This window comes from Terrapene carolina, unplaced genomic scaffold (assembly GCF_002925995.2).
Source record: "Terrapene carolina triunguis isolate 2854851 unplaced genomic scaffold, T_m_triunguis-2.0 Scaffold212, whole genome shotgun sequence".
In the NCBI taxonomy this organism is placed as follows: Eukaryota; Metazoa; Chordata; order Testudines; family Emydidae; genus Terrapene; species Terrapene triunguis.
The window spans coordinates 10761705-10829982 of record NW_020664563.1 but is presented as its reverse complement, the minus strand read 5'-3'; the positions used below and the strand labels follow the sequence as shown (position 1 = coordinate 10829982).

General features: G+C 49.9%; 1 protein-coding gene across 1 annotated transcript; it reads left to right on the top strand.

Annotated features, from left to right (window-relative positions):
• Window positions 1–8013: 8013 nt before the first annotated feature.
• LOC112121699 (protein transport protein Sec16B-like) lies at window positions 8014–46490 on the top strand. Its single transcript, XM_026656098.1, has 25 exons — window positions 8014–8287; window positions 9557–9663; window positions 10405–10532; window positions 11797–11911; window positions 13154–13301; window positions 13823–13980; window positions 15460–15521; window positions 16610–16745; window positions 17507–17737; window positions 20384–20481; window positions 20971–21052; window positions 22105–22222; window positions 24415–24526; window positions 26979–27084; window positions 30915–31055; window positions 35132–35245; window positions 36446–36515; window positions 37411–37704; window positions 39840–39907; window positions 40898–41044; window positions 41611–41721; window positions 43917–44037; window positions 44166–44239; window positions 44516–44608; window positions 45734–46490. The coding sequence occupies exons 1-25, from the start codon at window positions 8113–8115 to the stop codon at window positions 45806–45808; spliced, it is 3084 nt and encodes a 1027-aa protein (XP_026511883.1). The 5' UTR covers window positions 8014–8112; the 3' UTR covers window positions 45809–46490.
• The last annotated feature ends 21788 nt before the right edge of the window (window positions 46491–68278 follow it).

The window sequence follows — 68278 nt, the reverse complement described above, 5'->3', positions numbered from 1 at the left end:
GTGTGTATATATATCTCCTCAATATATGTTTCACTCTATATGCATCCAAAGAAGTGGGCTGTAGCCCACAAAAGCTTATGCTCTAATAAATTTGTTAGTCTCTAAGGTGCCACAAGTACTCCTGTTCTTTTTGCGGATACAGACTAACACGGCTGCTACTCTGAAACCTGTCATTGTTACCTAGTCACGTAAAAGAAGTCTTTTTGTTCGTTTTTGAAATGCAAATATATTCCCCTCAAAGAAAATGAAAGCTGCAACAAAAGTAGACGCCAATGCCAGAGAGTTGTTGGCTCTGATTCATCTTTTCTAAAGGAAAACACATCTCTGCAACAGGGTGGACTGAGTAGAATCCACGGAATTCTACAGTGTGACCCATGGCTGCCTTCTTCTGCAGGTTGGATGGGAGGCCCCAGCTCCATTTTGATCTGCCTATTTGAATCAAGATGGTGCACTGCATGCTGGGACCTACCATCTGCAGCCCAGTCCTCTGTGCAAGCAGTTTTCTGCTCCCCTGCTTATAAGGTACTCCCAAGCAAGGGAGAAGCTCACAGAGGAGTGGGCTCCAGCATGCAGTGCTGCATCTTGATTCAAAGGCTACTCACCCTCTGCTATCTTCCCTGCTCTATATGGCTGTATTTTGCTCAAATTAGGTCCAGCTCATATGGGAGCAATGCATTTTTCATATTTATTTCTTAATATTAGAAATCTATGGGATACAGCTGAGATCTGAACCAGGTCTAGGCAGTGTTGACCACTCTCACGGTTTTATTGTGAGTTCTGTGATATTTGGTGTTTTCCTTAAATCCTCAGCTCCTGGAGTCGCAATTACATGAGAATTTCAGCTTTCAGTTAAATAAAAGTAAGATTGTAGGCCTCATGATTGTAAAGAAAAGCTTTAAGACATGACCTGAGTGTACCTTAAAGGTTCAGAAATAGAAGGAAAATAAAAAGAACCCAGAATTTATTATATTTTAAAATCTCACGATTTTTAAGCCAACCTCCTGATTTTCAGACCTCTGAGGTTAGCAGTAATGCACATATATAGTATGTATAATTTTCAAAGTACGGGCCTGACCCTGCAGACTTTCAGTGGATCACTCACATGGCTGAGATTTAGCAGTGTTAGTGGTGCCAGAGGCCCTGATCAGGATTACAGCCTGCTGGGCTGAGCCCTGTATTACCATATAGTAAGAGGCAGCTCCTGCCCTAAAGAGTTGATGATCTAACTTGCAAGTATTAATGATATCTAAACCTAATGTGACAACTATGGCATTTCTGTTGTAATGTTGTCAGTATATGAAGATATCTGTATAACCAAATATATAACTAAACTATGTTAATAACACGTGTATATGAATCATATACCTTTGCCATGGATTTTCAATATTATACATAGGAGCCAGTTTTATAGCATTGAAAATATATATCATTTTTATTTTTAGTGCATTTAAACATGTACTAAATTATGTTTTTCCGGTCTGGGCAGCAAGTGGCCAATGCTGTCATTGCAGGTATTCCCCTGGATGGGGCCAGTTTGCCCCTGGAATATTTCTGCAGTTGGCATGTGTTACTTTACATTATTAATTGTGCAACATTGTACGGCCCAGGTGGCAACAGAAGCCCAGGTATACAACAGAGTCCAGTCATTGGGATTAACCCTTCAGCCTGTCCCCATTTTATCTGCCACTGAGTAAATCTGCAACACTAATAATCTCTCTGTACAGTTCAGAGATAACATCAGTTTTATGTCTGGAGAGACAAAGGAGGAACATTATAGGTGTTACACACAAACTCCAGTGGAGTGTGGGACATGAGCACTGAACGACCTTCTTCCCCCACAATGACCTTCTCAATATGGCAGAATTCAGCGGCTGGAGAGGCCCTTGAGGCTTCTCTCTTTGCTTTGGTGCGCAGAGCTAACCGTTCCGACCACCAGCAATGGCTTCAGTACGAAGATTCCGGCCAGCTGACGTGGCAGAGCTTGTGTGTGGGGGAGCATCCAGAGTCTTTCAGGATGGGATGCAGCAGCCCAGCCTTTGCTTTAGGGGTAGGTAACTACTTTTCAGTATTCACGGTAGAGAATAACGGGATTTATTGAAGGGGGAATAAAGCGGCCGGCGGGCGGGGGGGACACTTCCCGGGGTGTAAGGCTTGATTTGTAATAGGAGCCAATAGAGATTAATTGCCTTTCTGCTACAGCCAAACTGAGAACTTTATAATTTGAATAAAAACATGATTTGATTTTAACAAATGCCAGCTCTTTGCAAACCTGCTTCTTTATTTGGAGGAGCATGGGCTGGATGTAGAATGCCTTTTGCCTAATTTGCTGTAGGCTAAGAGTGACCCTTTCTTGCAGTTTATTGAACTTTCCTTAAAATCACCAGAGATCCATTCCAGACAACCTTGTTAATTATATTATTAAATGTCACTGTGCATAATTCAGGGGCGAGGGTGGCAAAGTCAAGTGGTTTGGGGGATTGAAAACAGTGAATGTGGGGCAGGGAGACTTGAAAATTTAGACACACAAACTATCTGATTAGTAATGGGAAAATGCCTGCCAAGAAATGATAAATCAACACCTGGAGCAGCTCCACAGAGAGGTGCTATGCTACTGCTGGAGATTGCACTGGAAGAGTTTCCAGCTGTTTTCAGGGGCAGTACTGGAGTATTGTTTGTTTTATATTTCATCCTGTATAAAATCCACACTAATAAATAGGAATTGATATAGAGGCTGCCTCCTCTCTTTGGGCTTAAACCTGTGAAGATCTGAGCCCTCACAACATTGACATCAACTGGAGTTAAGGGCTTTCGGCATCAATGAGGAGGCACTGGATTCTAATACAGTCCTGTTTTGCCTAGGTCAGCCTGAGTCTTGCAAGATGTTAAAAGGACACAATGCAGGAATTACTGGGTGAGGTTCTACAGCCTATGCTATGCAAGAGATCAGACCAGATAATCAGAATGATCCCTTCTGGCCTTAAAATCTATGCATCTAATATTATTACAACCAAAAGTTTTAAAAACCAATTTTCATATGTTGTGCTGTTTACTTTTTGTATTTCTCAGTTCAGATGATGAGGGTAGATCATGGGTTCTCAAACTTCATTGTACCGTGACCCCCTTCTGACAAAAAAAATTACTACATGATCCCAGAAGTGGGGACCAAGCCTGAGCTTGCCTGAGCCCTACTGCCCTGGGTGTGTGTGTGGGGGGGCAAAACCTGAGCCTCGCTGCCCTGGGTTGGGGGCCAAAACCCGCTGTCCCAGATGGGCGGGAGGGGCAAAGCCAAAGCCCCGTCACGCTGGGAAGGGGTGGGGGGGATGCCAAAGTCCAGGCCCCGCCACACCAGGTCGGGGGAGCCGAAGCCCAAGGCCTTCAGCCCCAGGCAGGGGGCCTGTAACTGGGGCCCCACTGTCCAGGGATTAAGCCCTCAGGCTGCGGCTTTGGCCTGGGTGGTGGGGCTCAGGCTTTGGCTTTAGCAAGTCTAACGCCAGCCCTGGCAACCCCATTAAAATGGGGTTGCGACCCACTTTGGGATCTCAACCCACAGTTTGAGAACCGCTGCACTGGATTATTTGGGTTGACTGCACTGAAAGGCAATGTATGTGATACATTTTTAAGGGTCTAGAACTGAGAAGTCTTTTCACCTCTCACTACTCTGATTCTATTTTTTTATTCTATTTTCCTGTCATTTAAAGGGATACTATGAAAATTAAAGTAAGTTTTAACAAAAATGAGCTAAAAGTGGTTGCAGGCAGTACATCTACCTCCAATTTCCCCTGTCAGTTTATGGGGTGTTACAATCACAAAGTCCCAATTTTTTTCAAATTTTTCTGTGAAGGACTCACACAAACAAGGGAAACTGGCTGACTACCTGGGGTGCAGTAACGCTGACTATAAGCCAAGTGCTGTGAAATGCACAAAGCAAACAAACTGAAGAAACAGGGGAAAATATTTCCCATCTAATCTTATTAAAACAACCGTAGGTAAAATTTGTCAGAGAAATGTGATTTCTAAGATCTTGTTCCTTTAGCTTTGTTTAGAAAGTATTAAGTTATTCAGTATATAATGTGTTAACCGACAGAAATGTAGTTAAAAGGTCTCCTACAGATACTTAATATTTTTTTCTTTTTTTGAGCATCCTTTATTATCTTTCTACTGTCCTTTTGTTTCTTCCATCTCTGTCTCTTCTTCCCTCATTCTTCTGTTCCCAGCCTCCAGCTCTTCTGTTGTGCTTCCTGGCTTTCCGAACTGATGTTTTTTTGTAGCTTTCCAGTTTAGGCTGCTCTTGCTTGAAACTTTATGTTGCTGGCCTGGTAGTGTTTTCCCCACATATTCTTTCCTTGCACAGCCTGAGTAGTATAGCATCTCTGGTCATCTCAGATATAAATAGCATTCATAACTGCTGCTTTATGTAGTTTAAACTGTGGCTTTTTCCTCACAGCACACCCTGGCTTAGCTATTTCAGTGGATGACTGCAGTCTTGGAAATTATGCCCCTTTACAAAGATTCTGCTCATCCGGAAGTGGCTGAGAATTTTAAGATCCCTAATATAAATGATGCCCTGGTGGGAGGCAGGCTTTAAAAAAAATGTACCAGTTGCCTACTAGAGAGAGGCCTAAACTTACCAGCCAGAAACCAATAGAAAAAACAGGGTGATAGTAAACAGAAAAGTTATCTACAGGAGTAACTGCATCAGTGCCTCTGCTATTGCTTACAACTTTCTGATGGGCAAGAGAAATGTGAAACTGATACGATTGTCTGTTTCAGGACTGCACAAAGTTTTGAACAGTAGCGGTAAAACCGGCAAGGGACATGTTAATTTTGCTCTGGCAGAGCAGCAACAGAAGTAGTGGAACAGTCTGTCTGCCTACTAGTTCTAGCAGCTGATGGCAGGTCAGAATTTACTGGCTCTGGAGAGCCCTGTGGACTGGGGTTTGAGACCCCGTGGTCCCTGACAGTTGTACACTACAGGGAAGGAAGCTTTCCTGAGATTTTCAGTAAAAAAATCTGCTCTGACCTTTGACCTCCAGATCATTCAGTAGTTAGAGATGGAACAATCAAACATGATTGGGGTGGGGGTTACATTTGCTAGAACTATATTCATCCACAGTTAGTAGTAAATTAAGAAGCTTAATTAGCAAGTTTCATTTATTTCTCGGGTGGCCTGTTGGCTGCATGATGAAATCAAATACTATGGTGATGAGTATGGTATAAGACCATAAATAGAATAGAGTAGATCCACTATTTATTATTAATAATAAAAGGAAAAATATATGTGGGGTTTTTTGACTCAGTTGCATGGTGGACCCCTGAGCAATGAGAAGAGAGGAACAAATGAAAAGAAAAAAAAAGGAAAGTTGTTCCACTTGTATTATAAGGGAGGGAGGTAACTGGTTAACAAGTTACCATGGGAAGTTTGTCTCCATCTTTCTTTTGGCTGTTATGGTTTTAAATTCCACTTGCCCCAGGCTGCCTAAATCTCAGCGTCTCCGAAAGCCTGAATAAACGCAAGAGCAAATCCCTGACAAGCGCAGAGAAAACAGTCACAGAAGGGTTTGTCCCGAGGCAGGTGAGCAGCCTGCACTTTGCTCTGCTTCGTCAGCTATGGGGGACGTCTCTGTAGCAGCAAAGAGCTGGGAGTGCTGATCCAGGTTGAGGGTCAGGCAGGCATCAGCCGATGTGGCAGGTGGACTTTGACAGCCGCCTTTGGGGACGGAGAGAGCTCAGGCCAGGTCTGCAAAGCTGTCGGTGGTGGGCACATTCGAACAGGTGTGTGTGTGCAGATGGGCATTTTGCTGCTCGCTGGGCTTTCTCCAGGTGCTTGTCATCCTGTGGCATCTGGGAAATCAATCGCCATTTCAACCCCTTGCTCCTAGTTCTGGGCTATGGGATGACATGAACTCAGAATAGACTGACACACACACAAGTGTGTGCTCTAGAAAGCTGCTCAGTCCAGCATTTTATACTTCGTGTGGTGTGGAGGGTGTGTGTGTGTGTGTGTGTGTCGCAAGTCAAGATCACAGTGGTGCGAATTGTGAGTGTTGACCCTTAGAATAGCACAGAACAGTTTTGGCAAAGGTGTGGGGGAGGGGAAGAGATTGTAGCTTTTTGTGTGGGAAGGGGGAGAGGGTTTATTAGAATGAATTGGTGTCAGCCCCTGGTACCACATGCCCCTGAGTGGCTGCACAAAGGAATAAAGAGCTGAGCATGTCTTAGCCTTTACAATGGGTTAGATAAAAACCCCTCATCTGAGCACCCCTGAAATCCAGATTTGGATCCAGGTTTTGTGGCTAGGGACCATTTCTTTGGCATTAGCTATAATAGAGCTGTGGGTGTCTCCAAGTGCTCCATTCTCTAGGAATGTTCTTACTATTACCTGACTCTCTGGATGTGGGGACTGATAACATTGCAAAGCGAGTGCTGTTGGTGAGTTCATTGCCCACTCTATGGCATCCGTGCAGTTTGCTTGATCAGGACTTTTGCTGTTCCACCAGGCATTAAAGGGGGCAAGTGGCCAAGGGCAGACTAAAATGGTGGTGCCTGCAAATTGCTCCCAGGACAAGTGGTGCTGCTGGCAAACAAACTGCTGCAGTGGGATCCTATTTTAGGCCAAGCTGTGGGTCCTGGATCATGCCTTAGAATCATAGAATATCAGGGTTGGACGGGTCCTCCGGAGGTCAACTAGTCCAACCCCCTGCTCAAAGCAGGCCCAATCCCCAGACAGATTTTTGCCCCAGATCCCTAAATGGCCCCCTCAAGGATTGAGCTCACACCCCTGGGTTTAGTAGGCCAATGCTCAAACCACTGAGCTATCCCTCCCTTCATCTTCCCTGAGGTCAGGTAGCTAGTCAGGACTATACAGTGTCTGAGGGGAAGGCTCTCTGAAGACCCCTCTGCAATATCCTCCCATCCCTGAAACGTACTTGCTATTTTGGGGTTGTGGGAAACATATTGCCCAAGTTACTTGCACTTGCAAGGCTGGTTTGTCTCCCTCTCCTCCCAGCACAAGTTTCACCCATCAAGACTTGAAAAATGTGTCAGACACCTACTAGCAATAGGACTAATTCTACTAGCAAAAAGTGTTCCCATCAGCAAGAGGGATGGGGTTCTACCAGCCAGGCTGAGGGACAGTGCCCTGGTGAGAAGCCCAGCCTTCCTGCCAGCTGCTGAGGATGCTGGGGTTTCTCCCAGATCCTGTCACCAGATCCTTCCTTGAGCTCCCTCTTTTGTATCATCTATGGCTAATAGATGTCTAATACATTTGAAACCACACTCCTCCAGCTGCTGAAAGGCAGAGGGAGCTTCCTGTCTCTTTACCCTGAAAAGTTTTGGCTGCTATGAGGCAGGGGTTCAGCTACTCTACATTTTCCACTTGTATTTATTTTTTTCTCATTCTACGAGACTAATTGCAGTGCCTGCTTTTGCTGCTCTTCATAGTTTTCTGAGCCATCTTCAGCAGCAGCACTGTGTTTTGACAGTTTCACTGCAGCCCACTGGGTTGTGAGTGACTGATCAATCTTGTTAATTTCTGCTTAGGGAAAGCTATGAGCAGCAAGAGAGTCCCTGTGGCTGGCTGGCTGCAGACTCAGGAAGACAGCTCTACATTAGCTCATATTTGGAAGGTTCTCTTTGCAACTGGAAAGGCGAGAAACATTGGGTTTTTTTTAAATGGAAAATTAAATTCTGCAAAAATTGTTGTTTTAGGCCACCTCACTTGCCAGGAAAAGCTTTTAACTTGTCACTGGTGAGTGGACAAGTAGATTTTCCATGCCCCTGGACATTGGCATCTTGAAGGGAGTCAAAGGGACATGAACTAACAACAAAACTGATCGGTATTATGGCATTGGAAACATGGCAATGCACTTTGCGGGCTGACTTTGAGGTAGTTTAGATTTCATGCCCTGGGATTTATCCCTTTGTTTACAGGAAGCTACAAAACTACGAAAAACTAAACCAAGGAGGAGGAGCTTCACAGCCAGACCCAGATGGACCCTTGGGTGCCCCCGGGGCAGCCCCAACCAAGAGGGAGGCATGTAGCCCGGATGGAGGGCCAGGACAGGGGGCCATGGGGAGAAGGCTACCACAGACCTCGTCCCCAGTCCAGGCATAATGGCGAGAGGTATTACCACCACCAACAGGACCTCAGAACAGGGCCTCAACTGTGGCCAGACCCATGGATGGAGTACCACCACCCCAGCTATCCTGGCAGGCCAGAGGAACAGATCAGACCAGACTCCAGAGCAGAGTATTATGAAAGCAGTTATCTCACTAGACCATATTCAAGGTAAAGGTTTGAATAAAATTAAGTAACCATATGGATCAAACTGTCCTTTGTGGGTGCTTATCCCTTCACATTCTTCTAAATAGCCAGTTATTAAAACAGGAGCTGCAGTGGCTGCTTTATTTAGGGCTGTGTAACAGTTCCCATTCTAATCCCCTCTTTATGGTCATGCATAACTTTCTAAAACTTTCACTTTTGGGGCTGAAATTTTCGAGGCTTGACCTCTATCCATCAGTGAATTTTGTTTGAAAATTAGAACAAATATAATGCAGCTCTTTTGAGTGCTAGGAAAGTGATAAAAATATAAAGAACAATGTAACACAAGTTATTGCAGCTATGTTAACTCTGCTGCAGAAACAGTCAGGGGAGGAAGGATAAAATGTGGGATGGACACATCCTTTATTGAGGAGAAGTGGCTTTGAGTGTCCTGGCAGATACAGATTTTGATTTGACCGAGGTATGGACCTTTGAAAATTGCATGTTGTACCTGCGAAGTCCACTTTGCAGTGGGTTTTTCATGAAGCTTGTGAAATGCTCTGCTAAGGGGTGTGAGTGAACTGTAAGGGGTTGAGGGAGAGCTCTGGGCACTTTTGGGATTCAGCAGAGAAGGGGGCCCTACTGGGAAGCCCCTTAGGAGCATGGCAGCTTCAAATTTTTGCAGGAAAGAGGTTCTTTTCTCCAAATCTCCTAAACTGCTCATGAGGGTGGGTCCCTCCAGCAGAGCTCCTAGGGATATTCCAGAGGTGTCCAGCCAAACGATTCCAGAATTCCACCAAAGCTGGCAGGGCTCCAGTGGCCTGGAGGGCGACACTCCTCTGTTAAGAACAGGAGGCGAAGGGAATCTGACCCCCAAACCTCCTGCTCTTGCTCCGTGCTTCAGAACGCTCACTCTAACCTCTGACCTTGACAATAGCCCTGACTGTGACCCTGCAGCTGATTATAGGGCTGATGAGACCCTGGCATTTATTTCATTGACCTCGTTTCACAACCGAGTCCCAAAGATCTCAGACTGGGATGGAATCCTAACCCGGCATTTCATTCCACACCTGATTCCTTGGCCTTTCACCTTGGAACTGAACCTGGATGGAATCTGGTGTCCTGACCCTAGATCTAGTTCCGATGCAGGACTTGTCTCCTGATCCTCTGTTTGGATCTGGATCTGAGGGCATGGGAGCTGCCCAGTGCCAATATAGTTCTGATGGGGATTCCTTTCTTTTGCTCTCCTTTTGGTTCTCTGCCCTCTCTGTTCTGTATATTTGGGATTCATTTCAGGCAAGGCTATGAGGTCCCCTACTGGAGCTATCCATCGCCAAGCTCTGGGGAAGACTACGCTTACAGAGGTTATCACAGACCCTCCCAAGTACTGCAGGATGAGAGAGGTACTGTATGTTCCTCTAGGAAATGAAAACTACTTTGCTTGCTGTTTCTTGCTGGCCTGGCCAGTCTATTGGTCTGTTGTGTTGGCAATTCCTGACCATTCTTTTAGCATTAGCCCTGTATGATGCGTCCCTTCTCTGACATACATATGTCTCTATGTCATGGTGACCAACCCTCTTAGAGGAGGAGAGCTGGTTGTTGCCTCCTCCAGAACCAGCTTCTCACCTTTTCTTGATTAGATGGGCTTTCCAAAGAGCATCCCAAGGTGTTCTCCTCCTCCTGAGGAGCTGAATTCATTGCCTCCATTCTCAGCCCTTGAATCCTGGTCTCATGATGTGAGCACTGACTTGGGTTTGCATCTCTGAGAGACAGCTACAGCAGTGACATACAGGAGCATTTGAGTGCCATGTAGCCGGTGAAGCACCAAGTCGTTACTGGTCCCAGACAGTGTAGGATAATGCTGATTTCACTGCATGATCAGAGCTAGCAGCCTGATGACATTTCTGGGCTAAAGGAAATGTGAAGGAAGGGATGTCTGTTACTGTGCATGTAATTTATAGGTGTGTATTGTACGTACACACACACACACAAATATATATATCATTGTACTAACTAGGCAGAATAATTTGGAAGCAATGGAGTGCAAATGACAAATCCTGAATCAGTGTTGTCCCTTTTAAAACGTCATTAATACTAATTGCACTGAAGAAAAATACTAGATCTTTATGGTGGTTTTCTCTGAGTGTGCAGATCCAAGGCACGAAGATCTTTATGGCAGGCACGTGAATTACTGGGTTCAGAATTACTACAGAGACTCCCATCATGACCAGGATACCAGCCCATTTGGGCAGAACGATGTGGCACAATACCGGTAAGGGTGATTAGAATGGGAAGGGAAGAACCTAATGTCTGTGCATGAGCTTTGCAGGCAGGTTTCCAACTTCCCCCTTCAAAACCTAAGCAATAACATGTGATAGATGGGGGTGCGTGGTTATGCTGTTATCCCAGATGCACTGGGATGGAATGTCTCTAGTAGCTAGGTGCCAGTGGGACCCCATGCTGCACACCCTGTTGTGGTTTGCCTAGTGAGTTGTGACCCAAGCAAGTACAGTCTCAGTTATGCAGCCGGCGGCTCCGTTGGCCCAAGCTGTTTTGTGTTACTGTGCATACACAGTGCCTCGCTGGCTCTCCTGCAGCTTCCCATGGTGTCACCATTGGATCACTCTTGAAATAGCCTCTTGGGTCAGTTTCAGGGACGTCCTCTACTGTATTTCAAACCTGGTGCAGCCGTGGTTCCCACAGCATCGCTCTGTCAGTGTGCATGGCCTGGCCCTGCTCAGTCACGTGCCCTGCGGAGCTGATTAGAGCTTTGGGCAGTACTAGCCATATCCCCACTCTGAGCTTCCTAAGACACAGGCAGTGGGATTATGATGTGTGCATGTGGCAGGGGAGAAAGGGTTCCCTGTGCCTTATCTATGCTTAGCGTCGGGCTAGCCATCCTAGCGCTTCTAGGGCCTGATCCGGTCCCTACTGAAAGACTCCCATTGACTTTAAAGGGCTTTGGATCAGGCCTCTAGATTAAAAATTGTACTGGGCAGAGACTGTGTCTGTCCAGCACCGGATACACTGACCCCACGCACGAAACAATGATGACAGTGAATTGCGTTTCAGTGGCTTGGCCTGTGTGATTGCAGCCAGAAGAGGGCTGATGCTGAGGGCCAGATTTTAAAAAGCTCTTAAGGCACCTAATGGTGCAGACAATCCCACTAGGTGCCGATCTGGCTCTTTAGGGGCCTAAATACCTTTAAAATCTGGCCCTTAGTACTCAATACACAGCTCTTCATCTTGGCAGGATGCAGCCAGAATCCGTGCCATTGGACTGCAAAATTACAGCTCTGTCCCTTTCTGCAGGAGACTGAGTCTGTTCTAGCAAGCCGGTTCTGTGTAGTCTCATTTCCCTTGAGTAAAGAGAGGGAGTCTTCACCCCCATCTGGCAGCAACACACGTGCCACTGGCTTTTCACCTAGGAAAGTCATCAGTACTGGAACTTGATGAGCACATCTGCAGTGGGTTCTGTGGATGGCTCATGGCACATCTGCCCTCATGTTGGGTTGGCATTCTGTTCCTTCCCACAGCTCAAAGAGCTACAGCTCCTATGAGGAGAGGTACATCTCTACTCCCAGGCAGGAACAGATTGGGGAGGAATCCCGGGGGAACAGCGTGGAGGATGCCAGCTTCCAGCCATATGAGGTAACCACAGAGAGACAGATGAGTCGGAGATCTGAGGTTCTTCTGGAGATTTTGGAGAGTGTCTGTCAGCCCATCTGTTTGGGAGTGTTGCGTAGTTGTTAGAACAGGGACCAGGCAGTCAGGAGGTCTGAGTTCTATCCCTGGATCTACCACCAACTCTCTGTGTGACCTTGAGCAAATGTCTTCACCTCCCATTGCCTCAATTTCCCAGTTTGCAAAATGTGGGTAGTGTTACTTCCCCACCTTCCAGCGTTGATACATTACTGTTTGCAGAGTGCTTTGAGAGCCTCACCTGGAAACAAGATGGAAGGGCAATTAGTATCATTATCACAAAATCTCCTTCTGTAGGGCTGTCAGTTGCACTCCCCATGGCATCTGGAGGCAGGGCCCACCCTTGCTGCACCTAGAACTGGCCCAAAGGCTGGTCTTGGTGGGTTTCTCCACCCTCTGTTATTCTAGGACCTCTATTTTCGTCCATTCCCTCCCCACACCAGGGGACTGTCCAGCAGCGTGGTTACTTGTTCCCAGAAGAGGTGGTGACAGCTGCCTATGACAGACACTGCTTATTTCCACTAGTGACAGGAGACTCTGTCTGAGTGACTGCATTTTGCAAATGATCAAATGACAAAACATATCTAGAAAATGCTCATTTGCTTCCTGAGGAGCAGGTGACAGCCATATGGGGTGTCTGCGTCAGATTGGTGAGAGGTACTAGGCTAGTGGGCGAGCTGATGTCAACTGGTATAGCTCCACAGAAGTCAATGGAGCTATGCGGATTTACACCAACGGAGGATCTGAATCATATTGATCAAAACCACCGGGAACAAGCAAAGCGCGACTAAAAGAGTTTTAGACCTTAAAGTGCTTGAGATCATCTGAGGGGAGGCGCTGCTGTACCACGCTCATCAGTGGGGGCGATGTCTGTCCCCCTGTGCCAGATCCGCAGAGGACACAAGCCGGTTACAGCTCTTAGCTTGAGACTAGGCAGTTTAGCTCAAGCTGGAGAGACCCCTGTTGTTCGTTCTGCAGGCGCTGGTCCAGTGCCAGCGCTGGCCAACCTGGGCACCGTCACACTGTATAAGTGCAACATGTGTTTGTTGTGTTATGGCTCCATTTCCACACAAAGCAACTCTCACCCCTCTTGCCAGTCTCTCCTCCCACCTTCCCCGTCTGGCTCCCTCAGGCCGCTATTTTCTCTGCTTCCTTTTCCCCATGGCTCCTGTGGCTTCTCTTTTCCCTCAGCTCCCCGCCCCACGTGAGCTCAGCCGGCTCGTGCAGTACAAGGAATCTGGCCTCAGTTCCAGCAGCCATGAACTCAGTCAGTACATGTGCGACTCTCCCAGTCAGTACGACCCAGATCCTTCGGAGACCTGGAGTCCAGTTCAAACAGGTGGGTGTGAGGTGAGGGCACCAGGCGTCCGAGCGGGGGGCAGGCACATGTAGACGCTCTCATGGCGGGGACAGTGGGCTGTATGAGAATATGGCTGTTGCCCTCACATATGAGCCTGTAAAGCATCATGGGAAGTTCCGAATGGCCATTACTGATGCTTAGGGCCAGATTTTAAAAAGCTTTTAAGGCACCTAATGGTGCAGAAAACCACACTTGGAAAGCAGCATGTGGAAAGTACAGGGGGATGCTGGGCATCACCCAGCAGTACTGTAGGGTATGTCCATATAACCCAGTGTTAGATTTGGTAGGGACTTCAGTCAGCTCAGAGAAGGGCTGTTTCCCTGAATTCTGCCTGGCACAGTTTGTGGGGCCTTGGCCCCCGTACCAGCTGGCAGAGAAAGCTTGGTGCTGCCTGGAAGCGTGTCAGGTGCTGTCCCTAGGGCTTTCCCCCAATAACAAAGCTTTCTGAGTGGCTGTGAAAGGGCTGGCTCTGACCTCTGTGTGCATTTGTTGCTGTTTAGAGGAAGGCTTGCTGTCCACTCCGCACCACGTGGCACCCCAGAAGTATTCCCTCCCTCACGTGCCAGTGTGCTTTGGAGCAGGAGGCCAGCTGGTCCGAGTGTGCCCTAACTCCCCGGCTGATGGGCAGCCCGCCCTCATCGAAATGCACAGCCTGGAGGTAACCAACCACCCAGCCACCTGCAACTGAGAGCTGCCATCCCATCACCCACCTGCACTGCCCCATAACCCCTTTGGACCCTCCCATCTCCCGCCTCCACTGCCCCATTATCTCATTTACCCTCCCATAACCCTTTGTACCCTCCCATCCCCCGCCTGTATTGCCCCCTAACCCCTTGTGCCCTCCCATCCCCCGCCCTCACTGCCCCTGTCTCCATTGCCCCTGTAACCCTCATACTTTTCCATCCCCTGCCCGCACGGCCCCGTAACCCTTTGTACCCTCCCATCCCCTGTCCGTACTGCCCCATAACCCCTTGTTCCCTCCCATCCCCTGCCCGCACTGCCCCTTTAATCCTGAGGGCCCCAGATTGAGGCATCTGAGTTTTGTGCCATCTCTCCATTTCCCTGAGCAGTGCCAGCTCCCTTCCTGCCCACGTCTCACTGTTGCAAATAGTGCTATGGTAAAGTGCAGCAGGATCTACACAAACCAGTTAAGGAACAACATGTTAGTGCGCTTTAGAAATCAACCCACCACCCCCACCCCCACCCCATGGAGACATGCCCTTAGGAACTAGCCACACCTTAAGGTGACTAAGTCTTTAGGGTTGAGCAGTGTCCTTAACCTGGGCTCAAGAGGACATTGTGTGCACCTTCACAGTGGGCTGCATGTTTTGCCGGCATGCTCTGCCATCGTTAAATGGAATAACCCAAAGCTGTGGTTGAACTCTGCTCTGGAGCCCTTGGCCATAGCACAGATGGAGGGATCTCACACAGGAGTAGGGCCATTCTGGTTCTTACAGTTCCTTGAATGAGACACTGAGGCCCAGTTCCAGGTTCTGCACAGATTGCTTTTATTGGCAGATTCCCTATGTGAGTGACCTGGGTTGGCTCTTGTACCCTGTAGCCATCCAAATGACTGGTCCCATTGGGCCAGAAGCCTTGGAGTCACAACTCTCTTCTTAGGAGACAATTTGAGGAAGCATGGTCTGGTGGCTAGGGCACTAGCATGGGACTTGTGAGACCTGGGCTCAAGTCCCTGCTCTGCCACAGACTTCCTGTGTGACCTTGGGCAAGTCCCCTGTGCCTCAGTTCCTCATCTGTGCTGGGGGGTAATAGCCCTGCCCTGCCTCCCAGGAGTGGTGGGTGGATAAATACATTAAAGATAGCAGCGATGGGAGCCATATAAGCACCTTAGATAGATTGTGTTCCACAGCATCTGCCCCTCTTTTCTCCTCTGAGCTGGGGCCTTCTCCCTCTCAAAGGACTGCAATTATAAGAGACAGATCCCATCGTAAAAGGCAATTGCTTCTTATAGTTGTGTGGATCAAGGTGGTAAACACGTCAGTGCATATGCTCCGAGATAACACATATGCTCAAAGATGGCTTTGAGAAAAGCATCCCCAGTACTAGTAAAGCCTATGCCAAAGTACTTTAACTTTCAGACAGGGCCTCGGTCACAGTCTCTGCTCTTGCCTCCTAGGTAATCCTTCATGACACCAAAGAGCAGGAGGAGATGCGAGCCTTCCCAGGGCCTCTGGTCAGGTACAATGCCATTGGAGGTGTACAGTAAACCATGTCCCCTATCAGCATTCCTTTCTGTCCCAGCATTCAGCTTCTCTTCAGGCTGCTACACACACAGCTTGACCATTAAAGGAGGATATGGTCACCTGGAATTAGAGATGAGCCCAAGCCATGTAATTTGGATTCATATTTCATACTCCCCAAAGCCTCAGGGTGTTCAGGCCCAGGGTTTTGGCTAGGCCCTTTGTAAAGATAAGGACCATCGGCAAAGTCCAGGTCCAGATCCAGAAATGTGCATGTGGTTGGTTGGATCTGTGGGTTTGCTCTATTGGGAATGCTCAGAGAACATTGTTTGACTGTTATTTCGTAACCAAGTCCAGGGAAACCCGGGTTGTAAGAAGGGCTTGTGGGACATCCACAATCTTTGTACAACCAGTGGTTTGGATGAGCAGGCGTTTCAGTTCTCTCACGCTCTGCAGAACTGAAGCCTGATGTTGTGCTCCTTGGGAGCTGAGCTTCAGTAAGTGTAGACCTGGGGAACATCTTCCCTCAACCCATCATTGTTCAATCAGGTTTGCTCTGCATCACATTGCTTATACTGAGATGCCGTTCAGTCACTCATTAGAAAAGCTGAGAGATAAAACAGAAGAAGAGCAATGAAATTACAAAAAGCATTGAGCAAGCACAGAGGCTGGATGGAAGTCTGAGGACCAGAGGTTAATAGCACAGTAGAAGGAGACAATATTAGTGGAGGGGCATTGTAGGTGCTAGAGCCCAATCGGCTGTGATGTTCTCTGCAGATAGATTGATCTGGATCAGGTTAAAAATGTCACAGGTGCACAAAGAAGGGATTTCGGATACATTCTAAATCTTTGTGGCTTGGCCATCTGCAAAATGGGAATCGTAATAACCAGCCTTATTACATGTTTTGTCTGACGGATGCATAGTGGTGTTATTGATATGCATGTGAGCATCTCTGATTTTCTACCTCTCCTTGAATAATTTTCTGGAGTCCTCCACATAACTCACAGAGTCCTGGGAATCCTCCCTTATGCTGTTAAGGATGTCCTGCTTTGCACTTGCCAACACCCTCTTTCTTGTTCCTGCAGGGAGGATTTGCACAAGGTGGATATGATGACATTTTGTCAGCGCAAAGCAGCCATGAGCTGTGATTTGGAGACTGAGAGAGGCAGAGACTCAGCCCTGCTCTGGAAACTCTTGGTCCTCCTTTGCCGGCAGAATGGGGTGTGTGTTCTTTATGCATTGTGATGAGTGCCAGTCCTTATGAGTCTTTTTGGTTCAGTTAAGGATGGCTCGTTGTGAGAATCCCTTTTGTGTGTCTGAAGCAGCCAGATGCTGCTGTGGGGGATCTTAAATGCATCTCACTCCCCCATTAATGCTGACCACTTCAGTGTGGCCCAAAGCACCAGGTACATGGAAGACACACCTCTCCAGGGCTGCTCCCCAAATCAGGTGCAGCACCTTTGAAATACCAATGTTCCAATGGAACAGCAGCAACTAAAGGGACACTGTCAACTTAATTTAGGAGCCAACATTTCTGTCCAGAAGGAGATTAGTGTATTGAACCCAATCTGTGGGAAGTCTGCCACTGAATGTTAGAAGGAATCAGGACCAGACCACTGAGATATCTAAAGTTTGATTTTTGCTATTATGTCTCTGGTTGATGACTCGTTGCCTTGACTTTCTCTCCACTAACATTGTGTATATGTGATTAAGAATAGACTCTTTAATGACACTCACTAGGATAAAAATCATATGGGCCACCGATCCTCATGCTTCAGGGAATAGACTGACCAGGAGTGGTGGGTCAGGAAGGAATTACTCCCCATTGTATGGTAATATTTGGTGTGGTGCATTTGGGCGGATTTATACCTACCTCCATATTATGCAGTGTTGTTCACTGGCCAAGGCTGGATACCAGACTAAATGGTCCACTGGTCTGTTCTAAGATGGCAGTTCTCATGTTCCTCTATTTCCCTGTGCAGTCCATGGTGGGCTCAGACACAGCTGAGCTGCTGATGCAAGACTGCAAGCGCCTGGAGAAGTATAAAAGGCAAGACCCAGTGGCCAATCTGATCAACCTGACCAATGAAGAGTGGCCAGTGCAGGGCTCCGGGACACCAGACCTCCTCACTGGGGAGATCCCACCCAGCATGGAGACACCAGAGCAGAGAGTGGAGAAATTCACCAAGCTCCTCTTCTATGGCAGAAAGAAAGTAAGTAGGGTACATGCACACTTGTGTCCAGAGACTCCCCACTGCTCCCTTTCTAACGTTTTCACTGCTTGCAGAGGAAAAGATGGGTTTTCCAGGTCCATGAACCCCTCTCTGTAATTGATTGGGCGGGGGTCTGAGCAACACAGGTCTCATTTTCCCACGGGTGCTGGCAGTGATACCTCCACAGTGCTCCTGTAACTCTGACTGGCTCAGAGAGTCAGAGGATTGGGCCCAGGTCTTTCTCTGACTGCAGTGCGGTGTCTATTGCTAATCCTCCCTTGGCCCAGTCTAACACTGGCTTGTCTTTTAAAGAGGGCTCTAATGGGTGGTAGTGGCTAAGGAAGGTCCCTGTGTCACCATGCCTTAGGGGATCACAACTGAGAATACCAAATTCAGGACAAGCTGCTGAGAAAAAGGGCAGACATACCCCAAAACTGGTGTCAAGTATCAGAGGGGTAGCCGTGTTAGTCTGGATCTGTAAAAAGCGACAGAGTCCTGTGGCACCTTATAGACTAACAGACGTATTGGAGCATAAGCTTTCGTGGGTAAATACCCACTTCGTCAGACGCATGTAGTGGAAATTTCCAGAGGCAGGTATAAATATGCAGGCAAGAATCAATCTAGATTCTTGCGTGCATATTTATACCTGCCTCTGGAAATTTCCACTACATGCATCTGACGAAGTGGGTATTCACCCACGAAAGCTTATGCTCCAATACGTCTGTTAGTCTATAAAGTGCCACAGGATTCTTTGTTGCTTTTCCCAAAACTGGTGGTTATTCTTCCATGAGATATACCAATCCAGCAACAAAAGTAAACTTCTGTCTCATCACACTGGCTAACAAGAAGTGAGAAATGCAGCCTCCTTAGGTATTCCAGTCCTGGATTCAACACCCAGACGCTAGACTTAATGATGAGTGGTTATTTAAAACCAGTTTCATCAAACAAAAGATTCTTCTGATCCCAAAGGACCAGCCACATACCCAGATCAATATATAACTCAGATCTTACCCAATAATCACGCCGTTCCAATCTGTTAGTATCCCGAAATCTAAAGGTTAATTTATAAAAAAGAAAAGTGAGAGTTAAAATTGGTTAAAGGAATCAAATACATACGACAATTGCAAAGTTCTTGGATCAGGCTTGTAGCAGTGATGGAATTAAACTGCTGGCTTGTTAAGTCTATGATTGCTTCCAAATCATTGGAAGGTCCTCAGTCCCTTGGTTAGAATGCTTCCATTATTATAAGTCCATAGTCCAGAGGTTTGAGCAGGAAAGAAGCAAAATGGAGATGTTTCAAGGGCCTTTTATAGCTTCTGCCAAGTGAAGGGAAACCCATTGTTCTAGTTTGTGGAAAATGGCAGGTAACAAGATGGAGTTTGGAGTCACATGGGCAAGTCACAATACTGCATGCTTTGCTTAGTCACACCAGAGGCACTTACCCATACTCTAGTTAGAATGTCCCCAGAAAAGTTCATTAAGTGTAGATAGGCATCTTCCATGGTCCATTGTAAGTTAAGTGTTCTTTGATGGGCCATTCAACTTGAATAGTTCCTTCTCAGTGTGCTGGCTAAATACCTTGTGGGTGTTACCACAGGAGCAAACATTTGAAATACAAGTACATAGCTAATAATCATAACGTCAGATACAAAAATGATACATGCATACAAATAGCATAATCACATTCAGCAAATCATAACCTTTCCATAGACACCTTACTTGACATACTTTGTACAAGATTTGTTGCAATTATAGAATAACACTAGCAACAATGATCTATATGGTCATATTTTAATCAGATAACGTCACACCCTGTTTGTGGAATTAACCCCTGAATTGGCATTAGGGCAGAAATGTCCCACTGTTGCTAACACCAGGGCAGCACCGCTGATGATAGCAATTGCAGGAGCTCTGCTGTCGATAACCAGCATGACAGCTAAGCCTGATTGGGGTGGGGTCTAATAGACACAGCAGGGGTGCTGGAACAATTTGTATAGTGGGGGTGCTGAGAGCCATTGAACCAAACTGTAAAACCCGTGTGTGAAGGAAACCACTTCAAGCCAGGGGGTGCAGCAACCCCTCCAGCACCCCTAGTTCCAGCTCTTTTGGGGCACAGTATTCCAAACCATAATGGCCAAGGGCGTCTCATCTAAGAGCTCCTGCGTTTGCTATCACAGTTGGAGCTGAACCGGTGGTAGCAATGGTGGGAGGGAAAACCTCTAGTTCAGAGAAGGATTTAGTGCCCAGTCTAGAATTCTGACTTTGTGGCATTAAGTACTAATAGGCAGCCTGAAGCTTGCAGTCAATGGGACAGCACTAATACTTTTGTACTGGTAGGAATAAACATAAGGAGGCCTGGGTGATGGAGAATAATTTCTCTAAGTTGGCTCCAGATGTGTAAACCCAACAGTCACATCATCCATTGCAGGCTTGAGCTGGCCCCACGTTTGGGGGGACATATTACACCCATGGAAAAAATCAATTCATTTCTCACAAGCCCGGCTCCCTGCAGATGGGTGGAAGCCCTAGGCCAGGGGAATCAGGCTGTAGGTCCCATGCTAGGCCTTGGAAACTCAGGACCTTCCTTGCACAGCAGTGGGAGAGAGAGAAATGGTAACAGGACATTTTTTTTTCTCTTGGCTGCAGGAAGCCCTGGACTGGGCCATGAGAAGCCAGCTGTGGGGTCATGCCCTATTCCTGTCAAGCAAGATGGACCTGAGGACCTACAGCTGGGTTCTGTCTGGGTGGGTAGGAGCTGCCAGAGCATGGTGCTCAAGAACCCTTCACGTGATTGGCCCCCTCCCCTGCTGTTCACAGCTGCATAACATCCCTGTTGAGTCTCCCGCTTTGTCCGTGCCTCACACAACCTGAGCCCTTGGATGGAGGATTTCTGCTGTTTGTCTCTCCCTGCCTTGGAGAGACAGGGGTTTGGGCTCACCCGTCAATCTCTCTTAGGTACTTACGTGGCCCCCTCGCTGCCGTATCTGAAGGCTGCACACTCTTTAATGTATTTATCCTCACATGCCCTGTAAGGTAGGGAAGTGTTATCTACATGTTACAGAGGGGGAACTAAGGCACAGAGAGGCTAAGTGAGTTTCCCAAGGTCATAGAGGAAGTTTAGCAGAGCAGGAATTGAACCCAGACCATCCATGTACTAGCTAGTGCTCTAATCACTGGACGGCCCTTCCTTCCTGTCAGCATAATGGCCCCGTCTCTCTGCTCTCGGTTTGCAGGTTCACCAGCACGCTGGCCCTCAACGACCCCCTGCAGACTCTCTTCCAGCTCATGTCCGGAAGGATACCTCAGGCAGCTCTGGTACTGAATGGAAAAGCATCTAGCTCCCTCCCCTCCCTCAACGCCTTGTGTTGGTGTGGGGTAGGAGAGCGGGCCTCAGTGGCACTCTGCAGTGCTTCATAGGATGACGTCTCAGTATCATCAATTTGTCCTCTAGGATATTCACTGCAGTGAACAGCAAAGTAGTTGGTCATTTTTCACTGTGCTGCTAATCTGGCCACCTGCTGGTGGGATCAGGGTCCCTGCCTATTTCTGTTTGCCCCATGAGATTGGGGTAACCATATCCTGGTGCGGTGATGCGTTTGCATGTGCATGTCCGGACGCTGCCTCGATGCATGGTGACCCAATATCATCACGTGCCAATGCAACATCGTGAGGCAGCACAGTGAACAGTCGGACTCTTTTAACTGTCTGGCTTACAGGGACAGGACAGATTTGTGCAAAAGGGGCTGTCCTGTGAATATGGGATTGGTGACAACCCCAGTATGACCTAGTGTCCCCTGCTAGCACCAGCACAGTGCCATTCCTCTATAGGAATCTGATACAGCGGGGATGTAGCGTAAGAACCTAGCGCACTACGTAGGCGGCACAGGGTGGGGGAGGCATGGAGCTGACTTGCAGAAGGTTTCTGTGGAGGCGTGAAAGAGCACAGGGGCCTGGAATTTGGGGGGACATGGAAAGCTCAGGCTGACAGAGGGAATGCAGGGAGGCTGAGGTGGCCCGGCTCAGCTGATTGGAGTGGAGGTTGACAGAGAGGCATGACGCTAGGTGAACGTTTTTGGTTACTCGGCATAAACTAATTGCCATTACGTTGGCTTCTTGCAGAAGGCACAAACTGCCAGGCACCATTAGTGAAGCCATAGCCAGAAGCAGGCGAAGAGAAATGCACTGTAGCTTTTCTGCCTCCTCCGCCTTAAGGTCTTACTTGAACAGACATAGTCACTTCATTTCTTTATTCACAGACAGCGTTCCTTCCCTTGTGATGCTCTAATAGCTCTGTACCTAGTAAAGGCCAGATCAAGGAGCTAAAGCAGCCAAACTATCTATTCATCTTTCTTTGTTTCTGCTCCCAGTGCTGTGGGGATGGCAGGTGGGGAGACTGGAGACCACACCTGGCAGTGATGCTGTCCAACCAGGTTGGGGACATTGAGCTGAACCACCGGGCCATCGTCGCCATGGGAGACACCTTGGGTGAGGAGAGGTGATGACTGGGCCCAGCTGAGCGGCTCACACTTAGTGTCAGATAGGACGCCCCATTGTGCTCACACGTTTAGTATACTCTATTACAGGAGGTGGGAGGATGGTGACTTAATGGCTAACGCTGCCCCCGGGTTCAAAACCACCCTGATGGAAATAAGCTCGGTTCTGTCCCCACTGTAGAGCCATCCATATCACCTTCACCACCTCGCACAGTTTGGCCTCGCTGGGAGTGTGCGCTGAGCATCCACTTGGAGTGCCATCTGGCTCATTTCAGACCAGCAGTTGGGATCATTGGTGGTGCAGAGCTGGAAAGTTCCTACTACTGCTACCTGGAAAAGAGGAGCTCAGATATTTAATTTCCAGTTGCAATAAGATTTGCTGACACTCAGAAATGTACAGGTCAACTTTTTCTGATGTGGATGACTAAAGTTAGACACCTAAATTAGAAAAGGGCCTTTCCAAGATGCCAGGGCCGGCTCCAGGGTGTTTGCTGCCCCAAGCGGCAAGAGAAGGAAAAAAAAAAAAAAAAGCCGCGATCGCGATCAGCGGCAGCTCCACCGCACCACTTTCTTCTTCGGCGGCACTTCGGTGGCAGGTCCTTCCCTCCAAGAGGGACCAAGGGACCCGCTGCCGAATTGCCGTCGAACAGCCCGACGTGCCGCCCTTTCCCCTTGGCCACCCCAAGCACCTGATTGCTGAGCTGGAGCCTGGAGCCGGCCCTGCGAGACGCTGAGCACACAGAGCTCCCGCCGGCCCAGGCTTCCCTCCTGCAGAAGCCAAGTTCAGTTCTTTAATTTTTGTCTATGTGTATGGACCCCGACATATACTTCAGTGGGGCAGAGAGAGGCCATGTGAGAACAGGTGGCTGACAAGGTGCCTGCAGGGTAAGGTGAGCACACCTAGGAATGGTGGGATGGCTGGGATCTGCTCAGCTCTCTTGGCCAGCCTGGATGTGTGTCTGTGGAATTGGTGGTGTGAGTGGATATCTGTTCAGCTCTCTTGGCTAGCTTGGGCTTGTGCTCCTTGCATGCAGTTGGGAGTGAGTTTGCATCATGGAGTGGTTTAAATGGGTGCAGTTCATGCTGTTGTGAACTCACTGCCCACCATGAAGGAACTATGAGTTGGGGCCACTTGCATACATTCAGAGAGGTACCGACTGCCTTCTCGCCCCTGAGCCATCAGATGCCAGCCACTGGTCTCGCCTGCCCCTGCATAGGTCATTCTGGGGGACTGGTGCAGCAGTCTTTTCTCTCGTGAATTCCCTGCACTGTGACCCTGGGGTGACCTCTTGCTTCCAAGCTGAACAACCCTTTATTTCCTCTTTAGCTCAGCCGCATGACTGTATTATTAAATTACTGCACAGCTTCTATTAAAGTGCCATAAGATGCCTTGGCAGCACCAGGGGCTATGTAAGCTGTTGTGAACAGATGTGTATGTTTGTGAGTCTTGACAAGATTGTGCATCTGCTCCTTTCCATGTAATTGTGTAGTGTATGCAATTGTGACTGCGTGTCTGTGCGCTTGTGCCCACAGGCCAGTTATCTGCATGCATACCCTTGCCCATATACCTGTGTGCCTGGCTGCCTTTAACACAGCGAGCCAACATGTTCCAGGGCAATGTAATGTGTGTGTGTGGAGACGTACAGCAGTATATGTGCAGACATGGGTGTAAGTAACTGTGTAAAGACAGGTGTGGCAGGGGAAGGAATGAGAATACTGCTCTGCCTTGCACGCTCAATCAGATAATAGACACTGTATACTCCTGCTGGTGAAATATCCCTATCGCAGGCTCTGAAATGCATACCTCTGCCCTAGTGCATGAGTCACAGATATGGCTGACAGAGAGACTTAATCGGCTTATTCTTAGTGCCAGTTATGCGGTGACAATGGTAGAAAGCCTCGCCACAGATTTTGCTACATTGAAACATCCCGAAGAAGCTAAATGGGAGCCAGACACTTACTGGCATGTGCTTCTGCCACCCAGTCAGGTCATCTAATGGAAAATTAAACTTGAGGACTAGCAAAATAACAGCCGTGCAAGAGGATGAAGGGTGTGGGGGTTTCCTCGGGGTTGGGGGTCTTGAATGGGCAGAGAGGGGAGATGGATACAGCTGTTTTGGTCATGTGCGCATTTGAAGGTGTATTTTTGTTGTGACTGGCTTTTGTCCCTTTTCTCCTGTCCAGCTGGGAGAGGGTTAATAGAAGCTGCTCACTTCTGCTATCTAATGGCGAATGTCCCTTTTGGTCACTACGGGATTAAGACAGACCACATTGTCTTGCTGGGCAGTGACCCCAGGTGAGTAAGCCAAGCATGCAGGCTCCTGCAAATATTTACAGCTGTCATTCTTAGGAGTCAGAACAGCTCCCCCAGGGATCTCCAATCGCTTTACAAACAGGAACAAACATTCCTTGGAAGGAGACCTAGTTTATAGTTTATTTTTTGTTGTTGTTTAACATTCCATTTTAATTGAAGATGTTACCAGGCAGAGACTTTAGGAACAGAAAGATGGAATGCTGCGCCTAAGGCCATCTCTAAAACAGTGGCATAGCTGGGAACAGGACCCAGGAGTTCCCTGCTAACCTCGCTAGAGCGCTGTGCATTGTGCTAATGGCCGAAGGTATATTGGGAATGATGATGCCATTCAGAGATTGGCACTATCAATGGTGCCAATTCAGAGATTTCTTGAGGGGACAAATTCCAGTCCCTGCCTCCCCCCAATACTGAAGACCCTGTTCCATTCCCTGCTCATTCCTCCCACCCCGCAGGGACCCCAGGTTTCCCTTGGCTGGGGAGTCTCCCCGCTCTCTTACTCACATACCACGTGAGCTGGTGCCACCAGGAGTTGAGGTCTTGGCGCACTCCCCCGCACTCCAGGAATAGACTCCCCATGTGCCAGTTCACAATGCCACTCAATGAAATTGGACCAGTCGTCCCTCTGTCTGTATGGAGGGGTGGCCGGGTCACATTTCAATGGCATGGCAACCACGCAGCTGGAGCAGCGCTCCAAATCACTGCACCCTAGGTGACCGAAAATGCTGCTTTGGGTATTCGATTGGTTGTGTTGAGCCAGCTAGTTACAATGGGGGAGGCCCAGCCCAAGTTCTAAAGAGCCTTGGAGGGAGATCCACTTGGCACTCATTCTACAGGTGGAGGGGCTTAGGCACAGAAAGGGCAAGGGATGCTCCCAAGGATACACAGTAGGTCCGTGGAAAGAAAGACACACTGAACTCTGACGCTCACAGGGCACTGAAGGGGTTATGCTTGGCAGCCATGTTACCTCCTGGATTTGCGGGTTGATCCTTTCATTGTAGTCACATTCATGGGGATGCATTGAAGCAGCCCAGCACCTAGGCAGCAGCAGTGTGCAGTGCTTGAGGTAGATGGGTGTTTGGGCAGCAGTACATTTGATAATGTGGGGAGATGTTTTAACACACTTGAACGTTTTCCTCCTTGCCCACCCCCTGCCTTCCAAGCCCAAAAACATAAATACCCTCACCCACATATATCAATAACTGGAGACTGGGCGTATGCCCCAGGTGTCAGCTGGGGAGAACCCACCTGCCATTAACCAAACTGTCCACTGGATGTCACTGAGACTCCTGGTTCTGAAAACCAGGCTACTGACTGAAGTAACTTCAGCTCTGTCTCTCTGGAAGAGAGTAATGATCTGTTTCATTTGGAGAGGCTCTTTGCTCTGGATCTCCGAATGAAGGTCACTGCTCAGCAGCCCCATCTCATTTGGTCTGATTCACTGCTGCCTGGAGTTATCGTTTACATCTGGGCAAAGTGGATGTAAAAAGCTGTCCACTTGGAATGGCAATGTTTGCCAGTCGCTGTGCACAGGTGTGAATAATTGCACAGAGGGTAGAAGGCAGTGGAAAGCAGGCCCACAGTCTGCAGGGCTGCCTAGTAGAATCCAGATCCCCATTGATTGAGTGTGGTAGATAGAGTAGTTTACTGTAAAGGGACAAAATATTTTTTAAGGGCTGAGATTTTCAAAGAGTTCAAGGCAGGCCACCTCCCTCAGGGCCCAGCCAGAAATCTTACTTACTAAAAAATTCCTGCATGTTTCTAGCAGTCCAGATACTACCAGTGAAAGGACTTTAACAATCTAATTTGCTTTTTGCCATTTATGCTGTTTGTTCCTTTTTAGAATCATGGAGGTTTCAGACTTGCCACGTTTACAAATACCATGTCACACACTTAGACAATGCACAGGTGCCTCTAGTAAACACTTATTAATATTGCAGAGGTTTTCTGCTGCTGTGTGAGCTGGAGGGATTTGGGGTGTGCCCTGTGGGTCTGCATGTGCTGGAGAGGCAAGGGAGTGCTGTGTGGAGTGTGTCTGTGAGTGAATGGGGCGGGTGTTATAGGATGTTAAAGAAGATTGCCGTACCTCGTCACGTCCTTGCTTTTAAAGGTTTCAGAGTGGTAGCCGTGTCAGTCTGTATCAGCAAAAAGAACGAGGAGTACTTGTGGGTGCCACAAGTACTCCCTGTTCTTTTTGCTTTTAAAGGTTCGTGTGGATGGGTTTGGTGCTTACCTGCTTTATAAGGAAGCTTTTGTTGGTGGGATTTGACTGGCTGTGGCTTTAATCAGTTTCACTTTTGCTCCTAGTCAGTTTGACATTCTGAAGATTGATGGGGTGAGGGATGGACGCTCTGTATCCCAGACATGCAGGTTTATCATGGAGAGGAAGAGTCTTGCTTTCTGTTCCTGACCTCACCTCTCTGCCTTCTCCTTTCAGTCAGACATTTGTACAGTTTGCCAGGACGGAATCTATCCTAAGGACTGAAATCTTTGAGTATTGTCAGATGCTGGGACATCCCAAATCCTTCATCCTCTCCTTCCAGGTAATGGAAACAGTCAGGTACAGCCAGTACATTTGATGCGCAGAGCCACAAGTGCTCAATGTGCTGTAATGTAACCTCTCCACAAATCACAACCTAATGCATTTCTGATATGCCTGTTGCCACAGACTATGGTATAAAATTACGTTCTGCATTCAAATGGTCCCTAAAGAACTCTGCTATCCTCCATGCCTTGCTTCACCCAGTGTTATTTACAGATAGTTTTTCTCTTTTCTTCTTCCTCCATCTCCTGTCTAAGCACCATCCTCAGCCTCAACCGTTGCTGGCTGGGTACATCCTCACCCAGTATAGACAGCTCAGGACAATGTCTCAATTTCTATAACCCAGAGTTGAGGGTGAGAGGTGATTTTCATCCCCTCTGTGTCTGGGAAGTGAATTGGGAGCTCGTGAAAGTGCAGGATGCATTAGTATTTGCAAAGTACATGCAGGCACTGCACCAGCTTCCTCACCCAGTACTGCCAGTGCATGTCAATGCCAGCCCTGCTGTGCCCTTGTTATTTCAGTCCTCCCCTTACTCTGCCAATGCATGTCTGTCCTCACCTGAAGGGTGCCTTGCTATTCCATACCTGGGTACTACATACAGCTCTGTTGATGGCCAGCGTCATCTAGTCATTAGAATAAGGGACTAGGGCTTGCCATTGGCAAGTCGTATGGCTGTGTGCCTCAGTTTCCCCGCCCATGTAAAGAATTTTCTAATTCTCACCTGTGTCGCTGTGGGGTTGTGAGGCTTTATGTAGTATTTGTAAAGAGGTAATGATGAAAGGAACTATAGAAAGGCAGAGGTCCCTGGCCCGAATCCACAAAGGGACTTAGGAACCTAACCCCCAGACTTAGGCACCTAAGGCCCATTTTTAGGCCCCACTGCTGTCCACAAAAGCCCTGCTCAGCAGCTGCCGAATCCTGTGGGTGCCTAAACTCACTCAGGGCCTAAATTTGCACTGTAAAAGTTCTCTAGGTGCCAAAATTTCTGCCTTCTGATTTTTGCTGCCTCATTGTAGACACCCAGACCCCTGTCTCACATCTAATGCCCAGAGTGATCCATAACCTGGGGGAAGATAGATGTTTGTCCGCCTAACGTGTGTGCGGCCTGATCTAGTGGGCATGCCTAACTCCACACAAAACAGCGAGGGGTGGGAAGAGAGCTTCCCTTATAGCCTGTAATGGTTAGGGTACTCACCCTGGATGTGGGAGACCACTGGTTCAAGTCCCCCCTCAGCCTGATGAGAAGGGATTTGAACAGGGCTCTGCCACTTTTCAAGTGAGGGCCTGAACCACTGGGCTTTAGAGTCATTCTTGCTTTGGCCCAATTAATATTTAATTATTCATGTATTTAATTAAAGTGGCACAACCTCAATAGGAGAGATTGAGGGAAACCTACATCAGACTATCCCATAGGGCAGATCCTTCTACAAATCCCTTTTCCTCATCAGGTAGAGGGGGGGACTTGAACTGGTAGCCTCCCATATCTGCTCCTCCTTCCCCGCCCTCAGCTGTTTTGCATGGAGTTAGGCGTGCCTACCAGATCGGGTCCCACATGTGGCTTGGGTGGAGGAGGGCCTATCTTCCCCCCATTTATGGTTCACTAGCGGAGATAGACGCCTCCCTGCAACCTGGACATAGGCTCAGAACTCTGTGAGAGGGGCAGGGCTTAGAGCACACCCCTGCTTTGGCGTCTCCCATTGGCCAGCATGCTGGCTTTCATGGATCGCAGTCTAAGGCACCTACTGTTGGGATTCCCTCCGAGACCTTTTCCGCTCGGCTTATCCAGAGCACCTCGTCCTCTTCTGGGAGAACACTTCATCCAGTCCTCTGGGACCCCTGAAACTCAGTTCGACTCCAGCTCGTCACTCCGGTTACTTAATTAGGCAGGTGACAGCTCTTCATCCACGCTGGCTAGGCCCAGACGCAGGGAGTTTAGGTACAGGGTGATACCACAATTCCAATTCATGTCACACAGCATATTGTATATACATTTTCCTAGCTATTAACCTCTATATATCTCACATGTAAAGACCAATCGCTTTGCAGAATGTGTAAGGCAAGCATCTCAGTTCAGGGTGTTTCTGCCTACTGTGTTTACTATAGACATACCCACAACAGTGAGTGTAGTTAGCTTCTGCTTCCCTTATTTACAATAAACACGTTCATAATAGTTGTTTCAGCAGTTATTTGTTTGGGCTTGTCTTGTCTTATCTTGGGCTTCTCCATGGCAGCTAAGCCAGCCCTACTCCTGTGTCTCCCCATTCATTGTATAGGGAGTCTAGGCGCCTAACTCAGGCTTTGTGGCTCCCATTGTTGTGCCAGTGATTTTCTAGGCACCTAAAAATTAGGCATTACAATAGCTAAATCCCTTTGGGGATCCAGGCCCATTTACTAGTGTCACTGCTATTTATCACTGTCTGTCCCGGCCTGTAGAACCTCTCGCCACGTCCAGTCTTAAACACTGCCACCATCATAACCCTGACCTGCCACGCCCCCTGCTACTCCAACCCTGGCTAGTCCAACCTCCCTCTCAACTTACAGCTCTTTACCTGACTTGAGGGCAAGGGGAAGCATTTGGAGTCATGGAGAAAGTGCTGATGCTGCTTATCTGCTGAGAGTGCCTGGCTGCTTTTGTCCCAGGTGATTCACAGCCTTGGGGTTCTGTAGGGTCCATAGGTGCTCAGTCTCCTTTATCATCTAGTGACCCAGGAGGCTGCAGCTCTTCTTTTCTTACACAAAACTGCAAAGAGTCACCTTTCAGCTAGACTCACCGCCATGTGCTCTGCGAGGGGCCGCCCTTGAAATCCACCTGGAGGACTTGAGTCTCCGCTGCCTTTCACGCCCTTGCAGAGGAAGTGTAAAGCAGAACGGTGACGGTTACACACTTTGCACAGATGCGAAGCAGTGAGAAATCAGGCCCTCCCTGGGCTCAGCAGAGCTTCCTCAATGGAGGGTCTTTTGAATTCACTCCCCTTCACAGATCATCAGAGCATGAGTCTAGCAAGTTTCAGGGCAGAGTGCCACATGTATTTATCTGCTTTAGTTTTTGCCTAGCTTTCCCTTCTCTAATAGCCATGCGTAACTGATGTACATTTAACATTGTGCATAAGCACCCAGCTGCTGCAGCCTGAAGCGCTGCACAAATCAGGTGAATAAATAAATATTTCTGGCTAGGGTCCTCCCCCACAGATCTGCTGGCACATCTTTACCCTGACTTCAAAACCAGCCTCACTGCAATTCCAGCCGCGAGCCTGACGTGAGCCGAGCCAGCTAGCTTGCTGCAATGGATGGTGGGTTTTTGATATGGACAAACGCCCCTTACAGATCATAATGAGAGCTTCAGCCCCACTGCACCTAAGACATGACCAACTGAGCCTGTCTCTATTTCGTGCCTTTCTAAGCAGACGTGTTAATGCGGAATTCCGAGATATGGCATGGTGCTGCAATAGGGCTGGGCTGTTCCCTCCTTGATTGCAAGTTGGTATTTCATTGTCTAGGCACTGAGAGGCCCCCACTAGGCTAGGTGCAGCACAGATGCATAGGGAGAGAGAGTCTATGCCCCAAAGAGCCAACAGTCTAAATAGAGAAGACCGGCAAGGGGAAACAGGCACAGAGAGGGAAGTTACTCAAGGTCACAAAGCAGAGCCAAGACTAGACTCTAGGTCTCCTGATTTGCAGTGCTGTGTGCTACCCACTGGACCATGCTGCCTCTGAGTCAGACACCTCCATCAAGGCTGTACAGGGATCTCACCTTCTGAGCAGCTGGGCTGCTTCTTCTTTCCTTTTCTTCTCCTCACCTGGACAGTCATTTTTCTTGTTCCTTTTCCAAGGTGTATAAACTCCTTTACGCTGCACGCCTGGCGGACTATGGTCTCACCTCCCAGGCCTTGCATTACTGCGAAGGGATTGGCACAGCTCTGCTAGACCAGACCCAGGCCAGCCATCCGGTGCTGTTAGAACAGGTTATCAAGGTGCGTCTCTCGTAACCAGTCCTTGTTTGCTTTGGCTGTGGGTGGGGGTTAGCTGAAGTGTTGAATGGGTGAAATCCTGGCCCTGCTGGTAGTTTTGCCCTTGATTTACATGAGGCAGGATTTCAGGAATGCTGTCAAGTTGCCTAGGCCTATATAACAATCAACCTTCTGCTGTTAGGAAATGTCTCTGAGCTCCTGGAGCTCCCAAGAGCTCAGCACTTCTGAAAATCAGCCCCGAACATCTATTTGCTGGAGTATGACAACTAAGATCAACCCAGTACATACGTGAGTCCTTTGGGATGCAATAGGCTGTGCTGTCTGGCTGCCTCTGGTGATTTTTCCATAGCAACTGCCTAAATGAGATATGTGCTGGCCTCACCCATGGTGCTGAAACAACTATGCAAGAGCCAAGTCTAATATCAAATAAAGGGGAGTGGAGGGGGAGGGGGCATCATGTGCCAACTAGGAAAGAACACAAAATTGCAGAAGAAGGAAATCTCACTTTGAAGCTTCTACAAAGTTAAAAATGGTGGAGACTTATGAAGTTAAAATCTATTTTAAAAATGGTTCTTGATACTTCCTCTTGAATGTATCATTCTGGGATAACATTTGCAAACTCAGGTGTTATAACAGATTCTGAGGATGTTTGTGTGTGTCCACAGGCAGCTACTTAGGTATTCACTATTAGAACTGGTCTGACTTGCATTAGAATTAATATTCCACAAGAAATCATAATCTCACAACAGCTACAGGATTTGGGGTGTGTTATTGAAGTTGTCAGAGCTGGGTATTGTTGTTATTTTTTGGTAAGATGTTGTAATTTTCACATCTATTTTAGCGATTAATGTATGCAGAAGTCTTTATTTTAAACCAGAAAATGTCCTGTTTTGTCATGTTTGGGATGGCGTTAGAAAAACAAGCCAACCAAAAAACCAGAAGAATGAGCAGCAGCACCTGGCTCTTACATAGGGCTTTTCATCAGTAGAGCTCAAAGCACTTGACAAAGGAGGACAGTATCCTTGTACCCATTTCCCAGATGGGGGGACTGAGGCACAGAGCAGGGAAGTAATGTGCTCAAGCCAGTGCCAGGGCTAGAATTCAAGTCTTTGGCATGCCAGTTAGGTGCTCAATCAACTAGACTACATTGCCTCTCTGTTTGTGGATGAAGCTCCAGTGATACAGGTGACTGCACTGATCCCTTTAGTAGGCAGCTATCTCTTGAACCATTTGGCTCTATAATACTGACAGTGGCACCTACCCTTTCTGCAGCACGACCTTGTCATTGTCCTGGACCCATTCATAGTCTATCCCATTCATCTTTCTCTGAGTTCTATTTCCTGCTAAAGCTCCATTGTGTGGAGCCCAGGGAACAATACAGTCAAACCTAATTCACCTGAAATGAAGCAAAAGAAATATTTCCTGGTCATTGCCACAATGTAGATTAAAGAGAGAGAGAAAAAATACTTAGGTAATACACAGCTGAGGCAGGTGCTGTGAAAATCCCTGTCACACTAGCCCTAAAGTTGGAGTTACATAATGTTGTAGCACTTACCTGGATCCACCTGTTGTGGAAACCTATTTACTCTAACAGCCTCTCAGATGGGCCATTCTGCTGGGAATAACACTTCTCCTGCGAGAACGGGCTTTCAGATGAAAAACCAGCACAGTTATAGCACCTCTCTTGTCTTTGATGTTGCAGACTGTGTTACGAATTATGATCCACATTAGTGTTTGATTAAGACTTCCCTTCCTTTGAAGCCAGGGACGATTTACAACCAGGTGTTGGTTCATTAATACTGGATCAAAGCACCTATTAGCTTTTGGATTAAGCATCCTCCCATTTAGGAATAATCACACTTCTAATTTCTTCTCTCTTGGTATTGGTTTAGAATGAACCCATGTCTGTATCTGACAAGATCTGACCCTGCCCACCTGGACAAACAACTTCTCCCATATGGTTCCATTTGCTCATGCACCAGGAATCTCTCCTCACTCACTCTCCTGTTAATTATTGTCCCTAGTTGCAGGCTCTGGGTGTCTCTCTTTTCTGTAAGCTCTTTGGGGCAGGGCAGGTGTTTTACTCTATGTTTGTATGCTTTACTGCACAATCTCCATCATCATCATTAATAATAACCCGTAACTAATGTCTTGGGCTAGTAACCCCTGGCCAATTAGCTGTCACTTGATCAAAGACAATGGTGTTACACTGGCTAGTGGTGAATTAGCCCGTCCCTTTGTCTGGCTAAAGTGTGTCTCTGTCACCTTCTATGGAGCAGACTTCATGAGTGTGTCAGTTACAGAGTCATGCTAAGAGTTCAGCCAGGTATCTAACAGCTCACAACTTAGTGGAGCAGTGGTGTGGTCCAGCAGGTAGGGCTCTGGACAGCAAGTCAGAAGGCCCAGGTTCTAGGCCCAGTTCTGCCCCTGACTTGCTGTATCTCCTTAGGCAGGTCTTTTAACTGCTATATCAATAGTGTGATTTTCCCCCTTCCTTTGGCAAGTGCGTAGGGAGCTGAGCACCCCATTACCATGTGTCTCGTCTGACAGTCAGAAAGAATGGTAAAAATCATAAAGCCCAATTACAACACAGAGGAGAAAACTGGGCAAGTTCCTTCTGACCTGATGTACTTTCTGTGCCTGAAAAGGCTGATGGGTATGGGTGTGTGCTACACATCCTGGCATATCTTTGGTACCCTAAAGAGAGAGAGCAATGGCACGTGCCAAGTGACCCTGATTTTGCCCTTCTAGAGTTCTTGCAGTGCTTTACAAACAGGAGTGAATTCAGGCTCTGAACAGTCCTGTGAGGTGAGTGTTATACGCATTGTACTGATACACAGTGAGAGATTTGCTCAGGTCACACAGTGAGTCAGTGGCAGAGATTAGAGATGGAAGCCATGAAGCCTGACTCCCAGACTCATGTTCTAGCCACTGCGAACACTCCCTCCACCTCCCACAGGAGTTATGTGGCTAGCGCCCAGGAGTGGAAGCCAGGAAATCTGGGATCCCTTACTGGTCCTGCTGATGGATAACTGTGCATAGGCACCAACTCTGTGGGTGCTCCGGGGCTGGAGCACCCATGGGGAAAAATTAGAGGGTGCTCTGCACCCACTGGCAGCCAAGCTCCCCTCACCCCCCGCCCCACCTCCTCCTCCCCTGAGCGCACCACAACCCCGCTCCTCCACCTGCCTCCCAGCGTTTCCCGACTGTCCTTCTCCAAACAGCTGTTTGGCGGCATTAACAAGCTCCAGGAGGGAGAGGGAGGAGTGGGAACGTGGTGCACTCAGTGGAAGAGGCGGGGAAGAGGCGGGGCCAGGGTGGGTATTTGGGGAAGGAGTTGAAATATTGGCAAGGAGGGGGCGGAGTTGGGCTGGGGCAGGGCCACCCAGAGGATTCAGGGGGCCTGGGGCAAAGCAATTTCAGGGGCCCCTTCCATTAAAAAAAAGTTGCAATGCTATAGAATACTATATTCTCGTGGGGGGCCCCTGCGGGGCCCGGGGCATGGGGAAAATTGCCCCACTTGCCCTCCCCCCCCCCGGACAGCCCTGGGCGGGGGACTTTGGTGTAGGGTTTGGAAGGGGGCAGAAGAGGCAGGGCAGGGGCTGGGGCTCATGGAAGGGGTGGAGTGGGGGGTCAAGCACCCATGTGAAAGAGGGGAAGTCGGCACCCATGTAACTGTGGACCCTTGGGGGAGTCACGCTGATCTCTTTGTGTTTCAGTTTGCCCACTTGGAAAATGAGGATAATGGTCCTGACCTAGCTCACAGGGGTGGTGTTTGTAAAGTGCTTTGAGATTCTCTGAGGGAAGGTTAGGGAAGGTACAGCACCTAGCCCAACAGTTCTGGCCCCTCTGGATGTTACTGCAATAGAAATAATAAAGGTGCTATATAAATGCCGAGCATTATTCTTATGTATTTATTATGAGGAAATGCTGCACTCATTGAGTTAACAACTTTTCCCTGGTCCATGTGCCTAGCAGCTCATTAATTGCTATGACTGTCAATCTGTGCTCTCTGCATCTGAGAGGTTAACAGGTTAAAGCATCTGTTCCCCACCGCCTTCTCCCCCACCACTGCACAGCTTGCAGAGCAGCTGAAGCTCTCTGACCCATTGCTACTGGAAAGACCTGAGCAGGAACAGAACCTGGAACCCGACTGGCTCGTCCAGCTCCGAGCCCGAGGCCAACAATGGGAGGTGAGAATGATGGGATTTGGAGTGGCTCTTTCCGTCATGTTTCATGATTGCCACAGTCCTCTGGGGTGGGCGAAACAGGATGTGCTGTGTGACCAGTCTCTATGGTGTGGTCAGTCTGCAGGTGCATCCTTCCCCTGCATAGTAAGTCCTAGGTAAGTGTTTAGAAAAGCACTAAGGTCCCAAGGGGATTTCTTACCTGGGTTCTGGAAGGTTTCTTCCTTCCCCTTCTTTCTTGGAAAGCACACTGTTGATACTGTGCAGAGCTCTGTGATGGCTAGCATCACAGGCCCTCTCCTGTTGGACCTCAAGGTCTCCGTGGAAGTGGGAGGGAATGTATCGCCCAGAACTCATAGCGGTCTCTGGGCTAGGCACTAGTGAGCCAAAAAGCATCATGCTGGGTAAGAAGCACCTTCCCCCGTCTTGTTTTTAGGAAAGTGATTAGAAGATGAGAAGGTTTGTTGTGCAAAGAGTTCCTCTTTGTGTGTGTGAGGATATTGCAGGTGGTTTCATCTCTATATGCTTAGAGACTTGTCTTTCTCTCCAGTCCCTGTACCCTATGTATACGCTCCTGAGCAGTTTAATTTCCCATGAACGTGTCCCTTAAAATTGTAGGGTCTGTCTCCATGTTTTGTCTCTTTTTCCCCTCCCTGTGGCTCCCCATCCTGTCCCCTCCAAGAAGGACAATGGTCATATTCTGATCTCATCTACCATGGTGGAAATTAGCAGTAACTCCACTAAAGTGAATCAGGCCCAATAGCTGTATTCTGAACAGCTCCAGCCTTCCCACAGAGGGAGCCATTAACAGTGTCCTTGTGCCTGGTTCACCCTCTGTAGGATTTGAGTGATAGCCATTGAGTTGTTCACTTGCCATAGCAGGAGAACAGAGCCCCAGGATTCAGTGAGCCTCCTTGCTCACCCTCTGCTTGGGATGAATGAGAAGCACAGGGGTGGGTGGCGTGATGGGTGTAAGTAACTCTGACATGGTCTCTGGAGCTGACTGGAAGCTGGAGAATGGAAGGAGCAGAAACAAGGCAGAGATCACTATCCACCATGTGGCTGTGATTCACCAGGAGCCCGCGTGGCTTTCGCTCCGGTGACAATCATGTCTTGATTACCGGTGCCTTGGAGACAATTCTTCTGGGTGTCCCACTTTCTAGTTTTCCCTTTCTTTTGTAACATTCACTTTTCAAATCCTTTCAGAAGGAAGGAGACCTCCCCGACTTGGCATCCGCTCAGCCAGAGCTCTCCAGAGCCAGCAGATCCACAGCAGGTAAAGGAACGAACACATTGGCCCAGATCCTCAAATATATTTAGGCACCTAAATACAAAGGAAGTTAGGTGTTTACATACCTTCGAGGATCTAGGCCGCTCTGGGTAGAGATAGAGGGGTTCTCCAAATGTGGAGCATGACCAGATATATAGGAGACCAGTTGGAACAGACTGGAAACTGCCTCCTTGACCCTCTGTGTTGCTCTCCCAGGATAGCAAAGACTCCGAGTCTTGCTGGGAATCTCTCAAACATACTCTAGAAGTGGACCGTGCATCGCCACCTCCGCACAAAGGGTGTTGGGTGGGGGGCCTCAGTCGAGCTCCAGGAGTGTGATCCTGTCTCTGCTTGGCCAGGGATCTACAGGGTTGGGTCTGGGTGCCCTGTGGATCAGTGACTTAGTGGTGACATTGCCCAGCCCTGGTCTGCTGCACCTCCCCATGGAGCTGAGGGAGGGTGGAGATTAACAGCTGCAGCTAGGAAGTTGCGGAGCTTTTGGCAAGTTTTGTTCCCTTCCCAGTGTGTAGGTAGGCGGGGCACAGGAGGCCGTGGGACCCTCAGAATTTCTGAAGTCCTCCTCTTCTTCTCACCCTTCTCAGTTGGCTCTGCCTCCATCATGGCCCCATTCTAAGGGGTTCTTGCACCTGGAGGCATATTGCCCCTCCTGTCTTTTACCACCACCCTCTCCCCACTAAGGAGGTAAAAGCTCTCCTGTGTTGGTTGACCTGTACCAATGCCCCACGCCTTAACCACTCTTATTCCTTTGGGGTCTTTTCTTGCTGTCTCTCTCAGGCCCACTTTCCATGTACAAAAATGGCACCGAAGGGAATTCTGTTACCCTGAGTCATTCAATAAAGCTGTAAATATACTGAGTAAATTCCTGGGATCTGTTTTCCAGACAGAGATCTCCATCATGAGTTTGCACAAAACCCAGGCTACCAGCACAACCTAGAGCTGCAGCAGTATAACCCCCCTGCTCCTGAGAGGACAGACCAGTACCAGCCAGGTCTACAGGAGAACGTGTCCTTCCCGCCTGGTGCATATTCCAGGGTGGAGGGGTCAGAGCAGGCCATAGCTTCTGTGCCACCTGATGCCATGCAAGAAAATCGTCCCACAGAGGTCAGCTTTGGGGCAAACCTCTCTCTAGGAGGAATTTCAAATGACCATTCCCCACAGGTCTACCAGCCACCAGGTAAGCTTGCCTGAGCTGTGCTGCAGGCCATCTGTGAGGATTCCTGGGAGGAGGGTTTGGAAAATATGTTTTGGGCCGGGGGAGAACAGGACACATACATATTGGACAGTTCAGATGAGAGATGGAACTGGAGTGTTCGGCTCCTGAACGTTGGGAAGTTCAGGCACAGATCTGGGCGCTGGGGTTCTCTCCATTCTGGGGAATAGGTGGGCCAGAGGTGGGTCTGAACCACCACTTTGTTCTGACTGGTTTTTCTACGAAGGCTCCTGCACATGCCTGTGGTGGTGGGTTTTCTTTCTGGAAGCGTGGCATGTCGCCGGAGAGTTCCCATGTTTCCTCTCTGCTGAGAGGTTTGTCTGCGTGAATGATGCTTACGGACGGCCTTTGCTTCATCTCGGTCCCATTTTAATAGAATCCCTGCTCTAGCATTAGGGCAAAAGTGGTTTGCTTTTTAACCTGGTGCCTCCTGCGCACAGAGCATTTCACCCTGGATTTGCTGTCTTGGGACTGTGTCTTATCCAGCAGAGAGAAGACCAATGCTCCAAGGATACGTCTACACATGGAGCTGGGAGGGTGATTCCCAGCTCCAGGGTACATCCCCGCGCTAGTTTGGCTCGAGCTAGCACACTGAAAGTAGAGCATAGCCAGGGCAGTGGGAGAGGCAGGAGGGGCTAGTCACCCCAAGTATGTACTTGGCCAGGACACTAGCCCATGCTCAGGGTGGCGAGCTTCTTCTGCTGCTCCTGCTGCCATGGCTACACGCTATTTTTAGCATGCTCCGTAGACGTACCTGAAGTGTCTGCAGCTCCTAGTGCAGAGGTGGGCAAACTATGGCCCTCGGGCTACATCCAGCCTGCGGGACCCTCCTGCCAGGCCCCTGAGCTCCTAGCCCGGGAGGCTAGCCCCTGGCCCCTCCCCTGCTGTTCACCCTCCCCCGCAGCCTCAGCTCACTGCGCCGCCGGCGCAATGCTCTGGGCGGTGGGGCTGCGCGCTCTTGCCAGGCAGCACAGCTGTAGAGCCGCAGCCTGACCCAGTGCTCTGTGCTGCGCGGTGGCGTGGCTGGCGTGGTCAGGGGGCGGGAGTGTGGATAGGGGTCAGGGCGGTCAGACGGCAGGGAACAGGGTGGTTGAATGGGGCAGGGGTCGGGGGGGAAGTCAGGAAGGAGGTGGGGGTTGGATGGGATGACGGGGGGCAGTGAGGGGCAGGGGTTCCGGGGGGGGCCAGGGAGAAGGGGTGGTTGGATGGGGCAGGGGTCCCGGGGGCAAGTCAGGAATGAGAGGAGGTGTTGGATGGGGCGGCGGGGGGCAGTCAGGGACGGGGGGTCCAGGTGCGGTCAGGGGGCAGGGAGGGATGGATGGGGCAGGGGTCCTGGTGGGGCATCAGGGGACAGGAAATGGGGGGGATGGATGGGGCAGGAGTCCCGGGGGGGGCCATCAGGGGGCGAGAAGCAGGGGGGGTCAGATATGGGGCCAAGGCCGGGCCACACTTGGCTGTTTGGGGAGACACAGCCTCACCTAACCAGCCCTCCATACAATTTCAGAACCCCGATGTGGCCCTCAGGCCAAAAAGTTTGCCCGCCTCTGTGCTAGTGTGTAGTGTTGAGGGTGAGCAGGAAGCTGCCCAGTCTCGTTGCCTTCGTTCCTGGGCTGAGCGAGTCCTCTCCCTGCTTGGCACAAGTGCCAACAGTCCAAGGCCAATCTTGAGCTGGCATTTTGGGGCCACCAGGAAGAAGCGCCTGGCCCTGTGCATTGTGGTTACCACGGGGGAGTGTGACAGAGTACAACAGACTGTCACAAGGGTGGTAGTGCTAGTGCTGGAGGAGGGGACCAGCACCTAACCCTGCCAATGCTCAGGGAAGAATAAACAGGAGGAGAAGCAGATTTTGGTGCCCAGCTGCAATGGACTCTGGTCGTACCTCTGGGTTCGCGCAGAGAGTGACTGTGTGTGCCTAGATTGATTGGGCCTGTTCCTCCAATGGCAGCATCTCGCTGTTAAGCAGCCAGTTGGGTGGTACCTCGATACCACACCAATGATTGCATTAAATTGCCCCCGCTGGACGAGACAGGAGTTTCACGTAAGGGGCATGCGCCCCCCCAGGCTGAATCCTGAGTTGCATCATTCTCTCGGCTCTTTAGGGAGTGCTGTGAGGTTTCAAGGACGCTCCCGGCCCTTTGGGGTTCAGAAGAACATTCTGGAACAGCAGGTGAGAACAAGGGGGAGCCAGGTGCCACGATGCACAGGATGTGGTCAGACAAACCCTGTTCTCCTCCCTGCCACCCAAGTGTGACCCCTCCCCGACCTCTCCGCCCCAGCTGCCCACTAGCACTCACCCCATGGGCCTATTGGCCCATGCTATCTTCTGCCTCTTGCTACTACCCCTTCCCTGAACCTAGCTTCAGCTGCCAACATGGCCTTCCTCCCCCAGCTGTGTCATGGCTCTGGAACTCTAACCCTCCTCAAACCCTGGGGCTGAGGTACTTCCCAGCCATCCACCCCGAGGAGATAGCTTGTTTCCACAGGGCTAGTGCTGCACACTGGGTTCAACCTCTTGCTTTGGTCACCCGTCAGATGAGATTGGTGCTCTCAGTCTGATCCCTAATGTTTCTTTCACCCGTGGTGTTAATTGGAACTGAAGAGCACGGCCCATATTCTCTCCCCATGTCTTGGGCTGCTCATGTGATGCAAAGTGCTGGCTTCTGCCTCTCACCAGCCAGCTGAGAATTCCCCTAGCGCAGGGGAGCTGATGGAAAATATCCCTGTACCCCAGAATCTTGGTGTAGGGGGCATGCTGTGGAGGTGGGGCAGTATATGCCTGCGCGACACCAGTTCACGACTGGCATATGCTTCCATAGGGACCTCAGCCAGCTGGCATGAGATAGAGCAGCCCCTAAGCTCCTCCAACTTAAGTTGATGGGCCGGGGCTGGTGCAGATGTACCATGAGAATCAGGGAGGCATAACAAACTCCCTGACAGAATCCTCTCTCCTGCTCTGAGATCTGCTTGGCTCAGGAGAGAATCTAGCCTCAGACCTTTCTTCAGGGCCTGGAATAAAAGGGATCGTAAAGGAGGGGCCCTGTTGGAATGAATGCTGCCGCCTCTTGGAATGGCTGCCGGGTAGTTCTTTACAGCCCCACTCACCCAGTTTCCCTTGCCCCTCTCCAATGGCGCTGATGCCCTTGATCTCTGGTACCAGAGCGTGTTGAATGCCAGGGCCCGAACCGTCTCAGAGAGCTCCACCATCTCCATGGAGGAGGACGCCTTGCGATCCCCAGAAGGCACAGGCGAGGGAGTTGCTGTAGAGCGGCCGTCGACGGAGGGGGCAGAGCCAGAGGAGGCAAAGGTGAGGGGGGAACTGTGCTGCTTTCAAAGCCATGCCCCCAGTCTGATTCCCCTCTTACATCAGCAGGGCTGCAAGAGGGTTACTCCTGATCTACACCGCAGGGAGAGCAGAATCCGGCCTCATGTGCCCTCTCGTTTGGAGGCATCACCAACTTCTCACTCACCTCCCGGCCAGCCTTTCGCTGCCCGTATAGCTGGGAGTGCTGCAGTCAGTGCACCCGGGTAGAACGGGCTCCCCCTGTCCCTGCTGTCTCCAGGCTGATATGCTGAGCCCCTGCTCTTCTGTCCCCTCCAGCAATGGGGTGGGGGTGGTTCTGGGGTCCTCAGCCCTGCTCTCTGTCCTTGCCGCACGGCGACGTAGGGATGGGTTTGCTCTCCTCTCCCATCACAGCAGTGAGAAGGGGCTGGGTTGCCCCGAACCCTTTCTTTCACCCAAGAAAGCTGCGGGGGTTGGGAGGGGTGAGGCTGGGTTCCACCCACCACCTCTGAGTTTTCGTGCGGTGATGTCTTTAATATATTGCTGTTATTTCAATGACTCCAGCCTCAGTAAGAACCTGTGTTTCCCAGGGCTCAGGGTTTGGCTGGTTCAGCTGGTTTCGATCAAAGCCCTCCAAGGAGGTGACGCCTTCCAGAGATGTGTCCGGCCCTGCCCCAGTCTCTGCTGCACTGGGGTCCCAGGTAACAAGAGGACTAGAGGGGACTTTTTACATCGCAGGGATTTCAGAGGAGCTCTCCTCCCCACCCTCAGTCTGAAGAGGGGCCTTTCTCCTCTTACCTCCCACTCCCAGGACAGTGGAGGTGCTGGTGGAGCCTTGTGCCAGGACTGGAAGAGCAGAGGTGGCTGCAGGTCAGGGATGTAGGACCATGGCAGCAGGGCCGGCTTTAGGCCAATTCCACCAATTCCCCCGAATCGGGCCCCGCGCCTAAGAGGGCCCCGCGCCTAGTGGCAGGGCCACCCAGAGTGGGGGGCAAGTGGCAGAGAATCCCTTCCTTGGCTAGAGGCGCCTTTTTAATTTTTACTCACCCGGCGGCGTTCCGGGTCTTTGGTGGCACTTTGGCGGCGGGTCCTTCACTCGCTCCGGGTCTTTGGCGGCACTTTGGCGGCGTGTCCTTCAGTGCCACCGAAGACCCGGAGCGAGTGAAGGACACAACGCCAAAGACTAGGAGCGCAGCCCGGTGAGTACAAGCCCCACGTGTTGTTTTTACGTGTTTTTTTTAGTCATCCCTGTCGGGGCCCCGTCGAAACTGTTCAAATCGGGCCCCGCACTTCCTAAAGCCGGCCCTGCGTGGCAGAGGGGTGTGTGTGTGTGTGTGTGAAGTTTGCACACTGCCTGCACCATTGCTCCCCGTCACCTCCCTGACTCTCCCTTTCATGATCAAGTTCGCTTTTGCTAGTGTCCTCCCCCTTCTGGTGTAACCTCCCTGGCCCTCACACCGTGCACATCTCCATGCCAAGGCTAAATGGCCCAGAGTTCATTGCTGGGTAGAGGTAGTCCTGTGACCCTTGCTGTGGCAGGGGACTAAGCCCTTGGTGCATGCATGTTCTCAGACAGCTAACTGGTGCCAGACACCCTGTAAAGGGAACCATGGTGCATGGAGACACCCCAGTGGACAGACGGCCCAGAGGATAGTTAACACTGGGTACAGTTAAGCGAACAGGAACGACTGGTGAAATCCTGACCCTATTGAAACCAATAGGAGTTTTGCCATTGACTTCAATGGAGCTAGGATTTCACCCCTTATCTTTATCTTCATCCATCCTTCACTAGTTTGTCTCTCCAGCTCAAGGGCACCACCCCACTGCCAAGGTTTTCACTACAACTGTGTGTTCTTTACATGCCACTGTACTTGGGGATTTATTTATCAGTGGGACAGAAACTGACAACTTGAGGTCTCCATCCTGAAGCAAATTCTCATTACTAATAATTGTATATTTATAAAGTAACTTTGATCCAGAAGGCTCTCCAAGAGCTCTGCAAACTCCGTGGGGATCACTTGGTCTCTGCTGAAGGGAAAAGCAGCAGCTGATAGCAGCAAATGGCAACACTTCCACAGTGTTTAGTAGCTGAAGTGAAGAATAAATTCCCCCATTGGAATTGCAGGAGAAATGGTAGGCAGGCAGAGTGCCATTCCCCCAGATCCTGGCCACATTTTCCCATGGGTGTGTATGCAAATATACATGTACCCTCTCTGACAGCGGCCAGCACCGGATGGTTCAGAAGATGCAAGAAACCCTGCAGCAGGCAGATGTGGGGTGACCTGCCCCCTGTGAAGGTCTCGGCCTCATCTCGGAAGTTAGAGATAAGTTTAAACCCTGAAGCATGAGGTTTTAGCTCCCTCCCAATATTCTTTTTGTGACCACTCTTTAAATAACCATGGGGCATCAGGAACTCATTGTTACTTCCCATCCCATAGATGGCACCTTCTGCCCCCTAGCACCCCCTAGCACCACACTGGGGTGTTGGTTCCATTCTAATGCAGAGAGGTGTGTGCTGTTTATTGAGCTATCTCCAGCAGACTGGGCTCCACCCTGCTTAGCTTATGAGCTATGACAGGATCACAGGGCATCGAGGGCAAGATGATGTGGCTAAAATGACGAGCAGTGCGGTTAACTGTCCCTGTAGCAGCTGCCCCGCAGCATGAGATAGGGCTGATGCGGCCGCCTGCCTAGCCTTGTATCTGAACTCCCTGGGTTTTGTATGATCAAGGAGTCTTTTGGCTTGGCGGTGCTTCCTGGGATGTAGCAAAGCAGAGCATAATGAATCTGCACTAGGAACAAGCTGGCCTCTGGGGGTTGAGCACAGAGCTGCTCTTCCCTTCTTCCCTGAGAAGGTTTCTTCCCTCGGAATTGGTGTGTGTTTTTCTTTCATCAGGAGAAGGATGCACCAGCCCCACTTCCCTCTCCCCCTCCTCCAGCCACTGGAGCAAGCTCTTCATCATCTCACCCTCCTCGCCTGCTTCCGGCTTCCCCCAGCCCTCTCTCCAGAAGCTCAGGTAAATACAGGAGAGGCCACGAGCGCTGTCCTTTTTTGGAAGCAGGCCCATGTTGTTGCTAAGATTGTTTTGGTCACACGACCCTGGAATGAACCAAACGTTTAGAAATCTCTTTCTTGTTTCTGCAGCTATGAATGAAGCTAAAGGCTTGCAGGGCCCCGATGGCAGGGAATCAGCAGCCTTTCCTGGGGCTGGAGGCCAGGTGAGGGACGAGGGCAGGCTTTGTGAGTGTGGGGTGATTCTTGTTCTTTCTATTTCTTGTTTTGGTGGGAGGATCTTTAGTGTGTGGGAGGGAACAGGAAGGGGGAGATAGGTTAGATGGCTCCTTTGTTTGTGGTTTGCTGTGGCAGAGGAAACAGGGAGCATCTTCTGCCAGCCCTGTCCATCTCCCCCACCCCGTGACCTAGGATGTTCCTTCGGCTTCTCTGAACCCCAAAGCAGGGACCGGGTGTTATTTTCCCTCTGTTTCCTCTTTCAGGATGACTCACATGGCCCTCCCTCTGGTCCTGGTGGTCTCCTTGCCCCTAGTAGAGGGCAGGTCCCACTCTTCAATCCTGCTCAGGTTCCTCAGGTATGGAGGCTCCTCCTGGCTTATAACCACACAGGGCATCTTAGCTAGTGGGCCCGCCACACAGGGGCTCCCTGACTTAGGAGGGATGCCGGGATCCTCACAAAGATAAAGTCAGACCCATCCAGTCTCTGATGGGAGAGGCATGGATGCTCCCTTTTGTCTGTCTCCCAGCTGGCAGAGAGAGAGAGCACGGTTGATGCCTCCAGAGATGTGGGAGAGATGTCCTTGTAGCCCTCTCAGTTGCAGACTTAGGGCCAGCTTCTCTGCTATTGTCAAGATCCACTGTGCATAGTGGAGGTGGGTGGGGGGCATCAGGGAGCTGGCTACGGTCCCCTGATTCTCTGCCCGACCTCAGCCTTGGTGTGGATTAGAGAAGGGACCATCTGGCAACTGAAGACAGGTGTTTTGGCTGTGCCTTCTCCTTGTCTGCTGTGGGGAAAGGAGGAGCAGGAGCACATTCTGCTCAGTTGACTGCCTAATTTCCAGAGAGCCTAGTTCAGAGAACCTAGGGGGTGCTGCAGGCCAAGACTAAGTGTGTGTCTACATTGCAAAAAATATCCTGTGGCAGCAAGTCTCAGAGCCCAGGTCATCTGACTTGGACTCGCGCTATGGGACTAAAAATCGCAGTGTAGACGTTCCCGCTTGGGCTGTAGCCCGGGCTCTGAAACCCAGCTCAGAGCCTAGGCTCCAGCCCAAGCCCGAATGTCTACACTGCTGTTTTTAGCCCTATGAGCCCGAGTCAGTTGACCTGGGTTACTGAGGTACAGTGAGAATGCTGTGAGGCCAAGGGACACCCAGTGCTGGAGTAGGAAGGGGCAGCAGGCCAGGAGCTGCCTGTGGGGTGAGGGCTGGAATAGCAGGCTGGGTTTGAACTGTGTTGGCAGAGCTCCCTGGGGAAAGCTTGCAGAGACCCTGCCGGCACTACGCGTGGTCCTGTTAGTGCTGCCCATCCCTCACACTCATGAGCATTTGCTCCAGACAAACAGAACTGGGCCGGCCCCTACCTGTGTCTGACTCGCTGACTGGAGAAACTCTTATCTTGCCTGCCAAAATATTGTGGGCTCCTTCCATTTTTGGTCAGCCGCACAACTAGCCTGTTACTTACAGTATTTCTATCCTTCACAGCTCTCCACTGCTGCCTCCCTTGGACTTGGCCAACCCAAGCGGCTCTCACAGCGGCGCTACCCAGCCCAGCCATGACAAGGCGTTACCCAGCCTGGCCTGTCTACCAAGTCTCCTGTGGAGCAGAGGCTGCAAGAGTCCTTGCCATGGGGACAGAAACAGACTATTCATTTGTACTGAGCCCCTGCCCTTTTTCTGCCCCTTTTCCTCTTTCCCCTAGGAATGTTGCCAGTACACCTCCCCTTGCAAAGGGCGTCAGTGTTAAGGCTGGGGAGAGGTGGATTCGCTCCTTTCTGAGACTGGGTATCCATCATTTGGCCAAGTGTCCAGTCAGTGATGATTAGCTAGTGGAAGGAGGTTTCAGGGAAGTTCCTGTAAGGGGAAAGGTATATCGAGGCTGGATTTCAGAAGAAACAGCCTATCAGTGATGTCTCCGAGTCTGGGGAATTCTCTTCCAAGGACCATGCTGGAGTCCTCATCTCTTCACTCACTGGAGTCTGGAATGGCCAAAGCACTGGTGTATATATTGCAGGGAACAATCCCACAGTGGCCAGGGGTGGGACCCAGGGAATGGCTCTAAATTGCAGATCTCTGCCATCAGACATGTTATAGCAATGGTAACATGAGCAAATGTATGTATGGCCATTTGACTGGCTGCCATGCAGGGCATCAGGTGCAGATTGCATGTTTGCTCCCAGGCTGGGGAGAGCCAGGAGTGCTGTGAAGACAGTACATGCAGCTCTGGGTGGGAGCAGGCTCATGGCATTTAAATGTCTCCTCAGGCCAACCGGAGGAGTAAGGTTAATTGTCTCTGGAGGGAGCAGCATCCAGCCAAGAGGGGCCATCGATCACCACATAAAGCCAGTGGAGACTGAGAGTGCATCCTCCCCACAAAACATCTGCCATGGGAATGGTTCAGGGGTGATTCAGGGGTAGCCAGAGATTGCAGTGCCTTCACATTTGTATAAGATTCCTGACGATAAAGGACATATTTGTATGGTCTCTAATAGCACCTACGCTGCCTTTGTATTTAATGTTTTTGGAAATAAAGTCAAAATACGTTTACTGCCCTGCTTCCTGGTCTTCTGCATGTTAGGCAAACTCAACACAGATCAAACATATGCTATCACTTAGGCCTCTGATATTGACCTCTGGAGGGGATGAACCTGAATTAAGTGGCTGGTTGTCATGGAAACCTGTTTTAAAGAATAAAAATATTGTGGTCCAAATTCCTCATTGATGAAACTCCATTGACTTCAGTGAAGTTATCCCCAGGATGAATTTGGCCCAACATCTATTTTTATACACAGTCTCTGTCGCTCTGTGCAGAGAGCTGTGGGTCCATGCGTTTGGATAATGTTTGGAATTTCCTGGCCCTCCTGTCAAGAGATACAACTCAGCTGTTATTTAACAGCAACCACCTAAAACCCTACACTTTGCAATAGTGACCCTGCAGTGACCTGGCTAGTGCTGTGGGATATTGCTTTATAAGGACTTCTCAGTGAAAGCAAGGCACCAAAACCATTTAGCATGTGTCACTGTAAAGACATGCTGTCCCAATGACGGTGAGCGTACCATGGATTAGCTCTGTGTTTCCCAACTGTGCTTTGTGACCCCCAGGTGCAGAGAGGGGTGGATGGGAGCACAGAGGGGGTTCAGGAAGCATGGGGGAAGTCACACAAAACATGTACAAACTCTCAATTCCCTGCCAAACCCGCCTCCCCATGTATTGAAAATGATAGAAAGGGGAGAGCCATCTCTTTGGTTATCCTTCATACTCTGCTTAGACATACACTTAACTGTAAGTGTGTGAATCATGCCATTAACTTCAGTGGGCCTACTCTGGCTTAGTTAAGCAGGTATGTAAGTCTTGTAGGATCAGCTTCTTAGACTGTATGCTCTTTAGAGTGGAGGACTTGTCTTCATCTAGGTTTTTACAGCAACTGGGACCCAGAGTCTGATTGGCCCACTACCTACTACTGCAGTCAAAACAATTAACAATAATTACCCATGCAATTAAAAATAACAACCCAAATAATGATTTGTTCCTTTCAGGCCACTATAGCAAAGTTTTTAAATGTAAACACATTGCCAGTTAAAAGGGGTTTGCTATTCCAAGGTCCCCTAGTCTAGGTGCTCCTTGACAATTCCTCAATACACAGCTATAGTGCTGTACCCTGCAGCTAGTGGGTCAGTGTGGAGTGTGACTGTCCCTGGAAGTTATTAGACCTTCTGCCAATAAAAGTGTATTAGGATGATAACAATTGTCATCTAGTCCCAAAATCCTGTGTTGGACAGTTCCCAGTACCAAATAGTTCTGAACAAGATGCAACAAAGGCCACAGTAAATAATTATTGAAGGACCTGCCTGTTGGAGAAGTTCCTTCCTGTCCCCCAAGGGCTGAATTCTGCTCTGAAGCATGAGGGTTTCTATTTCTTTATCCTAGTGAATGCAACTGTGGTGGTCTGATTATCCCTATAAGCCTCCAATCCCTGCTTGAGTCCTGCTAATGGTATCCTGTAGCAATGAGTCACACAGGCTAATAATATTCTGTATATAATAACATTTTGTTTCCTGTGGCCTTGCATGAAGAGTAGTCTGAATTGGGTTATGATGTCTGGGTGGGGCACTGGCCTCACCTCCTCCCACTGAACTCAGTGGCGCTGTCTACAGTTCTGTCCCACAGCCTTGGGAGGGGGCACCGACCAGGGCTAGTGATCAATCCTACATAAGTTTCTTCTGCTCAATGGGTGACCCTCCCCAGATCCCAGCCAAGCTGGTAATTAATCTACCTCTTAGGTAATGGCAGCTATTGATTCTTGTCTCAGCCCATTTTAGAGGCAGTCAGTAACAACCATGCAGCATGTGACTTCAGTGGTGCACTTCCCACTGAGCTAATGGCTCACCCAGCCAGGGCAGTGTCTGAGGCTCCGGGATATATGCCATTGTGAGATCAGGGGCAGCTGGGAACATATCCTAGCATGCATTGAAAGGATATGTTAATTAGGAACCCTCTGTTCCCTGCTCCTTTCTGCTACTTATGGGAGTTAGGACCATTCCTTTATGTACCCCACCAAATATATAAGCCTGTGCTGTGTGTGGCTGGATTTTGTCAATGCCCCTACACACAGACCAGTAGGAAGCACATCAGTGACTAAGTGCATAGGATTTTGGAGCTGTGAGCCCTGAGGCCATAGCAGGGCCTTACACAGCTGCCTGGCATTTGTGGCCAGTCTTTGTAAGAGTCCATTTCTGGATGAGAAGTGTTGGCGAAAGCTGGAGCGTTCGGTGAGAGGAGAGTGGTGAGTTTTTCAGGGCCAGAGGGCCACGGTGCTTCCAGGTGCTCCCTGCCAGGCCCACAGCTAGAGGGTGTAGCATGAATTTCCTTCACAGCAAGTGCAGGAGCGCCACCAGCTTTTTTGCTGCCCTAGGCAGCGGAAGGTCTCGCCCCCGAAATGCTGCCCCCAACAGAGGCGGCAGAAGGTCTCGCCCCCAAAATGCCGCCCCCGACAGAGGCGGCGGAAGGTTCCCCCCTCCCCCCCGAAATGCCGCCCCCGACAGAGGCGGCAGAAGATCCCACCCCCGAAATACCGACGACGACCGGGGTAGCCGAAGATCCGGCCGCCGCGGTCGCCACCCCCCAAATGTTAGTGCCCTAAGCGACCGCCTAGGTAGCCTAATGGGTTGCACCGGCCCTGAGCAAGTGAGCGCTGCTGGACGGATGGCTGCTGCCCAGTATCCTTCCTGCCCTTCTGGCATTTACTGTGGCTAATAGCAGTGCGCCCCACCCACAGTTCACCCATCCTGGTGAACTACTTGCCTGCCTTGTTTGGTACATCCACACTGACCCACATAGGCTGCTCCAGGTCCCAGGCTGATGGTAAGCTCGGGAGGAGGCCCAGCTCTGTTGGGAGACTGGGGGTTGTAACAGTCCCAGTTGGATGCAATCTTAGTGCTTACACAGATGAATGAAAGGCCCCAACGGCAGGCTGGCAGCATTGAACTCTGATGTAGTAAGAAAAACTCATTTGTTTGTGAAGGGGTTGCAGGGTATGGATCTTAAATTGTATCCGTTTTAGGGAGAGGTTCTGCCTTCATATAGGCGTGTAAAGTGCCTGGCACAGTGAGGCCCTGAACCTGACTAGGGGCTCTGGATGTTCCTGCAGTCTCAGTAATTAATCCTAATCAGGCCAGCTCTGTAATGCTATGCCCCCTAGAAGGCATTGTACTGATCAGACTTCACCACATGTGAATTAAAGAGGGGCTCCTATGCTGGGGCCCAGTGCTCCTTGACAATGCTCTAGTGGGGCAGGCTGGAAGGACGTGAGGCAGGATGGTTCAGGGCAGTAGCCCAGAATACAGTAAACCCAGGTTCAGTGCTGTACTTTGGGCAAGTCACCTAGCCTCTCTGTGCCTCAATTCCCCGTCTGTACCATGGAGATGATAGAACTCTCCTACCTGTTGTGTGGCTAAATATATTGGAGTGTGAAGTGCATTGTGGTCTACTGCTGAAAAGTGCTGTAGAGGAAACAGATATTAATATTAAGCTGAGAACACCCAGCTAGTGGTTTGGTGTAGCCTAGCACAGGGCGGGAGGTGATTAGCAACTCTACCTGTGTATGTGTGTTAGGAACAGAGGGGGAGAATTTTCCAAAGCACTTGGTGACTTATGGGACTTGTGCTCCTAAATCGCTGAGGTGATTTTTAAAATGTCTCCCTTAGCAATTGCCACAGTGGGTGAGAGCAGGGGGTCCAGCCGGTAAGAGAGCCTGTTTAGGACAGTTCCCAGGACAAAATGTTTCCGAGGGAGGATGCAAGGACCCACACAGTGAGTAATTTGGAAAAACATGCCTATGGGAGTAAGGGTGCTTCCTACTTCCCATGAGATAGTGGTTGGTTTATGACCTGAAGTATGTGGGTTTATATTGATTCCCATTTTTTTTCTTTTTCTTAATGATTAGCCCATTGAATGTAGCTGTGGATGTTGGGATTATCCATATAAATATCCAGTCTCTGTACTGAATTCTGATGATCTCTTGGGGCAATGAGTGCTAATGTTAAAAGCATAGGCTTGCCTGAAAAGGTCAGAGGGAGAGTAGTCTGAGTTGGGTTATGAGGCCCTTGAGGCTTCACCTCATCCCATCGAGCTCAGTGGTGCCAGCCATGAGCCTGTCCCAAAGCCCTTGGGAGAATGGGCATCTGCCAGGGGAGCATCCCTCGGGCTTCTCCTGCCACACATGTCCCAACCCAGGGCCCCACATAGCTCATAACTCATTCCCCTGCAGCAGGTGATGCCCTGTAAGGGCAGCTAATGGCTCTTGTCTCAGACCTTCCCAGAGGTATTAAATACTAAGTGACAAGCACCCTGTATGTGACCTCAATGTTGAGCTTCCCTCTGACCTGAAAGTGAGGTAGTCAAGGATAGTACATAAGGCTCCAGAAAACTTAAAGTACAAGATCAGGGTGAGCTGGAAGCACACGCCCATCATGCTTTGCAAGTATATGCTTTGCAAGTTCAGTGGTCCAGCAAGAGACACAAGAGAGCCAGGAGAGTTCAACATTCAGGATTTATGCTTTCATATGCCTTTATAAAATCATTTGCCCATAGACAAACAAAATCCCAACGTGCATTGCAAAGATATGTTAATGAGGTGTTCAGCATGGAAACAGGAGATGGGAGTGAGGCCAAGACAGTACAACATTCAGGCTTTCTTCTTTCCTCCATGTATACAGTCATCTTGCAACTATCCCTTCCTAAAAGTAGAGTTCTCTAAGTTCCTAGATTTTACCCTATATATGAGTGTACAATCACACTATAGTGCCCCCTGTAGCTGGGAAGCTGCCTATTGTAAAATCTCTATTGCATTTATTTGAGATAGCAAAAATAATCATTCATTCCATAATCCGCTTACATAGTTAATATTATATTATATGCTTTTAAAGACTGAATCATCATGTACATATAACTCACATACTCTTTTCTTATGCACCATCTCTAAACTTGATTGGGGTCAAAGATATATTTCCCTGGGTTTGGGAATGGAATGTTCTTTCATGCCTTAGTATTGCACAAAGTCTGTGCATAGGGGGAGGCAGTGACAAGGAGAGGAGGGGCTGGGAGTGCCCTCCAATTTCTGTGCCCTCCCCCATAAATGGACTGGCATGCTCTAACTGTGGGGGAGAACCCCATGGCCTGTCCTGGAGTGCTGCTGCTGCCCATTTGCCGCTCCTGTGTGTGCACTCTGCTCCACACCCCACCCTGACAGTATGCTCTGGGGGAGCCCCAGCTCACTGGGGATAGTAGCACCTGCACAGATGAATGAAAGGTACCAGGTGCTGGCTGGCAGGGTGGAGGTCTTGGTCTGAAAAACTCATATGTTTGTGATGTGTGTGTGTAAGGCTTGCAGGATAATGCTCTTGGATTGTATCCTCTTTAGGGACAGACCCCACCTTCATACAGGCATGTAAAGTACCTGGTACAGTGAGGCCCTGATCCTGCCTAGGTAGTCTGGATGCTCCTGCAGTCTCAATAATTGATACTAATAACCCCCATTGTGTAATGCTATGGCCCTTGGAGGCCACAGTATTGATTGATTGATTTAGACATAACCCCAGCTGAATTAATCTAGTGCTGTGCATGATGTGTGGTGGGATGTGATTACAGCCTCTGCTAGCATATGGTGTTAGGGACATAGGAGATTTTCCAAAGTATTGAGAGTCAATGGGACTTTTCTGCTTAATCCTTAAGGAATGTTTGAAAACATCTCCCTGGGCAATTGCTATAGTGGGTGTGAGCAGAAGTCCATCTCCAGTAGCCAGTTCCCAGTACTGAATGCTACAGAGAGTAGGTTCCTGGAGCCCCGTAGTTGGGAATTGAAAAACCTGCTTATCGGAGATGCGTTGGCAGGTGCTTTATGCGGATTTATATGCTTCCACATGGGGTTTTTCATTCAATGGAGCTGTGAATGATTGTCTGATTTTGGTGCTAACAACATTCCCTGTGGCAGTAGATTTAAAACTGTGTCTTGTAAGAAAATGGTCAGAGGGAGAGTAGTCTGAATTGGGTTATGAGGCCTCTGGGGTCTCACCTCATCCCATTGAACTCAATTGTGCCAGCCATGAGTCTGTCCCAAACCCTTGGGAGGGGGCTGGGCATCCACTAGGGGGTTTCCTCTAGTTTCTCTTGCCCAATTTGCCCCACACCCAGGGCCCAACATAGCTGGTAACTCATCCACCTGCAGCAGGTGATGCCCTGCAAGGGCAGCTAATGGCTCTTGTCTCAGACCTTCCCAGAGGTATTGAACACTGAGTGACAAGCACCCTGCATGTGACCTCAGTGGTGAGCTTCCCTCTGACTGGATGAAATGTGTCTCTGAACATTATATAAGGCTCCCCCTAGCTAGGACTTTAAGCTCAGGATGAGTTGGAAGCACACTCCCATCATGCTTTGCACGTCTATGCTAATTAGCGGTTCAGTGGTACAGCAAGAGACACGAGAGAGCCAAGACCGTACAACGTTCAGGATTTATGCTTTCAAATGCCTTTATACAATCACATGCCCATAGACAAACAAAATCCCAATGTGCATTGCAAAGGTATGTTAATGAGATGTTCAGCGTTGAAACAGGAGATGGGACGGGAGTGAGCCAAGACAGTACAACGTTCAGGCTTTGTTCTTTCCTCCACGTACACAGTCCTCTCGCAGCAAGCCCTTGTAACGCTCACACCCTTCCTAAAAGTACTGTAGAAGTTACCAAGTTTGCAGACAGCACCCTGTACAGTACCTATGCTACTATCATACCACAGCACCCTCTTTGGGAAACCACCTGTTATAATAACCCCTTGTCACATGTTTTGAAGATAGCAAAATTCAACTGGAATGCCATAACCTGCGTGCACGGTTTATATTCTATGAAGCTCCCTTCAAGTCCATATCATCTTTCTAGCTATGTGCGTAACTTAGTGCACATGCTTTTCTTCGTTTTGTTCTCATAACTTGCTTGGGAACTGAGATAGTTTCCTCTGTGTTTGGGAGACTAATTATTCTTTCACTCCTGGTGCAGCGTCGGTTTCTAGTAGTGGTGCTCTCTGTGCACACCCAGGAAAGAGAGAGTTGGGTTATTTGTACCCTGCCCTTCCTCTGCTTCCCCTCCGCCCCCCCGGCACTGGTCACAATCTGACTCAGAGTAAGACCCCCCCTGGGCCTGCCTGCTGTCTGTCTGTTTGTCCCATACTGCACGTTATCCCAGCGCAGGCTGCTGCAGACGCCAGGTACTATATGCTCTGGAGGAGACCCTAGCTACTGGGTCAGTGCAGAAATGCAGCATGTGAGTGTCGTGGGAGGTGATCAGTGACTCTGCTAGTAAAAGTGTGTGAGGGACATGGGGGGAGATCGAGGGTCAGTGAGACTAGTGCTGAAACCTTCTTTGAAAATGTTTTCCTCTTAGCAGCTGCCATAGTGAGTGAGAGCAGGGGTCCATGGAGCCTGGTATCCCGTGTCAGGCAGTTCCCAGTACTGAATGCTACAGAGGGGAAATGGAAGGAGCCCCATAGTGGGGAATCTGAATAAACCTGTCTGACAGGGTATGTCTATGCAGCAATTAAAAACCCGGAGCTGGCCCGTGCCAGCTACTCGGGCTCGCAGGATCCGCTGGCTGCTGAGCTGTTTGATTGGGTGTAGACTAAACTTCCGGGCTCAAGCCTCAGCCCAGGTTCTCGGACCGTCCCACCTCGCAGGGTCCTAGAGCCCGGTGTTAAGTGAAGCCCGGAAGACCACACAGCAATGAAGCAGCCCTGCAGCCTTAGCCTTGGAAGCCTGAGTCTGCTGGCACAGGCCAGCTGTGGGTTTTTAATTGCAGTGCAGACGTACCCTCAGAGAAAGGGTGCTTCTAACCCCTTGGAATTGCTGGTTGGTTGGTGTCTTGAAGCATGTGAATTTACAGTCCTTCCAAACTGATGGTGTTAGTACAGTATATATATTTTTTAAATTGAAAGTACTAGTGAATGTAGTGGTGACTGTTGTGATTGCCCATACAAACAGATAAATGCTTAGTTTGTGTGCTGGTACTGTTTGACTGTAGCAATAGTGTCTCAGACTAATGTTGTGCTGTATATAAATAAAAAGTTGTCTCCTATGGCCTTGGATAAAAAGAATCAGAGGGAAAATAATCTGAATTGGATTATGAGGACCATACATGGCATTAGCTACACTTCATCCCATTGAGCTCAGCAACAAGTCTGTCCCAAACCCTTGCAAGGTGAGCATCTTCCAGGGGAGAAAGACCCTCTCTTCCCTCAGCTTCTCAGGCATATACCCAAGCTAGGGCCCAGCCTTACTAATAAACTCATCCATCTGTATCAGCTGATACCCACAGGGCAGCTATTGGCTCTCAGACTTTCTACAAAGTATTGAGCATGAATGATAAATACCCAGCATGTGACCATAGTGATGAACTTCCCAGTGAGCCAGCTAAAACAGTAGCAAAGACAGTACATGAGACTCCAGCATTTGTATCATTTTAGGTCAGGGTGAGTTGGGGGCATCATCCTAGTATGCATTGCAATTATATGCTAATTAGGAATCCTGTCTCTTCCCCCTCTCTTACCATGCCCACCCATAGGGTATATAGCACATGTTTTCCTTTCACACTGGGTCAGCAGGGTGCATGGATCAGCATTTACATCACACTACCCATCAGTACCCAACCCAAGCCGGGAAAGCTAATGATCTAACCAGTGGACCAAATTCGGTGATGAATCCTGGTCACGTGCCACCTGAGGCACGTCGTTGCGTATACGCTAAGAGGAAGTGAGTCAGTTCTACTGGCAGATGCAGAGTGTTGCGGGGCCAAAGTTCTGTTTCCAATACACCAGGCAGCTGATGGTACAACTGATGGTGCCCTAAAAAACTGAGAAGCAGCCCACCAATAACAGACTGTCTCCACTCTGACTATAACTCCCTGCCTAAACGTGTAAGGGTATGGCTACACTACCCACCGTATCGGCGGGCAGCGATCGATCCAGCGGGGATCGATTTATTGCATCTAGACTAGACGCAATAAATCAGTGGTTCTCAAACTTTTGTACTGGTGACCCCTTTCACATAGCAAGCCTCCGAATGTGACCCCTAATACTTTTTAATATATTTGTAAGCAGAGTCAGGATGAGCTCTACCCTGACATCTGGTGGTGAATTATGGCAAGTGTGGAAAAGAACTCCAGGGGCTGATCTTGTTTGCATAGGCACACCCACCCGCCTGGCATGAAACAACAGCAACTGAAAGTGGTTACTTTGGCTGGTCTGGGATCCCCAGTTTCTCTGTTATTGGGGCAGGAAAAATAAAGTTTTGTTACCCTGATTCTGTGAATCAAGGCCAGTGGAACTGTTGTATGACAGAAGGACTCACCATTACCTAAGTAGCACTTGCTTGACAAGGGGCATGGGTTACAAAACCCAGTGAATTGAAAGAGGATGGGGGCAGGGATTTGTGGTTGGTTGGTCGGTCGGTCTTGAAACACCAATTGTACCATCTCCTCTCTCCAATGTTGAATGTCAGAGCTAACTTTGATTCTGTTAGGAGTCTAGTTACAGGCTGCTGAGCTGAATTCACTTTGGGCCAATGGTGCACCAGCACTAGGGCTTCCCTACTATGAGCTGAAATCACAAAAGAGCTAAAGTTATTAAGAGCTGAGTGCTGTGTTAACTAGTGGGGGAGCCTGAAGCTATATTGCTAAGCAGCTGGTGGAACAGTTTTGGGGGATGACTGGAGGAGCGGCGCAGAGCCTTGCGGGAACGGTTGGAGTGGCCCAAGGAACAGCGAGCGGAGCTGTTTGTGGGGACAGCTGGAGCGGCTCACAGGTCAGTGAATGGAGTGGAGCAGCTCGTAGAGCAGAGCAGTTCGTGGGATGGCAGGAGTGGACTGGCTCGTGGTGAAGGCTGCAGCGGAACCCCACGGAGAGACGGCCGGCCGGCCTTGGATCACGTAACGTGCCCCTTAACACCCTGCATGCCCCCCTTTTACTCTGGGGCTGCACTGACCAGGGACAGAGACTTTGGGGGTTGTTGGACTTTTGGGACTTTGGGTGGTTGCTGGACCCAAGAGACTTTGGGGATGTTGCACTTTGGGGACTCTGGGTGATTTTTGGGTTGCTGGATTCAAGAACCAAAGGGAAAGGACACAGCCCAATTTGCTGGGGTGGGTCTTTTGCTCATGGTTTGTGTTATGAATCCTGTTTGTGGTGTTTTTCCAATTTAATGTTGATGTCATTTACCTCATGTTATTAAACATTTTCTGCTACACTCAGACTCCGTGCTTGTGAGAGGGGAAGTATTGCCTCTTAGAGGCATCCAGGGGGTGGTATGTAATTGTCCCAGGTCACTGGGTGGGGGCTCGAGCCGGTTTTGCATTGCGTTATTGAAACGGAACCCCTAGATGCAGAACCCGGCCCTTGTTGCTGCCAACTTAGATGGGCAGAAGGGTTACATATTTAACACCATTATAAATGCTGGAGGGGAAGCGGGGTTTGGGGTGGAGGCTGGCAGCTCGCGACCCCCCATGCAATAACCTCGCGCGACCCCCTGAGGGGTCTCGACCCCCAGTTTGAGAATCCCTGTGATAAATCGACCCCCGAGCCCTCTCCCGTCGACTCCTGTACTCCAGCACTGCGAGAGGCGCAGGCAGAGTTGACGGGAGAGCAGCAGCAGTCGACCCACCGCGGTGAAGACACTACGGTAAGTCATTCTAAGTACGTCGACTTCAGCTACGTTATTCACATAGCTGAAGTTGCGTAACTTAGATCGATCCCCCCCCAGTGTAGACCAGGGCCTAAGTCACTGTCTAGCTGTGGAGATCCATACTGAAGATATCTGCTATGGGAGAAGCAGTTGACAGCATTAAGCATGTGGCTGCTAGGACCATGGTGCCTGGTATCAGGTCAAGGCAAGCAGTATTCTGGGTAAAGGGCCTTCATTTCACCCTGAGGCACTCTTTCTGCAGGAGTTACACTAGGGTTACCATCCGTCCGTATTTCCCCGGACATGTCCGGCTTTTGCGTCTCTAAATAGCCGTCCGGGAGGAATTGGTAACAAGGTTAAAATGTCCGGGGTTTTTTTCTCCCTCGCCTCCCTCCCTCCCTTCCATGCAGAGTGCGGCTGCTGATTGGGCAGCTTGGCCGATTGACCCACTCCCATTGGCCTCCAGCAGCCAGAGCCCTCCCCTGCTCCCCCCTCCCTCTGTCTGCAGCCCTGTGTAACACACAAACCGACCCACCGGGCAGAGTATTTTGCAAACATGTGGAGCCAGAATGGTAAGGGGAGTCCGGGGGGGGCAGTCAGGGAGCGGGGGAGTGTTGGATGGGTCCCCGGCCTCCACCTGCCACCCCCCCTCCTCGCGTCCCCCCCCCGTGCGCCCCGCCCTGCCTGCCTCTCCCTTGTCTGCTGCCCCCGGGTCCTAGTGTCCCCCATCTACTAATGGGAAGACAGGCTGCCCTTACGCTGCCCTTCCACCCTAGCCCTGAGCCTCTCCAACATCCCAAACCCCTCAGCCCCAGCCCTCATCCCCCCACACCCTAATCCTCTGCTCCATCCCTGAGCCCCCTCCTGCATCATGAACCCCTCATCCTCAGACCCACAGCCCTCACCCCTGCATCCCCTCCTATCCCCAAACTCCCTCCCAAACCCCCTCCCCCCTTCCCACACACCCCCTCCTGCCCTCAAACTCCCTCCCAAAGCCTGCACCCCCTCCCTTTGCACCGCCTCCCACCCCCAAACTCCATCCCAGAGCCTGCACCCCTCACCCCCTCCTGCATACCCACCCCCTGCCCCAGCCTGGAGCCTGCACCCAGCACCCAAACTCTATCCCAGAACCTGCACCCTGCACCCCTCCTGCACCCTAATCCCCAGCCCAGGACCCGCACCCCAGACCTCCTCCCCCCACCCAATCCCCCTCCCAGAGCCTTAGGCAGGTGGGGGGGGGTTCTGGGCACCACCAAAATTTCTACAACCCTGCCACCCATGCGAGTGGATAAGGGTTGGGGCAGTCAGGGGACAAGAAGCAGGGGGGGTTGGGATTCTGAGGGGGGCAGTCAGGGGGTGGGAAGTGGGAGGGAGTGGATGGGGGCGGGGCTAGGGCGGGGCTAGGGCGGGGCTTCCCTCCCCCTCCCCCAGTGTCCTCTTTTTTGATTGTGGAAATATGGTAACCCTAGTTACACTCTGTTTGAAAAGGTACTTTGCCCCTTTGCAACCCATGTCATTGCTTCGGGGGGATGCATCTGCCGGAAGTATTCTAATTAGGCCGAGTTTTATGCCAGGAGCTTCAGTTTAATGCTTTATTTGCAATTCTAAATCTGCCTTCTCCTCCCTCTCAGCTGGAGCAGAGATTTGCTTCTGTGAGTGGTGGGTGGTACAGCTAACCCCTAGGCAGTTATGCCTCACCCCCATGCGGAAAGCACACTCAAGTTCTTCAGAAACAAAACCATCTGTACTCCTTTCCACATTAAGCATCATTCAGCTACTGCTGGCCTTTTAGACAAGGCTGCGAGCATGTTTATTAGCAATGGGTTTGGATTTGATCTCTCCCCTCTACCAAGCTTTTAAAAAGTCTGCCCCTGGGTTTGGACTTCACAGGTTGGGCCCATAGATACTAATCCTTGGAATAGACGATGGTGTAAAGGATTTGTGGGCATGAGTTTTGGACAAATGCATTATTCAGAGCAATGCAGGCCTTCTTAAATGAGCACCAATAAACCCTTTATCCCTCCCCATTGCATGGAGGTCGCATTTTAAGAGAAAAAACTATTATGAACGCTCAACAGCTTGTCTCACTCACGAGTAGAAGTTGGCTTGATAACAGATATTACCTTACCCACCTTGTCCCTCATGTAGGTACTAAGCAAAGCAGGAAAGCATCAGTGAAGACTAGAGCGGCCAGCAAGCATCCCTCTTCATTGGCTGCTTCAGGTAGTGCTTAGATCTTCCTAGCAGAGAGGCAAGTGACTGAAATAGGTCATCCAAGTCTCTATGTAAAAATCCAGCTGGAGTTTCTTGGGTTGTTCTTTGCTGCCCACAACTCCCACCTTTACCCAAAAACCACAGAGGGAGCCTGATCCTGAGCTGGTGTAAATTGGCATAGCTCCATTGGTTGAAATGGACCTCCATTGCTCTACCCCAGCTGAGGATCTGGCCCGTAAGAGATAGGGATGCAGTCCCAGAAACCCACAGTGTTTTCCGAGGGCAGGATACTGAAAGGCATGAAATCTAATATCAAAACCCAACAACTGTGGGGGAATAGAGATTCTTTGGGATTCCAGGATGAAAGTGAAATTGAACCTCCCAAATCCTGGGATTAGGGTTCCCTAATTCTTCGTTCGGTGCAAATCAAAGGATTAGTGTCATGGGAAGGGGCAGGGTTTGCACATCTAGGCCTCACTATTTTACACAGGCAAGTAGGGACTCTGCCTTCCTGACAAATAGTTTAAAATCATTCACTAACGTCCCCAATAAATTCCTCTTCCGCTGTCTGGCCACAAGGTGTCTCCTACACTTGGAGCAGAGCTCAGCTGCTCGCTGCGTCCATGGGAACGGCACAGCTTGTGGAAAAGCATGTGCAAACAGAGAGAGAGAATGAAAGCCCTTTGCCCTTCACAGGCACATATAAAATCCCCTCCAAATAAGAGCTTGATCGGCCCTCCCATCAACACTTCAACATTGGAAATACTTTTATTTTTAAAAATGCTTCTGCTTGGTTGTTTCACCAGCTGCCACTGACTTGATATTGTCCATCCTGAAGTCAGAGAGGAACTGAGGCAGCTGCTTAGAGAGAGAGCCAGGATGCCACGGGCAAAGAGATCTGTTCCAGAGGGAGAGCTTTCTGAGGCAAGAGAAGCCTGTGTTAAATCAGGACAGCTTCCCATGCATCCGTTCCCAAATGGGACCAATAATTGGAACCAGGTCTGTGACCTGTTCGTGAACAGTGCACGGGTCGCAAAGTGCCAGCTCTCCCCTTGGGACTCCTCTAACTGTGTGTTTGTTTGTGCAGGAGTGGAGGCAAGGAAAGCTACCTGGGTTAAGATGGATACGATCTTTCAATCCAGCTCTGACTGCTCAATATTGCTCAAGAAATGGAAACTCTTCAAGGTGATTCTTCTCAGGATTGCTGGTAGGAGTGAGTGACCTTGGGCAGCAGCACTGGAGAGACCCAGCTGTTCATTTCTGTGTCATGCTGTATCTATGGCCTCCCCAGGTGCAGAATCTGACCGCCTGGCCTCTTGCACATGCAGAGAACAGTGCCCACAGCACCACATCCGCAGACAGCTCCACTGACTCCCTCTTCGCTGCAGGCTCCATTTCAGGAATTACGTGGAGGCCAGATTGGGCTGGATCGATGCCTGGAGGGTTCATGCTCAGATCTACCCTTCCCCACTGTCTCCCCTTTCTTCAGACCCTGCCAAGGGCTCTCCACGGGTTAGGGGATCTGCAAAAGAGGCAGGAGAAAGTGTGTGTGTGTGTGTGTGGGGGATGCGTATTGTCTCTATCACTCCAGCACCCTTTGGAAACAGGCAGCAGAGGGATGTTAATACAGCCTATGGCAGCCCTGCCTTAAGTCTGCAGGCAGCTCACTGATAGGGAGCCAGGACAGAGCTTCAGGGGGCTGAGAGCTAATAGAGGGAACCGGGTCTTGACCTGGTGGCCCCATATCCTGGTGGATCTATGGTGATCTGTGGGCCAGAATCCTGCTTTCTTCTGTGTGTGGAGCAAGCCCCACCTCCTAGCCTTCCTAGTGGTAGAATCCAGAGGGAGCTCTGCAAGGGGCCCCCCCTACATGGGTATCTGGCAGAGGGGCACAATCCAGCCCTTTACCTTTTATACTGGCCAAGAGGAGGCCACACAGAACTCAGGGAAGGGCAAGGGGAGGGCTTCATGACCAGAAGAGTCTCTTTCATCAGGCTGCTCTGTAAGCAGGGACGTGTGTGGTGCGGCGGTGGCACAGTCAGCAGAGCAGAGGGCCAGTGAGAGAGAGGGCCCAGGCGTGTCTCCTCGCACGAACTGGAATGCTGCAGAAATTATACCTGGTGGTGCCTGTCAGGTCTCACACACTTGCTTGGGCGCTGGGAGTTTCTGAAACTGTTTAGAGAGACCCCTCAATTTCTAGTTCAGCTGTGTTGGGGGTTGTCGTTGGCCAGATTGCAGGGCTGAGCTTTTCAAAGCTGTCTAAGGGCTGGTCCACACTGGGGCGGGGGATCGATATAGGAAACGCAACTTCAGCTATGAGAATAGTGTAGCTGAAGTCGACGTTTCCTATATCGAACTAAATTTACTTACTTCGGGTCCACGCGGCGCAGGCAGGCTCCCCCGTCGACAGCGCTTCCTCCTCTCGGCGAGCAGGAGTTCCGCAGTCGACGGGGGAGCGCTTCTGGGATCGATCTATCGCGTCCAGATGAGACGCAATAAATCGATCCCAGAAGATCGATCTCTACCCGCTGAATTGGGCGGGTAGTGTGGACCAGCCCTCAGAGACTTGGACGCCCAGGTCCCATTACTATGAATGTGGGTCAGGTGTCTGAATCCCCGCAGCTGGCTTTGCAAAACCTCAGCCTTTCTGTTTCACATAAGCTTGATTTTCTGGGAGGATCCTGGGAGTGCAAGCATTGATGTGCCAGATCCCTGGAGTCTTGTTTTCCTGTCTCCAAGAATGGCCAATATGTGAGGCTTCAGTGGAAAGTGACAAAAGACAAAAAAAAAAAAAAAGAAAAAAAAGAAATGAGTGCACCTTGCCAAATGTGTTGGAGGGATTCTCCATTGACCCTTATGGTGACGGAGCGAGGTCCTGAAGCATGTGATCGGATTGCAACGAGCATAAGTACAAATGCTATTTATTGGTCAGACAGTTATCCAGCCACAGTAATGATAATAAAAATAGCCTGGATTCCCCTCTCCCCCACCTAGATCTGCATGCAGAACTCCCCATACCTGTGCAGATTGGGCATCGGACACCATCCCCTCCCCCTGAGGATCCCAGCGAGGTGCCATGGAAAGTGGGGCAGGCTAGAGGGAGGGGTTGGGACTGTGCATGGAGGCATGTTATATCCCCTCCTCATATCCCAGATACCCTGAAGAAGACAATGCAGCCTGGAGCTGTGTTATTTTTTCTGGGTCCAGATGGCTGTGGGGCCAGAGCCCATGCAGAAGCACAGGGCCTCTGCGCAGATGACCCCACCGTCCCATGGATCCTGAGCATCTGCCAGATTTGGAAACAGGTGAAGAAACCCCATCCCCAGCTAGAAGCCAGGGGAAGAGCTCCATTACTAAGGCTCTTTGTGGAGATTTCCTCTCACACAGCCCTTTCCTGCTTGCTGCGCTGCAGGAAAAGGTGACCCAGGCCAGTGCGTTGCATCTCTCTACAGCACCTTCAATCCTAGCCTCTCAAACCCTTTTGTCAACATGGATGAAGCTACCATCCCAGCACCGCTATGAGGTAGGGGAGCTTCATTACTCCCTCTGGGCAGGTCACAGAAGGTAACTGACTGGCCCAAGGTGACACAGCAAATCTGTAGGAAAAGCTTGAATCTATCCCAGGTCTCTTGACTACCAGTCGTGTGCCTTAACGTCAAACCCATCCTTCCTATCCCAGACAGCATTTTCCTCTATGATCTTCCCCTGCAGCAGCGAATCCAACCAGTTGACTGCACAATGGATTGCCTGTGATTTGTCAGCCGACAATTTCAACTGTCAAGTGAAGGTTACTGGTAAGTCCATGGAACAGCATTATTATTAGTTACATAACAGTCGCTCCCACAGATCACACCTGAGACCAGGACTTGGCGGAGATAGGCACCTTTAAACCTATCGTGAGAGTTAATCCCTGTCCCAGAGGAGTTTAAAATCTAAATAGAAAAGAGAAACAATGGAAGTATCATTAGCCCCATTTTACAGATGGAGAACTGAGACCCAGAAAGACATAATGACTTGCCCAAGGTCATATAGGGAGTCTGTGGCTGAACTGGGAAGTAAAACCAGATTTCATGAGTGTTAACCACAAGACCAGCCTTCCTCACGAGAGCCACCTTTGAATAATAGCTGGGTGGGAGGGAATGATTATATGTCATTCTTACCGGGGCATGGATTAGGGACTGGCGATCTCTCTGCCTAGCCTCCTCTGGGTTCTGTTTCTGTCCCCAGGGCATCGACTGAATAACTGAAACATTGTGCCAAGGCCTTTGGATGTCTGAGCCTATGGAGAGTTGGATAATATAATAGGAGAATTTGCTGATTGGGGTTGGGGGAATAAAGCAGATTTTTTCACAAGCAGAGCAGGTGAATAATATTAAAATCACCTATTAGGTGCTTAGAGTGGAGTGAGGAGAGAGAGAGCATAAACCCCATGGACCCAGCTCAGTGGAGATGCCATAGGTGTGCTGTATTGAGGACTGCATTGGAACTGCAAGTAATCGCTATAAGAGTGTGTGTGGGATGGTGTTCCTGGTCCTGCTTGCAGGCAGGGGGCTCTGTAGGGACACAGGAGATCAGAGTCAGTCAGCAGCCAGCCAATCTAGAGTAAGGTGGGGTGAGTTGTGCCTCTTGGTTTTAGGGAGCAGCCTGCTTTTTCTCTCTCTGTTTTGGGGTTCATGTGTGATATTGTTCTGAATTCTAAGACATAAAGAAATGTTACGTTGCTATCTTCCAGCATGAGTACTTTATATTTTTATCTAACTTCTCTGTGTGTAGGCTGTGCACATAACAAGAGGCTTGCACCAGGGCTGGATTTGGTGTTAAGATCCCAATGCACCCCTTTATTGAGTGGTTTCCTCCCAGCCAAAGCTGTTGCGATAGGGCATTGTGATATTCAAGCTGTGATTCTTGCATTGGCCCCAAAGTTATTTTAAGACTGTTTTTATATCTTGCAAGATTTCCACAGCCTCGCTAATTTGGAACTGCTCCTTTTAAAAAATGGGCTAAGTGATGGCCCCATCTCTGTCCATTCAGCTCCTTGCAATGCCTCCACTGTGGCCTGCAGCTTCAAGAGGTCACTCATTTTCCTAGCTTAATAATCTGTTGCAGAAAACAAGCCTCCATTATGTGCTGACTTAGAACATGAATATTAATAATCCCCAGCGGTTGTTTGGTGCCATCCATCACCCAGCTTTGGAGGGCTCATCCAGAGCTGCTGGGTATGTGGGGAACTCCTTGATGGAGCCATGACGCATCCATGGACTCTGCTCAGTGAGGCTCTGCTCCAGGTGTCGAGCTTAGAAGTCCTGGTGGAGCAGTTCTTGCTCTTTCCCAGCCCTGCTCCTGACAGGAGAGGGAGCCAGTAGCAGAGTGCAGGCACCCATGCTTTGTGAGCAGTTCCTTGCTGCTAGCAGAGGCAATCCCAGCTGCAGGAGGAAGACACTTAAGGTATGTCTACACTGCAATAAAAGACCTGCAGCCCGGCAGTGCCAGGCCTCGGCCAGCTGACTGCTGGGTAAGAGACTGCTGGGCTTACATCGTTACATTTCCCCACAAATAGGTGGAAGGTGCAGGATATTTCATATCTGATCTCTAGTGAATCCTGGATGGTACAGGCGGCCAGTGAGCTTTGAATGAGAGGCAGGCAAAACTGACACATCAAGATAATTTCAGAGCCAGTTTCCAGCAATATGTCAAGACCATAATGTATGTGATTGAAAACAGTGTAGGGGCTGCTTACCCTGCCTGCCCTGAGCGACCGGATACTGCCTTTACTGGAAATCTCAGGAGCTGGAACATAGCCCTAGATTCATCACAAAATCCCAGGGAGTCAAAGGCTTCTGGGAGTGAAAAACAACAACATTGTTATGTTATTTCTTCAAAGGACATACTTATAGCTACGTAGTGGGTAGGATATATAAACTACTCACTGATCAGCATTAATTACAAAGCAAAACAAATGAGAACCAAGCAGGGGCGGCTCCAGGCACTAGCCTGGCAAGCAGGTGCTTGGGGCGGCCGCTCCGGAGAGGGGCGGCAGGTCCAGCTATTCGGCGGCAATTCGGCGGACGGTCCCTCGCTCCCGCTCGGAGTGAAAGACCTCCCGCCAAATTGACGCTGCAGATCGTGATCGCGGCTTTTTTTTTGGCTGCTTGGGGCGGCCCAAACCCTGGAGCCGGCCCTGGAACCAAGCAAGATTAAATTCCACTTCATTTGATATTTCCCATGTTGAAGGCTTCCGTGCATCTCCTTAGTTTCAAAGCCTGACAGAGATAATTCAACACGGAAGGGGTGATTGATACAACATTGACGCCCAGGAGAGGATTATCCACGTATCCATGAACTTGTCTGATGGAGCTTCACATGTAAGTGTACAAATAACATGGCCTGCTTGCGAGAAAGCATGGGGGCTAATTAAGGTCCTTGGTAGCCTCACACCTGCATCGGGGGCAGGCCAGCCCTGCTAGTGGAAGAGACCTTCCATTGTTTTATCTTTGCCGGAGATCTGCTGCACATACTGTACAACCAGGCTCCAAATGTGAAGAGCAAAGTGGGGCTCTTGGTGTGCTGGGTGTTTGTATAGCAGTGCGGAGGATGCCATTATGTTACAGCTTCCAGTGGCTTCTGGGAAGTGCTGGGCTCTTGACTTGGGAACTTTGTCATTTTCTGCCTAGTGAACCATGTCCTCTAAACGTAGGCACCAGGCTGGATGCCATGTGGAGTAGCCAAGAGGGAGGAACTAGAGCTGGAAGCGGGTAACTCCTACGGACACAAATTAGCCTTCATGTCCACAGAGGACTGTGCTGTTAGGACATTCATTCAGACCCAGCCGGTAGGCCATTTGGGGCCTAACTTTCAGGGATGATGAGTCCAGAATTCCAGCCAAAGTCAATGGGAGCTGCAGGTGTTCAGCAGCTCTGGAAATCTGGCACTTAGAGTTCTGCATCCATTTTGGTGTCTGTGGTGTGGCACCTTCACTTAATGGCATGACACTTGCAATTGGAATAGAGCAACATCATTGTTGTAGACTGTGCGCGAAGGGTTAATTTGTATAAGGCTGCAGCTGCCACATGCAGTGTTTAAGCTCTAGAAAAGAAAGCATTTTCTCCAGGGGATGAAAACTGCACTGCGGCATGCACCACATTTGCCAACTGCCCCCATGATCCTGTCATTGCGGGCAGAGCTGGCTTTGCCAAGCCAAAGCAGCAGGTGCCAGCTCAAATCTGGGAGTGGTGTAAGGGGGAAAGAGGCCATATCTCTGTCACACCCCTGGAGTGCTCAGCTTTAAATCAAAGGGAGTTTGAGGAAATCCAGAGCCACCTGGGAGTGCTGGAAGAATTCAAAGCAGGCAGAGGTGGCCCGGTAGGGTGACAGGTTTTCAATGGCAGCTGGCTTTTCTGAACAGCGCAATAGGCTGCTGTGCTGAGCATGGTTTTGGTGCACACGCTGGACACCAGAAAAAAACGCAGGCCATGTAATACCCCCTTGGGTGCCACACCTTCCTGCTGCCCGTTTGGGTGTAGATCACTCAGGTTAGTATGAGGTGCTGGGGCAGTGCCACAGAAACCAATGGAGTTGTGCCCTCTTGCGCTGATATGGCCCTCATGAGGCTGTGGTAAGCACCCAGAGAACTCCGGCCACCATCCAGAGGACTTTGGTGACTGGTTAAGACTGCTGTAGTGCCTGCCCCACTGGCTGTTAGGCAGCAGGCTGTACATCTCTGCAGCACCTACAGGGTTAAGTACAGCGTGTTTCACATTCGCCAGAGAGGCTGACATGCACTCAGACAGGCTTTTTCCCCATTCTCCACCTTATCCCTGAAGAAAGCATCCTGCTCATCTGGATTGTAAGGTCTTGACTGCTCTCCCCACCCTGACTCACTTGACTTCAGCGTGGGCATGAATGCTGCAGGTGGCTCAGCCGATGCCCCACTGTGCCTGGCTCATGGACCGGACCCTTTCCTTTCTGACACAGCCTTGAGCTTCCCGCAGATGAGCAGAAGGTGGGAACGCAGCACAGACAGCACCAAGCCACACTTTCTTGGCAGTTTCACAGCTCTTGGATTGTGAGATTAGCAGCTGTGCTACTGCAGCTGGCTCCGGAGCTAGGGGTTGTGACAGCTACATAGCTGTTCTCTGAGGGGTGTGTGTGCAGGGGGAGGTGGGGAAAGCCAGACCAGCAGGGGGTGTCGCTGCGTCAGCTTCCCTCACAGCATCCTGCCACTGTCCCTCAATGGTAGTCGGCAGCACCCCCACATAGCTCCAGAGCAGAAGCTACCTGCTTTGCTGAATTGAGACTCAAAGAGTGCCACACATTCACTAGTGACTGCCACTCTGAAAGGTCATTCTTTGTATGGCAGTAGCACCCAAAGGCACCTCCTCACCCCCAGGATCAGCACTAGGCCCTGTACAATACAGGATGAGGACTCCATTGGCCTAGACACTGTCCACACACAGCCCCTGCCCCAGTTGTAGAGCTAAATGCACTCCTTGAGAAAGTACCTCAGCTAGCTAGCTGCCATCACCATATCTGAGCACCTCATGAATATTAATGAGTCAAGCCTCCGGGGGTGGGAACACACTATTATCCCCATTTCACAGATGG

Excerpts from the sequence above, each read along its gene's own strand:
- LOC112121699 (XM_026656098.1), top strand. The coding sequence starts at position 8,113 with ATGGCGAGAGGTATTACCACCACCAACAGGACCTCAGAACAGGGCCTC. Across the intron at positions 21,053-22,104 it reads GGATACCTCAGGCAGCTCTG|TGCTGTGGGGATGGCAGGTG; the intron begins GTACTGAATGGA and ends TTCTGCTCCCAG. Across the intron at positions 41,045-41,610 it reads CAGAGCCAGAGGAGGCAAAG|GGCTCAGGGTTTGGCTGGTT; the intron begins GTGAGGGGGGAA and ends TGTGTTTCCCAG.